Genomic DNA, 72,089 nt, shown 5'->3' on the forward strand with positions numbered 1-72,089 from the left:
ACAAAGTATTAAAAGAGTTCATCGTAAAGCTTAAACAATGGAAAAAACAACTGTAATTATATCTGCCATCTGTCTAGTGCTGATAAAGTATATCCTTGCTCTTCATATAATATTTTATATTGGCATGAATTTTATGTTTTTCTAAATATCTCAACAACTAAGTAGCACAGAAAGAACTGCTTAGCCTCATAAAAGAGCTACCTGATGGCCTAACAAAAATATGTATGCAACTTAAGTGGATGCTGAGATGTAAGTTGTTTCTAAAATATTACAAACTTAATAGTTATTGTGGTTACTGTGACATAAAATCCAGCTTTAAGACCTACAATCTAAAGAATACTACTACTTTAAAAATAGTTTGTGATAAAGAGTTTGCCATTTACACTTCTTGATCATACAATGACTGGCCATTAATATTCTAAAATTGTAAATTCGGGAATATACTAATGAAAAAAGGTCCAGTCCCGTGGACTTATTCCGTTGGTATATTCTGTAAGTTTTATTTTTTTTTAAACAAAAAAAAAATTGTAGTCCTAACTCCGGACATACGAGAGAGACAGCATGGAGAAAATACTAGGAACATCCACGTACCTGATTTTGTTTGCATTTCCTCTATTCTGTCTCTCTCCTACCCCTAAACTGTCCAGAACTTTTTTTTTTAATAATAAAAAAAAAAAAAAAACAAAACAAAAACGGAGCAACAGAGACCTTCTTTTTTCTGTTGCTTCCTTTCCAAAGCACTGATGTACTGGGTATGCATGGGAATGCAAGTCCAATACACATGCACATTACATCAAAAAAGGCACCAGGATAATACCAGCCATGGAAGGACAGTACAGCGTTGTTGTACAAAGACATTATTTAAGAAAAGTACGTTTTTTTTTTGTTTTTTTTTAAATAATATCATTGCATAATAGCAATAACCGACTCCGTGGTGTGGTATATTAAGATTTACACACAGTTGGCTTTATTTAATCATTCGGGCTTCATCCTCATGATTAAACTACACCAACTAAATCTTAATATACCACACCAACCTCGTTGGTTATTGCTTAAGTAACCACTATGGTTCCAGATATATGAACATTTGTTTGAAATGAACATTTGTTTGAAATGAGAGAACATAATTTGATTCTATCCAAAAGCTTAGACTCCGCCCACTGGAAGTTACAGTGCAAACTTCTAGAGTTCCACCGGAGGGAATGAGTTAATTCCCTTTGCTAAGTGCTAACTGTAAACATGTACCAGCTACTTTTACAATGCTTTTTAGGGATATGAATAATTCAGCATTATTTTCCATGGACAGCAGTTAAAAGGCTCCGAACAATCACAGTGACAAACCCTTTTAATATGGAACAGCATGGAATACTCAAAACGAGAAGCATTTGTGAGGTATGCCCCTACCCACTGTGAGATTAAAAAAACACAGGACTGAACATTTAGTGACAGATATTGATAATATTAGAGGTGCATGATAGAAATAAAATCTGTGGCAAATATAGAGAGTGCCTAGGTGGTACCTCTAAACAACACAGTATGATAATCCTTTACCTCATGGCCAAAATAAAATAGTTCAGTGAGCATCTAGATTAACATAGAAACAAACAAGGCAGAAATTTGCTTTTGACTGCATGGAGTTTGAAAAGAAATAGAATAGTAATGAAGAGTAATTGCCATTCGTTTTTTTAAATTATTTATTTACCATGAAACTTCATATACAGGATAAAAGCTATAAGACAGTGGAGCAGCCCATATATAAGATGTTCAAGCTGTAGACTTACCGCATTCAAAATGTTTCCTGTGGGGCTACTATTGAAGTTTATGCAAGTATGATGCATGTTGACATGTAAATATGCATGCATGTTGAAGTGTACATTATATTTATATGTATGTTGAAGTGTACATCTGTATGCATCCATGCTGATATATACATATGTATGCATGTTGAAGTGTTCATGTGTATGTATGCATGCAAACATGTACATGTGTATGCATGTTGAAGTGTACATTAAATTTATATGTATGTTGAAGTGTACATCTGTATGCATCCATGCTGATATATAGATATGTATGCATGTTGAAGTGTTCATGTGTATGTATGCATGCAAACATGTACATGTGTATGCATGTTGAAGTATATATATATATATATATATATATATATATATATATATATATATATATATATATATATGGGTCTACCTGACAACACTGACGCACTACAACACCGACAACGAAATCACCGACACCACATAACCGAAAGTTCACAAACACGAAACCTCACATGCCCGACACACCACAATCCTGACAATCAACAAACAAAACAAATCCCCTGTCCAAAAAGCACACACACAACACAAGCACACCAAAATCCTTACAAATCTACACTAAACCTTACATACACAACTATCTATAACCTTAACCCAAACCCTAACCTTAAGGTCCGTCACTATCGCACACTCACCTAACCCGCGCCCTAACCCTAACTCACTTAACCTGCCCCTAACCCTAAAGACTGTCACTATCGCACACTCACCTAACCCGCGCCCTAACCCTAACTCACTTAACCCACCCCTAACCCTAAAGACTGTCACTATTGTACACTCACCTAACCCGTGCCCTAACCCTAACTCACTTAACCCGCCCCTAACCCTAAAGACTGTCACAATCGCACACTCACCTAACCCGCGCCCTAATCCTAACTCACTTAACCCACCCCTATCCCTAGAGTCCGTCAATATTGCACACTTACCTTACTCGCACCCTAACCCTAACATCCGTCACTACCGCATACTTACACAGCCTTTTCACATATCAGTGTTCTCAGCATCGGGGTTTTCATCCGTCGGTCATCTCAGTTTTCGATCTTCTGGTGTTGGTGTTCTCATCGTCGGCGTTGTCAGGTAGACCCATATATATATATATATATAAAATGCATGTTGAAGTGTAGATGTGTATACATATATGTAAATGGTGGTGAGCAAACACTTCAGGTAATTCCCAGCTAACAGTGACATTAAATGTCATCTAGTGACTCTCTGTAGCAAATAACTGTGGTCTCTCATCCAGGGAGAGGTATTAAAGACATAAAATGCTTTCTGTTCTACAGGAAGCAGCCCTGTGGCATTGAATCACATCCAAAAATTATACCTTGACTTTATTGGATTTTTAATGCAAAACTTGATTGCATAATTAGTAACTAGCTGCTGAAGTAGTTAATGAAGCTGTGCACACTGGCATAGTCAGCCTCATGCACATGCATTCATTTTATAAGGCTGGTTGTCTCCCACTGGACCTGGGGTACCAGTATCAGCATCACATGCCGTATTGTGATCAGTAATGACTGCTGTACTATAAGTGGCTACACTGTGCAGGGAGACCTAAAACACAGTACCCAGAATCAATGATAAGACAAAGCTCAAGGTTTTATGCCATTATAACTACCATTAACTCTATTTTAGTTTTACTAAGACAGGAGGAAAGCAAGACAGTCATCGATGTTAATGAATATTTCAGAGGCATGCAATCATTAAATGTGTTTTCTCCATGCTCTCCTATAATATGGATGAATCAGAGCACTGAACCAAGCTCAGTGACTCAGTTTAAATGGCTGAGAAATGTTTAATGAATGATAGCAAAGTAAAAAAGGTGAATACACCACAGTGTATGGTTGTATTTGTAAAGCAGTTCCACCTCACGTTTTCTCTTTTTTCTGTAATCTTTTATTATCTTACATTTCAGAAGTACTTTTTTAATGGATACTTGTGTTATTAAATATGGGCCCCTTAACTCTGCATGTTTCTCCCTGGTGGTTTTTACACATGACTTGAGGAAATGGTGCTTATATATGCACTGTGGTGTTGCTTTGTTGTATTTGTTTACCCATGTCAACATGGTCATGAATTAGTTGTGCTGTTACTTGCCATTTTGTATATAAATCCATGAACAGCTGCACTACAATAGGTGTGTCACATTATGAGACTTATTTTGTATTTTGAATACTGCATATTTTGTGCTTGAATACCTGAGCAGTCTGTGCCCTGCCATGACCAGGATTCTTTCACAGAAGCATTAGTTGCAAACCGTACACCTTGCACGTCACTATATTAATCAATAAAATGAACTAAAAATAAAACAACTGCATAGCCTTTGCAGCTCAACCCCACCAAAGTTTGTCCTTAGGCACTGAGCTGTGTAGATTATAAAATATGACCTAAAGGAAAGCCACAGGATGATGCATTGCCCTGACATAAACCCTAGTTACAGATAGTACCCCAATACCCCAGACCAGATGAGATTTCAAACTTCTGTACCTCAGCATGGTGTGTAGTACTGCTGTTGTTTACAGCAATAGTGCTCACTAATCGCATTTTTAGTTATTTGTAAAATAACATTACTCAGAGCAATTATAACTATACATATTCATTTATTCTTTATTGTTTTCTTGCAACAGTGAAAATATGCTGATGCAATAAGGGTACTATGACTGGGGTCAAAGTTACAAGATTAAAATTACAAAAGAAGAAAATATTTGCATTTATACTGATAATATATATCCTAATAAGAACATATGCTTAAACATATTTTAAGAGCAGTAGGCCTACATCACTGATAACAACCATATCAGAATATAAAACACATACTGCAAAAAGTAAATGAGCTCCAAGTAGAATGGAATGTCACCTAAAACACTTGTAAATGTCTCTGATGTGACAACATTCCAGCAGGCTAGTTTTAAAAAGAGGTGGACATGGACAAGTAAGCTTAACTTGAGGAACAGTGTGCTTCTAAATTTTTGTGCCAAAGGAAGAGAGTTTTATACTTCCCTGCAGGAGATGGGTTATATGATGGTGAAGGTTAAGAGTACAATTGGAAGTAGACCAAAGGATAAGTATATATGTTGTGACCTAAAGAGAGACAGTAAGGGAAGGACAATAGGATGGATGCAAGAGCTTGAATATCAGTAGAAAACTGATACATCAGCCCTACATTTTTACTGGTAGACAGTATACATGTTGCTGCGGACGGGTGTCCTGCTGTTCATCAGCCAGTGTTTTGACAACATGGAACTCATCGACCTGCTTTTTTTTTTTGCTTTTTTTTTAATCACTGAGGTTCATAGAAAACTGATAGCTTTGGCCTCCTCATTCAGACTTCCCTTCTCCTCAGCCACCTGTCCCAGGCACTTGAAGCTATTAACCCATTCTACTATTTTCACTTCTATCTCAGTTCTCAGCTTCTTCTGATTCCCCCATTTGCTGTCATTACATCTGTATTATTTGTACTCAGCTTCATTTCATGTGCCTTCAGTTTTGTATTCCATTCCCCTTTCCTTTGCTGAAGTTATTGCTCAGAGTCTGCCTGTAATGTGGCATCATCAGCATATAACAACTGTGTTGATCTTTCCCCTCCAACCTGTTTGCTAATGTAGTCCATCACCAGTATGACAAACAGTGGGCTCAGAGCTGAACCATAACACCCCCCACTCCCACTGAGAACCCCTTGTGGCACCAAACACTGTTCATACTTGAGTCATTGGATCCTTATACATAACCTGCATTTATTCTACCAATGTTCCTGAAACTTCAAACTAGCACAGGACTGCCCAAATCAGCTTTCTTGGGACCCTGTAATATGCTTTTTCCAAGTCTAGGAATGTCCAGTTGGCTTCTTTCCTCATATTTAGCTTTTTCTCAACTATCTGTCTCACTGAAATTATTGGGTTGGTTGTGCTGCATCCTAATTTGAAACCAAACTGTACATCTCCCCATCTTACTTTCTACTGCTCTGCATATTCATTAATCAATCATCCTCTCCAGAGCTTACATGTAGTGTGACAGGAGTTTGCCACCTCTGCATTGCCCACAGTGGTGGATGTCTCCTTTGTTCTTGTACACTGACATTAGTATGTTTATCCTCCAGTATTCAGTGGTAACATATTTCTCTCCATACTGCTATGAGTACCCACAGGAGCCATTTATCCCCTATCTCAACCAAAATCTTAATCCTATCCGCTGTGACCTCATCTAAGCCTGCTGCTTTCACTGACTTCATTTTCCTTAGTTTTGTTCTTACACCTTCTATGGTGGGCTCCTCCTCTTCTTTCATCATAGGCTGTGTCTGGGGCAGTACATCTTCTGTGGGGTTTTCTTTATTCAGAAGCTGCTAGAAGTACTCCTTCAATCTAACTTTGATGTCCTGTAGACTGGTGAGCAGGTTGTTGCTAACATCCCTTATGAAAGGACTATCTTCTTTATCTTTCTGTTTTTGCCTTGCAACCTGATAGAGTTTCTTTCCGATCTATTAAGTCACTATTCAGAAGCTGATAAAGTGCCTCTGATGCCTTGTTTTTTGCTATTGCAATTCCTTTCTTACCTCTTTGTTAGCCAGCCAGTATGCCTTCTTAGTCTGTTCTGTCTTTTTTGTCTCCCAGTTCTTCCTGGACTCCTTTTTTTTCTTTTGAGCACTTTCTGGACTTCTGTGTTTCACCACCAGCATTCCTAATGTACCTTATTTCCATATCTGGTTCTGTTGAATATCTGTTCTATTGTCCTCACATATGCTGTTTTAAGGCACTCCCATTTGTCTTCAACTCCACATATTTGCTCTTCTTCCAGAGCTGCTAGAGCCTTGAGTAATTCTTTAAACTCCCATGCTTTCTCTTCAGCCAACTTCCACATATTCAGCCTGGTCTCCATTGACCTTAAAGCTTCCTCTGGCCACTACTTGTAGATGATTGTGGCAATTAGTAGTTTATGTTGTGAGCCAACTCCACTGCCCTTTCCTTACTAGGAGGAATTCTACCTGAGTTGTAAGTTGGCCACTATTGTACGTGATCTTGAAAGTGTCTCTCTTGTTGAACCACATGTTGACATTTTCCAGACAGAAGTCTAGAATGGTCTCTCCTTTTTCATTCCTTTTGCCCAAATCATATGGACACAAGCAGACCTTATATCCTGTTCTGCCTGTCCCATTATGTGCATTCAAGTCACCCATTATGAATACCAATTCCTGTTATCCTGGTTTTTCTAACTGGTCCTCTGACTGTTGTCTGAATGCATTATTTTCCTCATTATCCCAATCCTACTATGGGGCATAGGCTGATATTATGAATACTGCACAATCATTACACTGGAGTCTGACTGCCATAAGTCTATCACTAATTGTGATGCATTCCTCACTGTCTTGTTTAGGCTCTCCCTCATCACAATTCCTGAAACATTTTTAGTTTGTCCTCCCCCTGAGTAGTAGACTGTGGATCCCAAGCCAAGTGGCTTTGCTGCACTGCTCTTCCATCTTGTCTCATGGACACATAGGATGCCCAGCCTCCTCCTTACCATCATGTCATCCACTACCAAGCTGTGTCCTGTCAGTGGACTTACACTGAGTGCAGCAATTCTTAGTTCATGTTTGTCAGGTTGATTGATTTTATTTCCAGCTTTTGCTCAACAGAGCTATCCCAGGTAACCTAAACTGGGCAACTGGACATTGACCCAAGGCTACTGAGCTTTATGGTATGCACACACTGGCCAGTAGATGTACATACACTCCTTCCACCAATGTTTCCTGGTGTAGGCTGGGTCTTCAAATCACTTATCACCAGCAAATTACCTACACCCATTTTGGGTAACATTACTCAACATGACCAAATCACCTAGAGCCAATTTTTACACCATCAAATGGCTAGCCCTGATACAGCACACAGTCTGTGATCCGTGTTCTCCTATCTTTGGGATACTGTGTACCACAGCTGATACCCAGATCAGTTGGTGTGTACAACTCTTCCACCAATAGGCACCATCTATTGTCTGTGCTATTGCCCACAACTCCATTCTTGAGTAAGGTTGAGGTGGAATGACTCAGCGTGTTTTGAGAGGAGGAAGGAACCTCCCAGAGACACAGGGAGAACATGCAAACTCCATATAGGCACTGGCCTTTACCATTATGCCAACTGGCCTGATGAGGCAGGAGTTTTTTTAAGTCATAAAATTCACTGAGCTGGTTGGTAGAACTATATTTACTTGTGAGTAACTGCCAAAGTGGTAGTTTAGTCTGCTAGGTTCAAAGACAAGTTTTGTTACCAAAGATTAGATAAAAAGTCAAGAAGCGATATACCATTGAAAGTAAATATGCTTGTGTTTACAATACCTAGTAGGGTTTCAGAGTTCGAGACAAATGTGTAAGAGCTGAGGGGTAGAAAAGAGCATATTATACTATATTATATTATATTATATATAGAATTAAGATATTTTCTCTTATTTTTACAAGGGTGACTATCTGGATTAATGACATTGGCTTAAGCTATAAATGTGTTTTTGTAAGCAAGTAAGCTTCAAAAATAAGAGAACATGATAAAAGCAGTGAAAATGCAGAGTTTCTTACATCTACAATGATAGTAACTTGTTTGTTTTTTTCCATTAGCAAATGTTCAGATGGGAGTCAAGAAGTTTGCAACTGAAGGCAGTTGTATATTCTGTTCTAAGTAAAATTTACAAAGATGCATTGCTGAATACTTTTACATGGAGATAAGCTGCCTGCAGGTGCAAACAATCTTGAGAGATCTCAGCATTCTCAGTCGAGGGATATGCAAAATTTAAAGGTACAATGGCAAGCAGTTCAGTGAAATATAATGTTTGAAATTATGACAAGTGAATAAGAGATAGCAACTTGTCTAGCAGCCTTAATACTTTAATGTATTTAATAGTACAGTCTGTGATTTCGTTTTATTTAAGGATAGACAGTGCACATTTTCTTAGGGTTAAAACGTAATGTTTTCTGAGCGCCAAGTTGTTTCTAATATCTGGGAGGGGAATAGAGATAAGAAAAGACCAGATGTCAATCAGTGTAAGTGGGAGCACAGACTGTGACATACTATGTAGTATGGATAACCTTAATTTTAGGTTAAGTAATGTCAGAGGGAGCCGCTGTCAATTTGAGGCTATCTGAAATGTTAAACTTCATTTTTTGAAGATGTAAATAGTTTTTTTTGTATTTGTTCTAAATTAAAAGGGGATGGGACGTTTTGAAAATGTATTTAGTTTTTTGTTTAAGGGTTTTCATTAAACAAAAAGTCTTGAAAATGTGACATAGTTTCCAATGGAGATGGAAAAAAAAATAATTGTATAAAACATCAGCCTGCCAAACATTAGTGTGTGTATGTAACACAAATGTTGAAATGCACAGTCAAAAAACTGTCATGTAATAAATGGGTAAAACAGTTTTTATTATTATAATGGCTATGCTATCCATGTGATCTTGGAACATACATGGCCTTACAGGTATAGACAAAAATTAAAAGAGTATTGAATCATATCAAGAAATTCAGAGTGCAAATCACAATGCTGCAGGAGACATATATGGAAAGAAATCAGTATGTGAATGTGACAAAGAACGCATTTCAGGATGGATATTCACCAGAACATTAGGGACAAAGGAAAATGGGAGTAATAATACTGATTGCTAGAGGGACTCCAATACTGACAGAAGAGGGAAAAAGACAATAATGGTAGATTTGTGGTAGTAATGGGCTCAAGGGAGAAGGATTACACTGGCATGTATTTATATTCCACCAAAAAACTGCTATTATGCAGCTTAAGAAACTTTGGGGAGAAATAATCAGCTTTCGCTAGGGAATATTACTTGTGGGTGGGGAATGGAACTTGTTTTGCAATAGTGATGATGTATCAAGGGGTACCTAGAAGGGAACATACAGCAAAAGAAGGCAGATGTAGATTTCTGAAAAAAATTATGAAAATATTTGGTATGAAAGATGCAAATTCAGTAGTAGGAGCTTGGATAGAATTGACATATTAGTCCCCAAGGTACAATAACTGGACTAGACTAAATAGGAATTATATTTCACAGGAAGATGTGCATTTTATTGAAAGATTTGACACACATCCAATAACTATTTCAGATCACGTACTGATAAAAACTAAGATAAAAATGCAGGGTGATAAAATAAACTGGTACAACCTGTCAAAAAGAGAGGGAGTTAAGAAATGGCTAGTGGAAATTATTTGAGAGTTATTGGGGAAAGCAGAAAGATCTTCAGAAGTTATATCTAGTGAGTGGGATAAAATGAAAATCCAGTTTAAAAACAGGGTAGAAATAACAGAGAAAGGGATATGGTTAAGAAGAAATAGGAATTACTTAGAGGGGCTAAAAAGGTAGAAGTATTGCAGAATAAGAAGATTCTCAAAGAACAAGAAGATGTGCAAATGCAGAGTGCTAATGAAACTGAAGAAAACAAGGCACAGAAACATGACTGGAAGCATACAATGTTAAAAGTTTAATGAGGTAAGTGCTTTCACACCAAATACTAGTGCTTCTTCAGACCATATAAAAAACTACATCAGCAAACACTTTTAATATATTCACTCTAGTTCAAAGCAGCCAATAAAATATCAGAGAAGAGTAAAAACTTATCTACAGATTGTATCACTTAAAGAGACATTGTGCTTTCAGTGCAGGTTTAATAGAAACCCTGTCATTTAGACCTGGGTATTTATCAGTTTGTCATAAAATAATCAAATGCAATTCTCTGCTTTCAGTGTAATTTTTCACATCATCTCTATGTATATTTTAAGAAATAATTTCAACAACTTGAAATCTAAGGCCATGTTCATCTTCATTCCGCATGCAGTGTCTGGCTAGTGCATTTTTGGTGTCACCATTCCTAATACAGTACATATACTCCCTGACTCATTCCATCAGTGACCTGGTTAGTTTTTCCTACATAGAAACAGTGGCAAACTGTGCATGTCGCCAGATAAATCAAATTCCTAGTTTGACAGTTAGCTTTAAATTCATATTTATACTCAAACCGGTTAACTGGATGAATAAAACATGCTGATGTATTAATAAATGTACAGAAATTGCATGTAAGGCATTGTTTAGTACCCGCCCAACCACCACTTAGTCTCTTATCTTTTTCTTTAGCATTTTATAGCAAAGCTGCCTCTTAAGAGATTTCTTGTTCTTAAAAGCAAAATTTTATCTGTGACCAACAACTTTTGAAATATCATTGTCTAAGCTCAATATAGACCAATTCGACTTAATAATGTTCATTATGCCAGTCATATCACTAGTATAAAATACAGACATAGGCACACTATTCCTATTACTAATGGCCTGGAGAGACTTTGCTTCAAAGACTTGGTTTGAAAAATATGGCTTTGCCTTATTTACCCTTTGTGTAGCTCCCATACTAATGTTCCTTTCAACCTCACATACTTTATAGCCCCTTTCATGAAATTCTTTTTTAAGCATCTGGACATCTTGCCTGAAAATTGCATCACAATTATTCAGTCTTGACACTCGGATTCACTAGACAATCTCGAAATACTGAAATGTCAAATTTCAGTATTTCGAGACTGAATAGTCAAACACCCACATAACCGAACACCCGAAACCGCAAATAGCACAATCGTGACCATACACACACACACACACACACACACACACACACACACACACACATACACCTACCTAACTACACTAAAACAAACAAAACAACAGGCACAAACACAACATAACACACACACACACACACACACACACACCTACCCTGCCTATAAACAGGGGGGCAAGCCCCCATGCACCCCACCCCCCCCTACTTATATATACTAACTCTGAGGTAGCACTAAACACACAAACACACAAAAAACACCACTACACACACTCACACACACTAAAATCCCTAGCCAGTACCCTTACACAAACACCACTTACCTGAAACCTCAGCTAAATCCACAAACAGCACCGCACATCACGAACGTGACACCAGAATAGCAGATTCGACATTTCTGCATTCAACATAGTGCAGTTTCGCGTAACTGCACTTTCGTGTATTCAGTCTCGAAGTACTGAAATTCGACATTTCAGTACTTCAAGATTCTCTAGTGTATCCTGACACTCTCATTGTTTGACCCTTGATAATATTCCGAAATATATGGCCGGGATGCATACTGTCCCTGTGCAAGATGGCATTCCTCCTGCAAGATTTTCTATATAATTTAGTCTGAAGGCTTCTTGTTGAGTCAATGCTGACTAGCACATCCAGGAAATCTATTTCACTAGTAGAGAACTTGTATGTAAATTTTAGAAAAGAGGTAGTGGACTTCAAATAGCTAATGAACAGCATAAGCTGTTCTTCAGTCCCCCCACACAAAAAACAAGTCATCTTCTTTGTTTCTTCTTTGTTAGAGTGCTAATGAGATAATAACGGAGTATCTGAATAATATGCATGAGTTTAGAAAGACTGTTATTCAACAACTGTATTTCATAATAACTTCAGAGCACAAAAATGGTAGCACAATGACATTGACAATAAAAAGCAAAAAGGGTTGTTGCCAGCCTTAGGGAGCCTGTAACAAGAAAAATAACCAGAGATCTTGTAGCGGTATTAGCGATATTTCTGAAATTTTATGAAAATTTATATAAAGCAGAGAAATGTATAAATCAAGAAAGAACACAAATGGAAATATTTATGAGAGCCTTGATTATGCTAATGTTACAGGTAGATGAGGCTCAACAACTAACAGTTCAGAAAGAGAAATTGAGATAAAAAATGGTGAGGTGTTTATAATCAATCTTCAGGAAAGTCTCCAGGAACAGATGATATTCATGTGGAAGTTAGGAAATTACGAAGAAAGAAAATGACAGATATCTGGAAGATTTTGTTTACAAGCATTTTGAAAGGAGGAGAAGCACAAACATCTTGGAAAAAAGCGGTGGTGGCCGTATTACATAAAGATGATAAAGACCAATCAGACCCACTTACAAGCAGACCTGTTTCAATTTTAAACCATAATTATAATGTGTTTAAGTCTATGCTAGCTAAAAGAATGGCAAAAGTCTTTCCAAAAATGATAGATATGGATCAATGTGGTTTTGTGAAGGGAGGCAACAACAACATTAATAGAACAATGATGATCCAGAGGGAAGTAGAATGTAAGAAAATACATCTGTTCTTGGTGGATCTGGACACAGGGAAAGCATTTGACAGAGTAAGCTTGGATTTTATGAGTAGAGCAAGGGAAGAAGCATTTGTAGTCCCTGAACAATAATAAGGTTAATTAGAAGGATATATGAAGGATTGGAGAAAATAATTAAAGTGGAAGGATTCCTCTTTGATAAGTTTCATTTGAACAGAGGAACCAGGCAAAGATGTCCTCTTCCCCATTTGCTATTTGATTTACATTTAGAACCATTGGCAAAGAAAATAAGGGAATCAGAAATGCAAGTATATAATCTGTATGGTAATCAAAAAAGTAGGCTTTATTTGTAGATGATATTATTTAGTGCATGATAAATCCAGAAAATGATATCTCAGTGTTGTGGAACATTTTGATACTGCTTCAGTTCTTTTCTAGATATAAAATTAATGAAGATAAAACAAAGGCTATAGCCATAAAATATGTGCCCATGCACAAATCAGTTCAGCAATACTATTATTTATGGGGACACAATAAGGTAAAGTGTTTAGGAGTATGGATTAAAAAGGCTTCTGTAACAGCAGCAAAGGATATGTGGGAAGAGACTAAACATAAAAATAATACAAAAACTGAGAAACTGGAAGATTTTGTTTATGGATATGGATATTAAGATACAAGTATTGAAAATGTTTTAGTCCCTTTAGTGTTAAGAGTAGAGCAGGCATATTTTTATCAGCCAGAGGAAAATATGTTGAAAATAATAAAGAGTTGAAGGATTTTATCTGGGAGGGGAAGAGGGCAAGAGGTAAGTGGATATGTTGTTCCTTCCTATAGAGCAAGGTGGTGATTTGAAGAGATATTTTAGTCCCACACAGTTAAAGTTTATATACATAAAACAAAAATAAGATTTTAATTCAAAATGGAAAGGAATGATGCTGAAACAGCAAAAGAAATGAGAGTGTGTGATTCTGGATTCATATACTTAAGGAGAATAATAAACTTAGAGAATATTATGTTCATAAAATAGCAGAAAGCATTCTAAGAACTAAGCCAACACAAGAATGGAGAATGGAGATTTTGCCAATAGGGATGACTGCAAGCAGGGATACAGAAAATACACAAGATAGGGCTGGCATTTCCTGGAGAAAACTGGTGAAGGAACCAAGGTATTGGGAGCAAATAACCAGAGAGGGAAAGGTAATAGAGAGGGATAAGGCCAAGAAGATGTTTGGACTGCAAGCTATAGACTGCCATCTCTGCCAGGGATTGATATCAGCGTATAGGCAAAGAAAAACAGATAGGAGAATCTTAAGTGAAAGACCTAATCTGGTGGAGATTTTAGTTGAATCTAGAAGAGAAGCTGCTGTCAAAAAAGGAATACTTATTAAGGCATATAAAATACTACAAGATAGCTAAAGGAATCAATAAGAGGAGGTTAGAAAAGATTGGGAAGAGAGACAGGAAAAGCAATTTAAAAAAGAACAATAGGAGACCATGTGTATGTCTCCCAAGAATGCAACAAAGCCCAAAAAGTTTAGGATTTTTTTTGGAAGTCTTTGCATAGGGTATTTTTATACCCTAAGCAGACTTCAAAAATTTTTCCTCAGGTAAATAGCAAATGTTGGAGGTGTGATGGGGGAGAAACAGATAACTGAGAACATATGTTTTGGGAGTGTAATGAGTTGTCAGATTTTAAAAATTCCATACAGAATACTCTGTCAGGAATATTGGGTGAGCAAATGGCTGTAACTAAGGACATTTTTCTTTTGAGCTGGTATACAGGATCTGAATTATCTAGACATAGTATAAGTCCTTATTAAGTTTAATTCTGGTGGCTGCCAAAAAAATAATTACTAGAAAATGGAAATCAAAGTTGAAACCAACTGTATTTTAAGTACTGAATATTATAACAGATAAGAAAGAACTGGAAGAGGGGTTATTAGAAAAGTGAAGAAGCAAATTACAGAGAAATAAATGAAAATTGTGGGAACAATATAGGCAGAAAAATGTTGAAGGGGGAAGTGAGGTTCAAGGGTAGGCAGGAATTCAGCAATTAATGTAATGTAGGACTGATGATAGCAACAAAGGAAGAAAATATATGTGATGCATAATTATATAAATGGATGAAAATGTTAATATGGTTTCTTTTCTGTCTTTTTTAATTTCTCCAAGTCTATTGGGTTTCTAATACCATGACGGGAATGGACCCCATTCCTAAGTCAAAGTATGATTACAATTAATGAAATAAGTATTGTTTCAATCTTTGAATTTAACCAGAAATGTTCTTTACAGCAACCACAATGTGCCCAGTAATGACTTCTGCAATTCATATGGAGTTACGTGTATTGGTAACATATGCAAATATAATTGCAGATTCCTTTTTATAAGACCCGTTGCTCCTATTACTACTGGAATTGTATGGGTATCTTTCTTCCACATTGCTCTTGTTTCTGCCTGCAAATTCTGTTATTTTATTACTTTGAGTCTCTCTGTATGGAAGACACTGTAGTCACTGGGTGTAGTGATTTTAATGATCAATGCTTCCTCTGTCTTCTTTTCATGGACTACTATATCTTGTTTTCTAGCATCTATCTTTTGAACTGTTGGTAATGGGTAATCCCATATGATGCAGACGTCAGCATTTTCTATGCTGTTTTGTGGCTCTTGTTTCCAGTGTTTATCAGCTACTTCAATATTATAATGTTTGTACAATCCCCTGTGCAACAGTCTTGCCACATTATTATGCCTTTCAGTATACAGTCCTTCTGCCCTTAGTATGTCACAATCAGCAACAAGGTGTGCAACTGTTTCCAATTCTGTTTTACAAAACCTACATTTGTCTCTTTCTCCCACATGTTCAATGGACTTTGTAAACCAACTTGTACATAGTCCACTATCTTGGGCTGCCAATATTAACCTTTGATCTTTTGGTTTTAATTTGCCTCTCCTTAACCATTCCTGCTTTTGATACTGATCAACATGAGGTTGTTTCAGGTGTTTTCTATACTTGTAACTATATTTATGCATTTTCCACATTTCTTGCCTTTTCATCTGATCCTTCACCTTATATTCTTTTGTTTGTTTTTTGGCACATTCAGTTGCTGCCTGATTTTTATCTACTTCTGGTTTGATTTCCATTCGCACTTGACACCAATATGCTACTGCTAAGACTAAGCAGGGAAGTCATCTTAGATTTATTTTCCTCATGTTTCAAAACTTTCACTATGTTTGGGTCTTGTGAGGTCAGAAGATATGTATGCAGTCCCACGATTGCAGAGCTATACATATAATCAATTTCAAAGAGGCCCACACCTCCTTCGGAACAGGGAATATATAATCTTGGTATGCACTGATATTTATAAATCATTTGATGAGCATGAAGCATCCTTCTAGTTTTCCTGTCTAATCTATTCAACACCTTTTGAGGCCAGTCAATCATTCCAAAGCTGTAAGTAAGGACAGGAAGAGCAAATTGGTTTATATTGACCCTTAAGGTATAGCTAATATACTTGCAGATTTAGTGCTAACTTTACATCAAAATCAGTCATCAATATTTCAAAACTTCTTGGGCTGCACTCACACACTATGATCACCTTGTAACATGTCCTGGGTGTTTTTTCTAAAACTAAAAGTACCACTTTCATGAGCCCAGATAATTTGCTTGGATGTCTACCTAATTAATGCCCTCCCTGCACTCATCCTGCTCTTATTTAGCATAAGCCTAACCACAGGGTATGTCCCTGAGGCATGGAGATCAGTTATTGTAGTGCTCTGCACAAAGGGCACCCTATCTCAGACAAACAAGAATTACAGACTCATCAGCCTAACTAGCCTAATTGGCAAGGCCATGGAATTTAGCATTTTTAACTTAATAAACTACAATATTAAAAATCTCATACAACTGAAACCAAAACAGTTTGGTCTTGCCAAGCGTAGAGTACATAACCTGGTTAACATCTTTGAGATGGATTCTGAGGCAGGGGACAGCAACCACTCAATCCATACATGTTATCCAGATTTGGTCAAGGCCTTCAGCACTGTACCCCATGTTAATATTGTAAACAAAATACAATAACTAAAGGGAGACCTTTATGTGGTGAGATGGATTGCAAGCTGGCTGAAGCATAAAACACATACAGTAAAAGGTGGCAGGAACTACTTCAGTAAGTAAGACTGAAACCAGCAACACAAGGTCCAGTACTGATACCTCACTTTCTTGATATATAATCTTTTGACCTCCATAGCACAAACCCTGATCTATGACTAACTAAATTCACAGATGACTGTCAAGCTAGGTGTCACTGTCCTTACCCCAACAACACAGAAATGCTTCAACAATAAGTAGTCCTTACCTAAAACTGTAAAAGATGTGTTCAGTCTATGTAAATATGTTAAATCTTAAGCTTCAAGGCTATGTTACGAGTCAATGTTAAGTTTGGTACTATGTAAATTTGAATACTTCTGTATACATCTTATATTTTTCTTAAAATTTAACTATGGAGCTTTTCTCCCCGGGCATCTGCTGAAAATGGACATGCATCCAGTCAGACTTTTCCAGTCAACAAATGTAAACTAAATAAATAAAGCAATCAATCAATGTTATACAGAGAAAGGGCTCAAACTAAATGCAAAAAATATATTACCCTCAACTTTAGAAAATATCCTCTCATCTACAACTTACAGCACAGCCAGAAATCCCTCTACACCAATATGAAAGTCTGGGATCTTGGCACCTGGGTTAGTGGTTTCCTCATCTTTGACCCCCATATTGTTAAAAAGCCTTCTATCTAGCACAACTGATTTCCAAAGGTATCTTATCTACTTCAGAGGATGTCATTCTCCCCCTGTATCTGTATTAATTAGACCAGTTATTGAGTACAATACCCCTTTCAGCATGTACCCAGCTAGCCATAGTATGTAGCTAGAAAGATTCCAAAGGTTCTTGATGAAAATAGTATTACACTAAAAACTCTTACCTACCCAGACAGACTAGAAGCCCTTCCTGTGTCTCTGTCTCTTATAGTCTCCTGCATGAAAATCTGTTCCTGGCATTCCATGTCATAAAAGACCCAACCATATGGCTCCCTTATACCTTCAAAGGATGAACAGCTACACAAGCAGCCAAACAAAGGATATGCACCTCCACCAACGTATAAATAAAACACATTAGAAGGATAGATTCATTACCTAATTACTGCACCATCTCTGAAATAAACTGCCCCTCCATGATAAGTAGAGTGACACCCTTGTCTATTTCACAGCTAATCTCATCAGTTAGTTGGGTACCTGCAAGTACATCCCTGTTGTGACATGTTTTCCACTCCTGGAAGTGAGGCTCATCCTAAGGGTGGTATTTGGCAAAGCACATCTGCCTGGGAGTTTCAATGATTATATAATCCTGTGCTCCTGTGATCCTATTCTTATCAGTAATGCAATATCAGAGAGTGTACATGGAGTGCACCTAGAAGTAGAGAGGAGGAATGTAAAGGTTAGATGCTACCTCCTACCAGTATGTTGTTTGGCCAAATACAGTACAGAGGAGCTAAAATCAATACAACAAACATGTGCTTGGCAGTTCCAAAAGATACAGCAGCCATATGTTCAATAAATCCTTTTTAAACATTTGCTTACTCTTTGAGCATTGATGAAGCATTCCTGTTTATGTGTGACACATGGTAGTAATGGAACCAAACATTCTGAGTGGAGTGAAAATTCATTATGATTTTTATTCATAGATATGGGTGTCCACGTACATGCACACACGCGCACACACACACACACACACACACACACACACACACACACACATAAAATATATAAATATATACACAAACACAAGCACACATACTCACACATATAAAGATATAGAAATAGACACACATGCATGCACAAGCGTGCATGTCTGCACACATCAGATAATTGGATGAAAAAATTCCTCAGCATTACCTGCTTTCCCAACAAACATAAGTGCTTACTGTTATCCATAGCAAGAACATACAAGTGTATTCACTGTAAAAAAACACACAGCAGCACTTACACATAATTTGGTGTGAGGATACAGTTTCTCTACTTGGAGACTCTCCTGAACATTATGGTTGCAAGCCATTTATAATCCTGTATTAGACAAGCTGGCATAATGGTTAAGGTATTTTCCTCCCATGTTCAAGATACAATGTTCAGTCCTGACCTCTGGAAAATGTCTGCATGGAGTTTACATGTTCTCCCCTGTGTCTCTGTGGGGTTCCTCACAAAAACATGCTGGGTGTTTCCATCTCAAATTCACCCAAGGATGGAGCTGTGGGCAACAACTCAGACTCTAGATGTGGCCTATTGGGAGAATACATGCATAGGCCAACCACTTTGGGCATCTACTTTGGTGTGCAGTATCCTCTACATAGGGGAACACAGATCACAGACTGCATGTCATGTCAGGGCTAACCACTCAATTGTGTAAAAAGTGGCTCTAGGTGATTTAGTCACATTAACTAAGATCGGCAAAAATGGGCACGAGTATTTGCCATGACAAGTAGATGAGGACCCAAACTGCACCACGGACATATGCTAATGATGTGAGGGGCCAGTGTGTGCCTGCCATAAAGCCCCAACAGCCCTGAGTCAATAAGCTACTGCCAGAACATCCAGTGTCCAGTCAGACAGCTTGGGTTACTTAGAAATTCTCTGCTGTGTGAAAGCTACACATGAAAAGCAATCATCACAGAAAACATGAACCAAGGACTACTGCAGTTAATATAAGTTCACTGACAGGATGCAACTTAGAAAAGGATGGCATGAGGGTAAAGAGGAGGGAGGCTAGAAATCGTCTGTATCCAGAAAACAAAATGGAAGGGCAGTGCAGAAAAGCCACTTGGTTTGTGAATCCACAGTCTTCTACTATGGGGGAGGACAGACTACAAATGGTGTGGAGATTGTGGTGAGAGAGAGGCTTTAGAAGACAGTCAGGGATGTCATCGGAATTAGTGACAGATTCATAGTGGACTCTAGTGTAAGGATAGGCCAGTATTCATAATCTCATCCTATGCCACACAACAGGGTTGTGACAGTGAGGAAAATAATGCATTCAGGCAACAGTTACAGCACCTACTAGATAAGACAGGATATGAATGCACATATCAGGACAGAAAAAACAGGATATGAGAACTGCCATGGTTCACATGGGTGGGGCAGCAGGAATAAAGAATGAGAAGCCATTCTAGACTTCTGTGTGGCAAATGGTTTTATGTTGGCCAAACTGTGGTATTGCAAGAGAGACAGTCATAATATCACACACAAGAATGGCCAACATGCAACTCAGGTAGACTTCTTCCTAGTAAATAAAAGGGCACTGGGGTAGAATCACCAGCTGTGAAGTCATCCCCAGTGAAACAGTCGGCCCACAGCATAAATCGCTGGTTGCTACAATCAGTTGCAAGCAATGGTCAGAGAAGGCTCTAAGGTCAACAGAGACTAGTCTAAAGACCTGGAAATTGGCTAGAGAGAAAATACAATAGTTCAAGGAAATACTCAGGGTTACAGAACCTCAGGAAGAAGAGGAAATTGGTAGAGCTGAAGAAGAAGAAGAAGAAGAAGAAGAAGAAGAATGGCAGCGCCTCAAAACAGCATGTGTGAGGACTATAGAACAGGTACGTGTCCGTCCATGCAAGGTATGGAAATAAGGCACATAAGGAAAGCTGGTAGTAAAATGCAGAAGTTCAGGAAGCCATCAAAAGAAAGAAGGACTGCAGGAAAAATGATATAGAAAAGACAGACCAGGCTAAAAAGGAATACTGGCTGGCTAACAAAGAGGCTAACAGTGCAGTGCAAAGAATAAGGCATATTTAGCATTCTACCAGTATCTAGCAAATGACTCTGCAGATGCACAAACAAACTCTATCAGGTTGCAAGACAAAGACAGAAAGATACTTCCAGCAACTTTTGAATGAACAAAGTCCCACAAAAAACTGTACTGCCCCAGACACAGCCTAAAACGAAAGAAGAAGAGGAGCCCACCGTAGAAGAGGTAAGAACACCACTAAGAAAAATGGAGTCAGGGAAAGCAGCAGGCTCAGATGAGATCACGACAGATGTGATCTAGATGTTTGGTGAGTTAAGGAAGAAATGGCTTCTGAGGGTACTCATTGCAGTATGCAGAGAAAGACGTATCCCAGACGACTGTAACATTAAGTATTCTAGTTTCAGTGTATAAGCACCAAATGGACATTCACAACTGTGGGCAGTATAAAGGCATCAATCTCCTGTTACATGGCATGAAAGTTCTGGAAAGGGTGACTGATAAATGAATACGTGGAGTAGAAGAAAGTAAGATGAGAAGATAAGCAGTTCAGATTCAGATCAGGATACAACACAACTGACCTGGCATTTGTAGTGAGACAGATAGTTGAGTAGAAGCTAGAAATGAGAAAATAGTCCAACTGGGCATTCATTCCTAAACTTGGAGAAAGCATATGACAAAGTTCAAAGAAAGCTGATTTGGACAGTACTGCAATGGTTCAAAGTCCTGGAAACATCAGTAAAATTAGTACAAGCTGTGTACATTGGCCCAATAATACAAGCATGAACAGTGTTCAGACTCAAAGAGGGGTTCAAAGTGTGCATGGCGGTTCAGTTCTGAACCCACTGCTGGACATACTGGTGATGGACTACAATAGCAAACAGGTTGGCAAAGACAGATCAACAAAATTATTGTATGCTGATGATGTGGTATTAAAGGCAGACTGTGAACAAGAACTGTAGCAAATGACAGGGGGATGGAATGCAAAGCTGAAGGTACATGGGGTGAAACTGAGTACAGATAAGACAGTTGCAATGGCAGCAAATGGGAGAAATCAGAAGCTGAAATTGAGATAGAAGGGAAAATAGTGGAACAGATTAACAACCTTAAGTATCTGAAAGGGTTGGTTGAGGATAAGAGAAGTCTGAATGAGGAGGTGAAAGCTAGAATGAGAGGAGCCGCAGTCATCTGACACAGTATCAGGGGGTAGTATATGATAGAAGAATGACAAAAGAAGCTGTAAAGTAAGGTGTACAAAACAGTGGTGTGACCAGTCCTGCTGTATGGTACAGAAACCTGAGCAGTGAAGACACAGCAGTTGAGGTAACTAGACGTAATGGAGGTGAAGTGCCTGACACAGGTGATAGGATGTACATTGAGGAGCAGATGGAGAAATGAGGACATCAGAGCTGAAGCCCAAGTAGCTCCAATTGCAGAGAAGGTCAAAGAGAAAAGATTAAGTGGTCCAGGTACATGTGCAGGAAATTAGGAGACAATCTGGTGAAGAATATTTGGAACAGGAAGAAGGCAAGAGGAAATAGGGGAGTCCACCAAAGAGATGGATGCATTATGTGAGAAAGGAATAGTGACAATCAGGCATGATTGTAGGAGAGTGGTGCTGAATCAAGAGAGATGGCAACAGTTGACAAGAACCCCTGAGTCATGTACAAGTTAGGAAAAAGGACATTGATGATGATGATGATGATGATGATGATGAGACATGTTATGTAGCACACCTGACTCCTCAGACATGCACCATAAATGTATACATTCAACATGGAAAGGAGCAGAGCACCAACACAGTCCAGCTTTTTGAATTCAGGCATCAGATTATACGCATACTATGAAAGCTTGTGCACGTCTTTTGTCAGAATCACATACGTCTGTTGGCATAGTGCAGGCTTTGGGTAGTACCTTGCCCCTGGCATAAATCATCTTGGAATTTGACACTTTACCTGTTTTCTTTATTTTTTCCACCATTCAAAAAGGAAGATAAACCAACATTTTATTAACATTTCTGTCTAGGTAACATCTTACTTTTTTCTCTTATTACATTTAATTTACCAAAGTAAGTAATGGCTGTTTGTAGCAAATCTCAGAATTTGGTTAATCTTATCACAGAGGACAAACATTTGAACAATGTGTTACAGGTTAAAAGGAAAAGCAACTGCTTTTGCAGAACAAAATAGCCACTCTTTTGAAATATGAAATGCAGATGACTATGTTCTACTCTGACTATATCAACGTTTTTGGAAGATTGTTCAGTTAACAATTTGTTTTTATTAGATCATGTTGGCTGCAGCTCACAAAGAAGTTATTATTTACTGTTGCCTTGAATAGAATATGCAGTGACAATGTTATCAGGTGTATCGCTGATAAATGGGTTAACATTTTATGTCACATTTAGTAATATTTATAAGAAAAACAAGCAATGACTATTAATGCATCAGTAATTATTTTCTGACAAAAATATTCTTTTGAATGTCATGCGTCATGCACTCTGTTTTCTCCATAGCTGCTATACCACATTTTGTAATGGATACTGCGACTGCACGCATCTTAACTAATAATAAAGATGAAGAAACTGTCTGATGCAGTAAACAGATTACATATATGAAAGTATTATACAAAGCCTTCAAACAGATTTTATAGCAGTGGTTTAAAATGGATTGTGTAGTCCTGATGTACAATTCCCATTTCCTTCTTAGACATTTTTTGTAAATTAGACTACATGGATATGTAGATTACGCTAAGAGATAAGCACAGATAAGACTATCCAGTCTGCTTATATGGGTTACCCATCAGCCATCCAGTGATCTTTCTGGGCATTAGATTTAGCATTTTATTTCTCAGCCTGCTAGTTTTATGGTACATTCAAACTCCCTTGAGATATCCATCTGTAAAGTATGTAGTTCTTCAGTTCTCTGCAATGCATTCTCTCAATGACCCATCCAACAGAAATATATTCTGGTCCACTGGTTCAGTATTTACTCCAAGAAAACTAGATGTGCTGTCTTCCAGAAAAATAGTTCCAGTTCAATATTTGTTCCATGTGTGTGCCAGGCCTATCTTAGCAAAATGAGTGTTTTCAGACTTCACAAAGTCTTTGGAGTGTACGTGGTTATAAGAAGCAAAAAACTCATCTCAGATAACAGTGCTATAAATGGAAAGGCTGAAACATATCTCATTTAAGAGTAATCCGTTGAATTAGCCATAAGGTATACATTAAACAGTAAATGCAACCATCAGTGCCCAAAGGATAAAAAAAAAAACCTGCACAGTTCACTTCTAAAGTGCTACTTACAAAATCGATATTTCTGGATACAGAAGCAGTGCATGATGCAAACACTGTGCAGACTGTAATCTCTGCTGATGTGGAAGCCCCAATGAACTGTGAAACTAGCAGGATAGTTTAGGAAAAGCATTAATTATGGATGAATAGGAGAAGAGTGCATGGCTACATATGCAAATTAAATCTGTTTATAAAACAACTGCATTTAATATCTTTATCTACAAGATAGCACAGTGGCTCAGTGATTATAAATTCTACCTCACAGCTCCTAAATATATTCCTTACCTCTTATTATTGTCTGTGCATGATTTGTTTGTCCTTCTGGTGCTTACATGGGTATTTTCGTTTCTTCCCAACTCCCACATATGTGCTAGTTAAAATGAATACTCTTTGACTGTCCATAACCTCACTTTATTTATCGGTATACGTTTGGTCAAATTCATGGCTGATTAGGTCCTTCCATAAGGAATCAACTCATTTATTCCGCTAACAAATAAATACAATAAAAATAATACTTCTGATGAGTGAAAATGAAACATATATATTTTATGCGTTTACAAATTAAACACTGAACTGAAAAAAAAAAGAATGGAAAACACACGCGCACCCCTTGCACCACCTTAAAAATGAGTACTAAATGTAACCGTGACCCTGTCCTGCTCCTAACCTTAACCCTGACACTTTCCTTTGAAAACCCCTTCCTGTAACACCACCAATAAACAAGACAGCTCGGGCAAACACTTGCATCCGCATGCACGTGTAAGTGCACACACACACACACACACACACACACACACACACACACACACACACACACACACACACACACACCCACACGCTATTCTTCCTTCTGCTCTTCCACAAAGATGGCCAGGCTAACCCAGGCCTATTTTACAACTCCTTCATATCCAGTAACAAAGTGTAACACATGTGTGATATCCTTTCTCTGGACCAGACATCAAGGAATCTCAATCCTCACCACGGATACCAGAGATGGACATTCACTTGGAGCAAAAATGGATACACACAATATTTTCTCATGCAGCTGTTTGCAGAAAGCACAATTTTCTTTAAGAACACATAGGAAACACACTCCCACACTGGAGATGGGTTTCCCTCTCTCTCACCAGCCTGCAAATAAGACCCCACACTGACCACAGCTGTAGAGTTGAGTTCTCAGCCGAGTGTTCCAAGCCAAGTCCTCCACCACCTTCTCTGTGAAATCAGTGCTGTGTGTCCCTGCTCCAAGTAGCTGACATACACACACACACACACACACACACACACACACACACACACACACACACACACACACACACACACACACACACACACACACAGACACACACACACACACACACACACACACACACACTTTGAGATTTGATTTTCACACACACACACACACACCTGGGAAAGGCTGGCACAGATTTATCAGCTATGCCCCCTCTGCCCAGATTATAAGATCAGCACTATAAGGTCAATACTGCCACCAGAACACTCCAAAACCAGCTTCTGTAAGGCTCTTACAAGGGTACTCAATTATACTGACCCCCAGATTCACGAATACTCCGTGTAAGACTTAATAAGTCTTACTCGGAAACTGCAGTTGAACGGTATGATGTCAGCGTGCCATGCATATTCATGAGGGCATGCTGACTCCACTCCAAGTCTAACACAGACCATGCAAAAAGGCAGGGGGCTAGTCTGACTGCTGAGCAGTCCAAAGGTCCATGCCCCTGTAAGTGTCTGAATTGTGAAATGTCAACACACATCAGCAAGTCCGCTCAAATGTCTACGTACCCAACACTACACTCCCTCACATTGTAAACCCCCAGTACAGTTATAAAAAGTAAAACTTTTAATTTTTTTTTCTAATTCCCGATTTAGCTGCCCGTATTTGCGTGTGTTTGCATGGGTGTGCCCATTGCTTAGCTGCAGTTAGCAATGTCGACACTGAAGAGCATAATAAGGAATGTTTATGCAAATTAAGCCAAATAGCAATAGCGTAGTGGTAGAGCGTTCGCACAAAGAGGAGGCATGCACGGTTCGAGTCCCACCACTCCCCTTTCCATTTTATGTTTTAAATTAGTATATGAAATAATTCCTAACATATATGAATACAATTTTACTAAAAAGCATTGAAATGGCCTATGTATCAGTGAACAAAATGTATATTTATAAATAAAAAGGATCCTGACATATAATTGCCCGTAGTTAAGCAGCGCTTTACCCAGCGCAATATAGTGCCCATAGCTAAATAGCGCTTTACCAGCGCAATATAGATGACCATAGTTAAGCAGGGCTTTACCCAGTGCAGTATAGTTGCCCATAGCTAAGTTGCACTTTACCCAGTGCAATATAGTTGCCCATAGCTAAGTTGCACTTTACCCAGTGAAATCGGTTTGCGTGGAGGTGCACACCGAGCCAACCAGCGCACCGTCGGGCAATGTGGAGCAACATAGAACAAAGTTGCCTAAACACAGCCACACCCCCTAGCCTGTCTGGACAGTAGTAAAATAAAAAGCAATGACAAGGTTCGACCCCAGGACACTGTGCACCATAATCAAAGTACTGAACCACTAAGCCATGACAGATTAGGATAAACAGCCACTGTTAACGTACATATACTTATAAATGGTAGCTTAACCATTGCTAAGCAGGTCTGCAGTCAGCCGAGAATTTTCAAAAATGGCCAACCATAAAAAAGTGCAAGAAATGCGGCATATTTAAGCTCCATAGGTGGGAATACTCACCATAACTGATTGTAACTCCCATCTGCAGTCAGAATGGCTGGTGCTGGAGAGGGTACATGCTTTCGAGCGCAATGCTGGGACATCGAGAAGTCAAAATACATGGTTTGGCTCCTTGTCCACCATCATGAGTCAAGACTCCTGCAGGGCCAGTTCCAAGGGACGGAGTACAAAGCAGAGGCTTGGAACTGGTTAGCACATAATCTCACCAGTGCCACAGGCACCCTCAGACTGGTGAGCAGGTCCGTCACCACCATGCAGACCTGAAGAGATGGAAGCAGGACCTACTGAACCGATGGATACAGAAGGCCTGTGGTATGCAAGATGCCCCACTACTGAGTAGGTAGCCATGGAATGAAGTATGTAAGACATGATAATCTAGTCTATATAATGGATAGGTATATCTCAATATCCCTTCATTTACTTCACAGCTGCAGGTGTTCATGCTGCGAATCAGCATGCCTATGCAGATAGGCTGCTAAGGCTGCTCCACCAGGCAGGTTAATAATTATTCTGCATGTATTGTTATATAAAATATGTGAGAGAGCCTGAAAAAAGTGTTGTAGCCCAATAATACAGCCAAAAAATGCCTTGAATAACCCCTCTGCATGTACTGTTAGATAAAATAAGTCAGAGAGCCAGAAAAAGAGTGTAGTAACCCATTAATAAAGTTAAAATAAGTCCGGAATAATATCTCTGCATGTACTGTCCTATAAAATAAGTGAGCAAGCCTGAAAAAGAGTGTGGTAACCTATTAATAAAGGTATAATATGTCTTGAATATGTCTTCTGTATGCACTGTAGTATCAAATAAAGGAGAGAGCCTGTAGAAAAGTGTGTAATGTAATTAATAAAGGTATAATACTTGGAGTGTGTCTGTGTCACTTACTTTGAAATGTTGTTGTACCCTTGCATTATACAAATAGTACTGTTGTATTAACTGCTGTCAACCCACAGTAGGGCAGTCCCATATAAAGTGGATGATGGAAGTGCCAGTAGCTGTGAAGCATATATACAGTCCTCAACAGTTAGTTAATGGCTGGCATGCATAAGTAAATCTGGCACATGAGTAGCTTGTTAATGTCTTCCCCGGAAATGTGAGTGTGCTACACAAATGTAGGCTTCTGTAGAAATTTAACTGAAAATGCCACGTGAACATATCCAGATATGTAGATATATAAATATAAATAGCTATGTAGCAGTAACATCTGCATCATGGACAGTTAGTATGTCAGATATAGGTCAGGTATATAATGGACTAGCCAAATCCATTACACAACCTAATGTATGTTGCCTAGTGTAATATTACATGTAGGGGATATACTCCTGTAGTCAATAGGAATGTAGTGTAGGCTAAAAGTACTTATAAGATGTTAATTGAGGTTTCTTTCTACACCCTACTGTATGTGCATATACATTTGTTGGGACATATGTCCTATTGTTCTATAAATATCTGCATTTACTTTGATGCATGTGCCCTGTTCAAACACCACAATCTTGGTGGCCTGTTGCCACCAATCATCCCTGCATTCTGTTGGAATGTCCACTGTCATTCAATATATGCATGTGTTATGCTTGCTGTTCAACTGTTGGAACCTTGGTGTGTTGGGTTAATGGGAATATTACTGCATGCTGTTACAACTAATTTGGAATGCTGTTGTTTATGTTGTAATTAAACACACCTAATCACAGAATGTATGGGAAGTCCGGTCCCAGCGGACCCACCTGTCCCTCCTCAGCTGGCGATTGCACCTGGCACCAGCTGGTCCGGTGTCCAGCACGGGCCCCCCCTCCTACATTGGTCCTGTGCCACCATTGGGTGGGAGATCTGCAGGGGATGGGGCTTGTCCCCCCGTGCAAGCGTGGGCAGAGAAGGGCCACCTGTCACCCTCCGAATGGTCCGGGCTGTGGTGCGTAGGGAGATCCAGCGTTCAGTCGCTGATCCCCTACGCCAGCTCGAGGCAAAAGTGGAGTGACTCACTGATGAGCCTGCCCCTCCTACGCAGCCCCCAGCACAGGGGGGCTGTGAAGGTGCAGTGGTGACTGCCCATGGGTGGGGATCTCAGTTCCACTGTTACCATCTGTGGGCTCATGGGCTTGCGATTTCCAAACATCCGTCCCTGTCAATTGTGTTCACCCACCCCATTTGTGATACTCTGCCCCTGTATGCATCTTGTTTGTCTTGTCTGTTTACCTCCCCAACCTACCTCCCCAAATATACCTACTTCCTCTACCTCACTTTCCACTCTCACTTGAAAAAAAAGGGCAATCTGTTCCCACAAAAAAGTTACGCCCCATAAATAGCTGCCCATTTCGAACACATGTCCGCTGGACATGTAAACTGATAATTATAATTGGCAGTACAACATACTTTGTTGTCCTCACCCCTCTCTCAGGGGAGGAAGGTTTCAAATTTCACTCCAAATTTATTGCATATGCACAGCTATTGCTGGTAAAGAAATGGGCAGCTATGGACCTTCCCTACACCCGTCCTGCACATCCCAAGCTTGTTTCCCTACTGTCTTTCCCTCTTTGTGCCCCTGTTTTCACCACTTTCCTATCTCCCTGTTTTCTTTTCTTTCAAAGAAATTAGTGTGGGGTTTAGCGGGAGTAAGCACTTTTAAGCAGTAGTTAGTGGGTTTGAGCGAGTGTGCACATGTGTGCGCTTAGCTAAGTATTGCTAAGCATTGCGCAAAGCTGCGCAAACCCGCTTACAACTGCTTAAAAGTGCCTTAGTCAATCTGCATGGCAGGGCCCTTGTTCTGCTGAGCAGCAATATAAAACACCTCTGTCAGCCTCGAACCCCGGACCTTGGACACTTTACACTGCATGAAGTACCACTAGGCCACAATAGATACACAACAAGTTGGTGCTGTAATAAATTTATCATGCATTACAATGAGTGAATGTAAAGGGAAAATAGGAATGTCATAATACAAATCTTGTTCTGTGGATCTTTGCTAGCATTTGTTGTGGAATTGCATGACATGACTGTGTAAAGAGAACCAGCTATTCTAGCAGGAAATAATGTTACAGCAGCACTTTGCAAACCCCACACATTATCAGAGCAGGATAAACACTGGCATATTTGAATAAGGCAGAGGCCATACTTCCCAACTGTGACTGCTTTTCAGGGATGTCCCTGATTCGTAAACAAATGTTAGCTGTGTCCCTCAGAATCCCTCTGAAAAGTACTGGCGTTAGGCCAAAAAGTGGGGAATTACACTTAATGAATAATGTCAATAAGTAAGAGTACACACTCTATGCACATCAGAAAAGGTGTATTAATACATATGCTCTGAGTCTCTCACAGTCTCAACTTAATGTCTGTAATATATTACAGGTGTACCCCACTTATATGTACCTTTCCCTGAGGCTGTTCAAATATATACCTGAGTGTGTCAGAGGCCTGGCAGAGGCAGAAACACACAGGCATTTCAGCTTTTCTGCTGTCACACACTCTGCAAATAGCTTTGGAATGAGTTCCACAAGCATACCCTTATGCAGGAGTACAACACAGAAATATCAAAGGATGTAGCCATGTACTGGTAGCAACCAACTGTGACAATGCCATTGTTCCAGTGCTGAAAAGACCGGTGTGGTGCACAGACAAAGAATAATAGGCTAACCTCTATCTACCATCTGGATATGTCCACAAGTGGGAGCTACGCAGACAGACTACTTACTGTGTTAGACTAACAGGTACACAGCAACCCTGTATGTTCAGCAAGATAAACATCACACAATAATATATAATGCTCTCTGTACTTCTGCACCCCTACCCAAAAAAACAATTTACTTGTGTATTTAGGCTCTACCAAGGATGTAGGTAGGCACACTCAGTACTGAAATGTGTCCAGTTGCCTTGAGCAGCCCGTGTTAATGTCAACACAAATAAACAACAAACTGTTCAGAAGTGAGGTAATTAATATTGACAGTATAGTAGTTCACAAACAGTTCATGTACCAGAGGAATACATTGCAATAACTACTGTTGTATGGCAGTTAATTGTCTAATTTGAAAATAATGTACATACTCCCATGTATCTTGTGTAAGCATTTGGAGGGGTGAGTAAAATTCTACACCGACAAGTGTGTACTACAAGCAGCAACATTCAGGTTAGAGTACCACATGCAAATCACTGGCTACAACCCTAGCTTCAGAGATAAGAAGTATACCAACCTTCTGACTGACACAACGGTGTCCACAGCAAACAAGCATGGGCCCCACTTTGGAAAGCTGAAAGGGCTACGCCTACCTAACATAGCATTTTATAGCAGTGGGCTGCTATGAGACTGAGTACTGCAATTACCACACAGCAGGCTGCATGCAATTAGTAAATGGTAGGCACCAACTGGTGCAGAGGCCATCACATGCACATGTGCAGATACCTAGAAAAGCAGGCTGTACTTGCTGTCTACACATGCAATAATCTCATTGCAGCAAGAGAGAGAGAGGGAGAGAAAGACAGAGAGAGAGGCAGAGACACAGACACAGGCAAAGACAGACAAAGAGACAGAAGCGGAGATACACAGAAAAAGAAGAAAGAGCAACAGAGTAAAAAAAAATTAAAAAATAAAAATTATTTCCTTTAAAAACAAACGGAACACAGCAATACAAACGAAAGGTATGTAACACATATGTATTTGCTGGCATGTAGTAGATGTTTATGAAGAGTACTCTACATACTGTGAATCATCCATATGTGGCAGCAGTATGTATGTGTATGTATCCGTACATGTGCATAGGGCAAGGGACATACTGCAACTGTTTGTGAAGGGTGTACATATATACGTTGTTGAAGGTTGTTATGTGCATATTTCTATGTAGGTTGTAGTGTGTGGCAAATAAAACAGCATGCAATGCTGGTATATGACATGTGGTGGTTAAACACTGTGGGTATGCTCTGTCAGTTTTGCAGTGTTGCAGTCAGTGAGGCCTGCTAAAGCTACATGAGCTGAGGACATCTTCAATGCAGTCTGCACAATACTGTGCAATATTATTACATAACTGTATATCTCACAACTGTTGCATAATTGATATTCCCACCATGAATAGTGGACTGTATATGTGCCTATATGTACAGCAATGGATGTTTATATGTATGTGTGTATGTATGTGTGTATGTATGTGTGTGTGTATATACATATATATATATATATATATATATATATATATATATATATATATATATATATGTATAGGTATATGTAGATACATGCAGATATATGTAGATATATATATATATATATATATATATATATATATATATAGATATAGATATATATAGATATATAGATAGATATATGGATATATATAGATATGTAGATATATATATGTGTGTATATATATATATATATATATATATAGATAGAGGGAGAGAGACATGGGGCATACTTACTGCGACAGGTGCCTGGCGACCAAGGTATGGACTGAAGCTCAGTGTTGACACTGCAGTGCCATCCTTTCTTGCCAGAACACTGTACCCATTAACTACCACATAGGTGGTAATCTACCTAACACTGAAGGTGTGATAAGGGAACATGGGACACAGGTGGACAGTAGCCTCCCTTTTGATAATCACAGTGCCGCACTGGTCATATACTCTGTCTACGTGGTACACGTCATCACAAAAGATGTGTCATCTAGGGAAATATAGGTCAGTGTTCCCCTCTACTTATCACACTTAAAACCCATTAGAGAGTACAATGCCAACTACAGCAACTGGAAAGGCCACAGACATACCTCACAAAGAGTAATACCAGCCTCAAACAGATGCCCTATGCAGACCGACTCACAAAAACTACAGCTACACTGTGTTGCATAGTGCCTACCCAGAGGTGACCTCTGCCTAACATACTGAGCTATGTCACACCCATAGCTGTTGGACATCCTCCACATAAACATATTACAATCCCTCCCAGATACACGCTCTAGGGCCCTATACCTTGTCAGCTCACTAAACAACACATGCTGGAGGGATAGAGTCCTAACTCAGAGACATGCCATACTCTGGAACAAACCACCTATCAATAGCAAACAAAGCTCCTCATTAGCAGTTGTCATAAATACTCCTGATGATTGTTTGGGAGATAGGTAATACACCCCGGGAATCACTTATGTGGCTCTGGTTGATAGGGGCAAGTGAAATTAAATTACACGTGTGTCAAAGGCTAGGGTAGCATATGGCTAGGCTGCTGTAGGCCCTAGGTCCAATAGCATATTACCTACCCATGACATGATGCACACACACATGCACTTAGTGCAATAATTGCTATGTGAGGTTGACTGAGTGTGATGTTGAATGTGTTGGTGAATGTGTGCAAGGTCTGTAAAGGTGTGATAGCTTAGTGTGAAATTGTTACTGTCATGGTAGTTTGTGTCCTAGCTGTGATCCCAGCAACAGATGTGTATGCTATTGCTAGGCAGAAAAAGTTGTATGGCATATGGTGTGACGTAGTCCCTTGTTGCCGACTGTGGTGTCCCATTGTAGGCTAAAGCAATACATGTATGCTTAGTGAGTGGTACTGCTGGTGAATCCAACTCCCATATGAACTGTAGTACTACCTGAAGCTGTAGGCCTAAACAGTACAGTACACGTATAGTCTAGTACAGCAGTATGCCACCTATATCAACAACTGTGCACATATGTTAGGCAGTGGTTTGGCATCAAAGACTACTGTGGTATACTGGTAATACTGTAACTGTACTTTACATTCATTGCAATGGATGACATCTTTCTTCATGCATTAGCTTTATATATACCTCCTGTGGCTAGGTGGTGCATTGTGTCACATACAGTGTGCCATGTACTGTTGTATAGTCTTACATACTGGTTTCACTTTGTTGATGTGCAGAACATGGTTTAATATATAGAACGTGCCAGGCACTGTCATGCAGGTGTGGCCTGAGCACTGATATGTGGTATTAAAAGTGTGTATTTACTGACAGCCAATAGGTTGTTATATATGGCATTTCACTGATATCTGTACTTTAGAATGTTAAGTGTGCCACATGACTTGCTCACAATTATTGTTTTATTGTCTTCCAGGGACATGTCTCACCATCGCAACCCTGCGTGTTCCCCTGAAGAGGAGGAAATAATCATATCCACACTACTACAACATCACCCTGCTGTTCTCCAGAACCAGCCAGGACCAGCATGGGCGCAATGCACTGTGGCAAGATGTTGTCCATTGGGTGAATGATGTAGGCATGCATAACTGGACTTATGAGCAGGTACGCCATCACTGCAGTGATTTAATTAGACATGTCCGGCAGCATGCCTCCGACAACAGCTTGCCACAGGTGGTGGTGGTGCAGCATCACATCCACCCCTCACCCGAGTGGAAGAGCTGCTCCTCAGCGTGGTGGCTCCTGGCCAACCACTACAACAGACATGTGTCATCATGGAGGCCGGAGTCACCCAGCAAGTTGACTCAGAGCATGCAGGTAACATGGCATATCTGTAGACTACTGTTAGCTCGATTGTTAGAACATGCATATGTCAGATGTGTACTGTGTATTTAGAAGATGTGGAGCCTGGTGTTGTGCAATACTGATAATTTGGAACATAATATGTATGCCTGTGACTGTCACCCATTGTACTACTGTAAAATTGCAAACTCACAGCAGCAATGCCATAGTTGTTGACACTGACAAACTGTCTCATATCCTTGTAGGTCCCTCTGGTGTGACAGCAAGACAGCAGACCCATGCTGGTGAGTGTTCTACATTTAATACAGCAAATAACATGTGCATGTCATAGGTGAGTTGTAGGCCATATACACATATAAAACACCTACACATAATGCATGCTCTGCATGTTTTCTGTGGGACTATGCACATCCCAGTAACATGAGTAGCTGCCTCAAACACATGCAATACACAGAGCATCCCAAACAATTGTGGTACACTGTAGTGGACATTGTATAGGCAGAGTCAATACACATGCACACAACATACACCACTTTGTCATACGCAGTAAGTGTTAATATGATACACATGGCGTATTTAGACACCTGCTGTAAGGTCAGACTCCAGTATCCCAAATGTCATCCACACAGCACACATACTATACCTGAGGGGTAGAGGCCTATCATGGGGTAATGCGACACTCTTCAACACACAACACATTCATGTTAGGCAATGCTCTCTATTGAACACCTTACCTACCCATGTAGCCACAGTGCTGCAGTTCAGTTACAGCAAGATAGTTGCCAGTGTGGCACACATTAGTGGCCTTGAGTGACCACATGATGTTACCTGATGATGGCTCATTGTACTACACTACATCCAGTTACAGAAACTACAGTACTACACATAGCATTCATTGCTATACACCTGACAGTTGTGTGCATCCAGCCATGGTATGTATACCTATGAGTGATGGTGCACAGGACATTGAAAAGCATTTAATACTTGCACAGCAATGTTGTGTCCATGTACACATTGTGTTCCAGGGTGAGGCCAATCATTGAACAACACACATGCATCAAAGACATGTATACCGTTATTAACAAGGACTCTCTACACTCGCACTGCATGCTGTTGAGCAACACATATCCTGCATGCTGACACGTGTGATAGGACTCTTTGGCTTGTGATACTGTACTCCACCATCAACCACTAATGAGTATGTTTTGGATTGCTGTTGTTTTGTGTGTGTGTGTGTGTGTGTGTGTGTGTGTGTGTGTGTGTGTGTGTGTGTGTGTGTGTGTGTGTGTGTGAGTGCGTGTGTGTAAACTTTAGTGAGTAGTGTATCTGTGTTCATCTGTGCATGTGGGCATGTGCTCATGTGTGCATGTGTTCATGTGTGCATGTGTTCATGTGTTCATGTGTGCATGTGTGCATGTGTTCATGTGTTCATGTGTTCATGTGTGCATGTGTGCTAACATCATGTACAGATTGTAAAGTGTGTTTCCTGTCTTCCTCTCACAGGTGCTGAGATTGTGTTGGTTGAGTGCAGCAGGGAACCTGAAGTCACTGCCATAAATAGTGGAAATGATAATACATGTGTTGTGGCACAGGCAGGTTTGACAGGGTCTGTCATTGGCCCTTCAATCGACAGTACACAGCTTTCCACCCCATCTATGCGCACATTCATACTGACAATACATCCCTCATCACCAATGGCCTTAGCTGAGGGACAGCATACAGTAGGCATTGACCAGGATAGTGTGGTATCTGTGGCACATGCATCCCCTCACAGCAGCCATACCCAGATTCCTGGAATGGTACCACATAGGCAGATGTCCAGGGGTTCTCGTGGGAGCACTGCTGGTCGTTATGCCCCTGGCAGACGCCTCCACAGGTCTTACAACCTCAGGTATGTTCCAGGCTGTAATGCAGGCACAGGCACGTATGGAACAGTACACCAGATAGGGACTAAGGGCACAGAGGGCCCATAACACCACTATCAATGACAGTATCCATGACCTTGCTGGTGCCATCCGTAATTACACCAAGATCATTGATAGACATTGGGGGAGACATTAGATGTCCTCCGCAATGTCATGTCCATGTGCCAGGACAGTGCAGGACAGCTGAGACGTCGACATGGACGTATGCCAGCAACATCATCAGCTGGCAGTCGTCGTGGATAACACAAGTCACAGCCGCTCCCGTAGTGGCAGTACCAGCCCCAGCAACGTTGGGGCTGGGCTGTCAATAGACCATCCTAGAAGACCACGTGCACATGGCTCTGGCCAGTCCCAGCAGGGACATGGGTCCAGTCGACACCCCTTTGCCTCTGATGATAGTACCCAATCTGGCTTAGTACCCGATACTGTCCGTGGCACCCCTGCCAGGCACAGGTACTGTGTCCGTGGCCAGAGACATTGATCTGTACAGCCTGGCAGGTACAGTCTGTGGCTGTCCCACAACCTCCCGTATTTGGCAGCCACATGGTGGAACTGTGTGCATGCAGACACACACACATAAATCAAACACCTAGGGCTAACACATACACACACACACACATTACATCAACATTGACCCATGCTGTACTGTTGTTCCACACACACACACACACACACACACACACACACACACACACACACACACACACACGCACACACGCACAAACACACACACACGCACACACACACACAAACATGTTGATTGAATGGGTCAATGTCGGGCTCTGGCAAACCAACAACACACCCTGTGCATATGATGAAACTGTGCCACCTCCTGTCATCTGTAACATTGATGCAGGAACAGGCTACATGGTGCTGATGCACAGGGTGACTTAATAGCAGTGTAGCAATGTTAGCATGTTGTCAACAGTAAAGTGTAATGATATCCTTGTAGGTATATCTGAGTAGGCATGATGCATTAAAGCTATGATTATCAATGTAGTATTGTTTACACCAGTGTTAATTCTAAAAATGTATTGTCCACCCATGTGCCACTTGGCTGATGTGTGTAGTTCTGGCAGCATGTGTTGGTGAGTGGACAGTACGTGTGTGATGTGTGCAGTACAGATTTGCAGGTGTACATTTGTGAACATGGTGGAGGTGCACTGTCTGCATGTACATGCATAGTGGACACATGGGAAGGGTGACATGCCCTGTATTACACAGTGTTAACACTTCATAGTTTCTATTGGTGGCCAATATGCATTTTACTACACATATGTTTTCATTTGGGTACACATGTGTGTATGACATGGTTTGACACTATGCTGTGGGTGATACTGTTACTATCTGTCATTGGTTTTCATTCTGGTAGTATACACAACCTCAACAGCCTGACTATAGCGAATCGTTAGATGATGTCTTGACAAGTGACACACAGATGTAGGAAACACAGTAGCATTTGGATCCTTCCGGTACTATACTATACCAGTAACCAGTGGTATTGACCGCCAACCATTCCTGGGACCATTCCTGTTTGGCATGTAGCCCTCTTAGGTACAAGCAAACATGCTAGGGATATGTGGCCTACAATGCATTCTCCAGATGAGACACCTATCCTCCACAAGGGTATCATACAGACAGATACCTGTTGTCCAACCCATGCTGTAAAGCTATAAGCCAACTATAGCATAGTCATCAACATTTACTAAACATAGTATCCCGACAGTAACACATAGGTAGTAGCCCACAACATGTAGAAGGGGTACCGATGTGCACATACATCCACGTGTTATGTCATCTGTCCTTTGGTATTCACATTTCCAAAGGTATTCTGAAGTCCCTCGGTGTATCACATAAGCAATAAGGGGTCTGTATGCATATCCACAAAGTTGTTGTACACCTATGATGAATGTCCATTATTGACAGACTTTGTTGTGTTTGAACATGTCTGACATATACCCCAGCCATGAACCCTCACTCACACTATTCTATAGGAACTGTCATGGGTGTGTGTGACACAGATGACCTAGGCCACAGATCACTACAGTGACTGGCCTTGTCACAAACATACATATGTGACCTAAGGTCTGAGAAGCAGCAGCACAATCTGTCAAAGGTAACAGATGTAGTCATATAGAAAGCAGGCTTCACACCTATGAACTAATTGAGGTCACATGTACATATATGTATTGGCCACACAGATACCTGACGTGCAATGCACATAGTGTTGTTTTACTGATATGTCATACAGTAGTAAAAGCAAAACCCACAGCACATTGACCAACAGTGTCACACACACACACTCAGCAATTGCAGGATTCAAACCCCTACCTACCTATGTTATGATACTAGAGAGATATGCTTTAACACGACGCGCTATATGCTTTACTAGGAGTTTTCATTTCCACTGCTGTATTTGTGGGATGCTGACATCATCAGACTTGCCAAAGAGGGATATACCACTTTTAAGGTGTTTTCCTAGTCTCCAAAAAGGGCACTCCTCTCAAAGGATATCACACACATGTTGGAAAAGGGCTATTCAAAGTCTATGTGGGATGTGTGTAGCTCATTTCAGTGATGTATGTCCTGGGTGGCTGCCTTGCAAACAGTCTAGCAGGTTTGGGAACCATGATCTGCCCATGACCAAACCAAAGTTGGTAGGGTTGTGAGTTTGTAGTCTTCCAATAGCTCTGTTTATAATTTCAGTCATGATGGACTCCATGGCCTTGCAGATCAGACTTCATAGGCTTATAAGACTATAGTTCCTATGGTCTGTTGTGCACCAACACTTGTGGAGTGTGCCATATGTTGCTGTAACCCATTCAACAGTTTCATATCCTGTAGAGAGGGTGAGGCTCAACAGACTGTTCAGGTGCAGGGTCTGTTTGTTCTGCAGTTCACTTATGACACATATAGGGAAACAATGTAATCCAACTGATGCCACGTTTTCAGCTTTGGAAGGAGCTGTTTACCCATTCTACATGTGATATCTCCTGGTATGATGATAGGGCCTTTTGTCAGTGGGAGGTGGGTATGTATGTTTGGGCCTGTCTGACAGGATGTTGGCATTGTCAGTCATTTACAGTTGGCCCTGACTCAGGACATATATGAGTGTACATTGCTATTTATGACATAGCTGAAGGAAGTGTCATGGTTCTGTCTGGACTCCTTCATGGATAATATTTCCAAAACACCAGCAAACCTAAGCACTAAACCCCTCTTATACTCTTTTAAACACTTAACACCCTACTGATCCTTTTTGATCAGTCAAAAAGTATTTCATCATAATATCCTGACATGTCCAAAGGTCACTTTCGTGTGTACTCTCCAGTCCAGCTGGTGAATATGGGAATTTTGAGGCAATGTTACAACTGCCTTATGTACACAGACAACCCTCTCCTCCTCCCAACAAACTCAAATATATGTGAGAGATGCAACTATATAGCCAAACTGGAGTCTGAGCTCTCTCGACCCATGACTGGCACAGTCTATCAGGAGGAGAAGGCAACCACACACACCACAAATCCAGTCTCGCATAGACCTATAGCAACAGCAAACCAAACACATAAACACACACAAACATACTCGGAGGGTCTAAATAAAAATCTGCCTAAGCAGCAGAGACCTCCAAAGCAGACACCCAAACAACTGCTACCCCACAACAATACCCACGTATCACATAGTTCACAAAGTCAGTGTGCCACACAGTCACTGCCCTTGAGGCTAAACAACACACCTAATTCACTTGTAATAGATGACTCTATTGTCAGACACACTGACGTCCCACTCACCAGGCTGAACAAGGAGAAGGTCACTGTACGCTGTCTGTCGGGAGCCAGGATCCGCCACATAACACATGCACTCAGGTCACTCCAAAGCAAGTACAAATATGACTCAGTCATTGTCTGTGCTGGTGTGAATGACCTGAGAAGTACCTCCCTGGACTACATGAAAAGAGACATAGAGGAGCTCTCTGATCATGTTTCCCAGGCCGGTATGACCCTGATCTTGAGTAGCATCTTACCCTCACCAAGAATGATACCACAGTATAAAGACAAAATGATCGATTTTAACAATTGGCTCAAGTATTGGTGTCATTCAAAGAGGATCCAGTGTCTGTCAGCCTGGGATGACATGCTCGACAAGCCTCGTTGCTTCGCTAAGGATGGCTTGCACCTGTCACCCCTGGGCTTTCGAATACTGGCTAAGGCTCTTGCCACCCCCATAGTGCCTTTTTTAGGCAAGGCTCAAAAGACAAACCCACCTCCATAGACAATACAAGGAAAAAGACACTAAGGGTAATGCTGCTCAATGCCAGAAGTCTAAACCTCAAGATGCACGTACTTGAGGCTCTCCTCAGTATGGAGAATATCGATAGATGTGCAGTAACAGAAACCTGGTTTAAGGCTCTCAAAAGCACCCCAGCACTAGCAGGTTATACTTCATACCATGCTTTTCGGCCACAAAACCCGGACCGAACCACAAAAGGAGGGGGAGTATCCATATACATCAAAGATACCCACACCTCCAGGTTAGTAGCACTGCACGTAGCATCGGAGACCATCCCTGTGCAACTAACAGTGGGCAAAACTGCCTTTCAGTTTGTAGCCTGCTACAGACCACACTCTCAAACTCAGGAACCCCACTCGGCTTTCCTGAGAACACTGGAGAATATGAAGGTCTCTCCAAACACCATTATATTGGGTGACTTCAACTACCCAAACATTGACTGGAATACTACTCAAGCCCCAACAGCCTTGCCCAATGTTTCCTAGAACTTGTGGACTCTAATGCTATGGAAAAGCTGGTCACCATCCCCACAAGAGGGGAAAACATATTGGACCTGGTCATCACCAACATGGGGACTCTATGTTCCACACCAGAGGTATACCCCTCATTGGTAAGGTCAGACCATAAATTAATCTCACTGGACATCCATATTCCATCCCCACCCCCAGCCAAGGTCACCTCGGTGAAGAACTTCTCAAAAGCAAACTTCACACTTCTCAAAACCGAGGTGGTATCCTTCAAAGCCCCCGAGCCAGTGGAAAATAAGGCTCAAACCACAGAATCCTTTACAAACGCATTCTATGGACACCTACAGGAATGCATGGATCGTGCTATCCCAAATAAAACCAAGACTGACTCCTCCAAAGGCAGGAGACCTGTCTGGTGGACCCCGGCCATAAATAAGCTATACAACAAAAGGAAGAAGCTACTACATGATAGAGCAAAATCCCAAAAAGGGAAGGCATCTCTGATCAGTTCTAGCAAGAAGCTATGATCCCTCATAAAATCACCTATGGCCAGCATTGAAAGAAAAATTGCACAAGACACTACAGACAATCACAAGTCATTCTTTAGTTATGTCAGGAACCTGGGTGGCAACTCCCAGATATGCTCTGAGTTAGTGCAAAATGACAAAAAATACACTGAACCCACAGACTTTGCCAATATCCTGGCAGACAGGTTCAGTGCAAATTCCCCCCCCCCCATCCCCCCCAAAAGAGCAAATGTCTATCCCAACAGAATGTAGCCTCCCTGACATCACAGATGAAGAGGTGAGAGCTGCCCTCTCCAAAGCAAAAAACACAGCATCAATGGGACCGGACAGTGTCCCGGGCTGCGTCTTACACGAGCTTCAAGAAGAACTTAACCCTCACATAAAGTCACTGTTCAATCTTAGCCTTACTACAGGATATGTACCCAAGGAATGGTGTACAGCAACAGTGGTCCCGCTTCACAAAGGTGGTGCCACAACGGACCCTGGAAACTATCGCCCTATAAGCCTGACTAGCCTGGTCTGCAAAGCTATGGAGCGTATCATCATGGAACTCATAAACAAAGACATCAGGAATCTCCAGACACTGGATCCTACCGAATTTGGCTTTTTTAAGGGCAGATCTTGCCTCTTGAACCTGGTTGACTTCTTTGAAACAGTTACCAGGGCCATAGATGAAGGGAAGGTAGTCCACACAGCCTACCTGGACCTTGCAAAAGCCTTCGACACAATACCCCACTCGGGCATTATAAATAAGCTCACCAGCTTAAATACCAATCCATATGTCACAAGATGGGTTGCAAACTGACTCAGGGATAGCACCCACATGGTCAGAATTGCAGGTGCCATGCCAGACTCTAAACCAGTTACAAGTGGCATCCCACAAGGCTCAGTCCTGGGACCGCTCTTGTTCGGTATATATTTCTCTAAGGTACAGGCTAACACGGGAGGACTATGACTGACCAAGTTCGCAGATGACTGCAAACTGGGTGCCATAATCGACTCTCTGGCTGACACAAGCATCCTCCAAAAGTGTCTCACAGAGACGGATAACTGGTGTCAGAGCCATGGCCTAAAGCTAAATGCCAGAAATTGCATAGTCATCCCCTTTGGGAAAAACAAAGTGCCCACACATTACCACATAGGTGGTAATCCATTAAGTACAAAAGAAGTAATTAGGGATTTGGGGACCCAAGTAGGTAGTAATCTCTCCTTTGACAATCACGTTGCCAAAGTGGTTAGAAAGACCTTCTATATAGCCCACCTTATCACGAAAAGTTTCACATCTAGATCAAGAGAGGTCATTGTGCCCCTCTACTCATCACTCATCAGGCCCATAATTGAATACAATGCCCCATTTGGGATGTACCTTACCCGACACCTGCAGCAACTGGAAAGACCCCAAAGGTACCTCACCAAGAGGATCAGGGGACTCAAACAGATGCCCTACCCTGTCTGTTGTCATATAACTGTGTGCACAAGGCAGGACTGGTGAATATTGAGAGGTTCCTGGGTTAACACATGCAACTGCCAGATATGTGTGGCCCACTGCTGTACTCAGACATGGCCTAAGTGTGTGAGCATGCCCAGTTTGGCCTTTCAGTATTTTGTTGCCTGACATTTGCCTCATTTATTCAAGTGTGTGAGCATGCCTAGTGTGACCTTCCAGTATGTTGCTGTCTGAAGTCCACTACATTTGTTGACGTGTGTGAACATGCCCAATATTAACATTTATACTATATGTGTGTTGAAAATCAAGTTGTATTTTTACTGCAGGGCTCACCTTTGTGTCATAACTCGACAGGGATTATGCTGTGCCTGCAGGGTTTCCATGAGACACTTTGCATAGACTTATCAACATTTCTTCATACAGGCTGACCAGTGAAATACTGTCATAGTTTAGTAGTTCAGTACTGTGACTATAGTGCACAGTATCCTGGGTTCGAGGACTGTCACTGCTTTATATTTTCATACTGGGCAGACCAGACTGCTTAAGGAACAGTAAAGCAAATATGAGCATGTTTACCTGCTTTTGCTCAACTATGCCCAACTTTGACCGAACTTGCCCAACATTGCTCAATGTTAACCAACATTGCTGAACGTTGCCCAATATTGCTCAACATTGCCCAAAGTTGTGCTAGTTAGTGTGTGCAATTTTGTTTACATATACTAAATAGTGGTAAAAGCTGTTTAGCACTGCTTTATATTGCTTAAAACATGGCAATCATGCCTCAGGTGGTGCTGCAGGGCTGCCTATGTCAGATGCACATAGTACACTCCCTATACATGTTTGAAAACAGGTAGTGTCAAGTTAGGCCTCACTTTTACTATATGTGCGAGTCAGAGAGAGGTATCATTTCCAGGGTTCCTACTGAGCCAGTGTATGTGCTATGCATTGCCTCTTTGCCAAGGCCAAAGTATACTGGGCACGCCTCCTTCTGCCTACCGAGGCAGGCTCAGGTTGTTCCTCCTCCGAGTCACGCTCTGCCTGCGATGGCCTTGGCAATGGTGGGGGGCTGTTTGGCCTGGGCCTATGCTGATCCTGCTGCAGCTATTTTTGCAGGATCATATTATAGCACATACCATGACAATTTGGGTACATGTAGTTGGTGAGTACTGCAAGGCTCCACCAGATGTGTCCAGGCACCGGAACCATGACTTGAGCAGCCCAAACACACGCTTGATTACATTTCGTGTTTGTGCGTGTGCCTCATTATGGCGTTCCTGTTCAGGTGTGTGTGCATTTCTGATGGGTGTCATCAACAATGGCTCCAGTGCATATCCAGCATCCCTCACTAGGTAACCATGAGGGATGTCCCCATTGGCAAATGTCTGGTACAGCTGTGTCAGATGCCAGATATGGGCATCATGGTAGCTTCCAGGGCAGCCAGCACACACATTCAGTATTATTCCCTGGGCATCACACACGACCTGGCAATTGATGGAGGGGAAGCCCTTGTGGTTAAAGTAGGCCCTACCCCGCTCACTGGCTGGTGTTTTGATGTGTATGTGTGTGCAGTCTATTGCATCCACTACCTCAGGGTATTCCACTATTTGCTGGAAAAGATGCATATTGCTGGCCAATACCCCATGGGAATTGGGGAAATATACATAATCACTGACATGTGCTGACATGGCATTCAGGAACTGGTGCAGTACCCTGGATGCTGATGCCTGTGAAATCCCCATCATATCACCAGTTGGTCTCTGGAAGGTACCTGTTACTAGTATTCTTAGGCCAACACATACCTTGGTTTCCACTGGGATGGGTTCCCCTCTGTTGGTTCTGTGTGTGAGGCATCGCCTGCACAGCTCAATAATTTGTTGCATGAGGTCTCTGTCCACTCTATAGCGCTCCCCTATCTCCAGCTCATGTAGCCCCTGGTAGGTTACCCTGGGCCTGTACACTCTTCTCCGTCTCCTCACTGTGGGTTGCTCAGCAGCATTTGCATTGTCACCACCCTCAGCATGCTGCATGTGTCGCCTTATAACAGCAATGGCAGCCTCTAACATTTCTTTTGTCTCGGTAAAGCTTTTTAAGTTTTCACTTCACTTAGTTTACTGCAGTGTTGCAGTGTCTCTGAAGAAAACATGGTGGAAAGTTGTTTGCAGACTTTTAAGTAATGGGCTGGGCTGGGCTAGTGTACTGCCTGTGTAATTGCCTGATTCTGATTGTTTTCACCTGCTAGCTCTGCTAGTTCTCCTTGGTTAACTTCTTACTATTTCTTGTGCTTCTTTTTCCCTTTCTGTTTCCACAGGGGGCAGTGCCGCGCAAACAAACGCTAACACATGCACAACAGCTCACACGCGTACACACATGCTTACACGGCCTTACACTTGCTGACTCCTGCTTAAATGTTCACACACAGGCGCAAACGCGCTTACACAAATTTCAACAAACTTACACATACTTACTCCGGCTTAAACGCATCCACATGGGTGCACACAGTCTTACTCAGATATACAGGTGCACACCTGCGTGCAAACACGTTGCAGGCACTTCAACAAAAAAACTTTAGCGTTATCCATGGCATACACCTTCAATTTCATACCTTTAGCTAGGATACCTGTTGACACACCTCTTCCAGTGATGAGTAACTGACAGCAAACACATGCCACTCTGCTCCAATGGGCTTACATTCTTTCATACATACCCCCCCTCATGATGTCACCTATCTTCTACTCTGATACTCTCCTTATCCTACTCTTACACTCCACAGACTTTGCTCATTTGCCATGTAAAACTGGGATTCACTATCCTTACCCTCATTTGCATAGGATTGCCTACTAATGCTTGGTTACATCTCTTAGACTGAGCTTTCCCCCTTAGCAACCTCTACTCAGTAGCCATGTTGTCTTCAGCCTGCTATTCACTTGCATGGAAAATTAATATTTTCAATAAAACCCCTATTTGTGGCTTTTAATTTTTGGTTTTCTGGTTTTTAAAGTGCAGCACATTTGCATGGCACTGCGCTACACTTAAACTTCGGAGATCGAGGTAAAAAAAATATTTTTTTTTTTATTTTGCAACGGGGAACATTGCCAATGGCCTTATATTTGGCCATTGGCATGCTTCCTCAACTGGATGCATCCTTTTTGTGGAGCTGTCACGTCTCCGTTTTGCTATTTGCAGAATGGTACTCAGTTGTCAACAGAGTACATTTCTGCAAATAACACTACTCTTACTTGGACAGGTTAGGGTTTCCTGGATCGCAAATTTACCTCATTTGCATAGCTTTCGGCAGCAAATGAGGTAATTTGCATAACCTAGCCCTGTCCGTGTAAGAGTCGTTTTAGGAGCTCTCTTGCACGCCCCTGCCGGCTGTTCCTGGATCACTCGACAGACATGTTGGCTGCATGGAGTCTTACTCTACTCTTAGACTCTGTGCAAGCCTTCATGAATCTGGCCCTGAGTAAAAGTAATACTAATACAAATGGAAGTGTTTGACCAATGCAGCAAGACTTTCAGGAGCAGCCACAGTGTCACCAAATAAATATAAGTATTCTCAAAGGTTAAAATATTTTCTAAAAGACCAGCCACAATGAAAAGTTTAAATGCATTTAATAATAAATAATAAATGAACATGAAAATATTAAATATCTATTCAAAATAAACACCAGATTTTCCGTGACAGGAAATATTAGAAATAACACAGATGGAAAGGTTCACATGGACACAGAAAAACAATACTTAACTAATCTCACTATATTTTCCTGACTGATCTACAGAATTACTGTTTCCTAGTTCATTTACCAGAGCAAGGCAAGATGAAGTGGTGAATGGTCTTCCTTCTTGTCAGGATTCACAGACAGACTGCCCTGAGACTTCTGTCTCATCTAGTATTAAAACATAATTTCAGAGCTGGATTAAAGAATGACATCACATACATTTGATCGTCTGACTCTGGTTCCCACACTACCCCCTTTAGTAAAAAATGAACCAGAATCTAGAACATATGTGTCATGATACACACACACACACACACACACACACACACACACACACACACACACACACACATACACAGCTTTGCTAAGATGTGTTATAGCATTTGGAAGCTATAAAACCATTTCAAAAATGTCCACCATTCCAGGGTATCAATTAGTTCACCCCTAAGGACAATACAGTAGGATTCCTATTCCTGGTTTTCACAGACATTTTGTCTCTGGCTGCAATCAGAACTCTTAAGATACAGTCTTTATGGCCTAAACCAGGTAATTTGATTTCAGACTATTTTTCAAAATTAGCTGGACTGAGATTAACCTCTTCTCTTCCAGTATCCTCTGTTACAATATATTCATTTCAACAGCTACAATACAGTCTGACATACAGGTGTATTTCTTTTTTGTCCAGCGGGACTGACTCTTGGTACATTTTAGCACAAGCAGCTTTATAAATAGATTTTTCAACATAAGCAACTGTATAAATAAGTTTGATATACAAATGACATATAATTCTTTACAAAACTCCAACTAGCTATGCTGGCATATGTGATACATCCACTGCCCTACTTCTCCTGGCATAGCTGGTGATATCTCACATCATTGTAACATCTACTATCAAAGGCCTGGAATATAAGGAGCAAGTTCCATCAGTTTTTGAAGCTTGCATACATACAAATAAACTGGATAAAACGTGGGTTTTAGACTGGCATCCACATTCCTAGCCAGCTGCCCCTTAATTTGAAGTCATTGGTAAAGAATCAGAGGAGTGTGAATGTTACAGTTTATGAACAGTAATTCCATTGTTCAATAGTTAAAGTTTTAGCCATTTAAGTGGACAATAGCCTAGAGTGGATTACTGTGTAAGATGTTACTGGAAACAGCATAAAACTCAACATTGCCACTATGCATAATCCTCTCTCTACCTCTTAAAAGCAAGATTCACCCATATGAAAACATAGCAAGCATTTAATGAAACACAACATAATAATTATTAGGAATATCAAGCTGGATTGGAGCATCTATTTCCAGTATGCCTGGGTTTGCACCCACTGTGTGCACAGCCTCGGCAACTGTGTCTGGATAAGGTGCTCACCAGCCATCCTTTCTGTTTGAAACAGAGATGTTTGCATTTCAGTGTTACAACTTCAGGATCTCATTTACCTTTTTACAGTTTTCAGACTTGCACAGTCCCAAACTTGCAATGTGGCACTCATATCATGAAACAATTCTGGAAAAAGAGGATGCATTATATGTTAGGTGGTAAATAACTACCAATATGCTACACAGTAAATATGCAATTCCTTATATGAGTCACCAGGCATAATATGACAATTTTGTTTAAAAAAAAATCAAACTGTTTTTTTTCACTCACTCTATTGTGTTCTAACAAAATAAAATAATTGTGAATGTACATCACATGGATGGGTACATAAGCTGCAGTGGAGGTCTGGTAGCGTTTTGTTTTGAGAATTCTTTTACTTTAATATTTTACTTTAATATTATAATCAACAGTTTCCTGTTTCAGGCAACTTTCTGTGATGTTTTATATTTATTTTAAAAACTTTTGAATATTGGGATGTTTTTATTTGATACATGAAGAATGGGTATGCTCCCATATCTTTCTACAGTTAAGAGCCTGTGTTGGGTTGTGGAAGTAAAGTGTAGTTGTTACTAATAGCTGTGTGCTTCTATGGGATGGGGTATGAGTTATCTTTCTAAATAGAAATGACAGCTCTCGACTGAATGATTTATACTGCAAATTTGATACGGCTTGGGCTACAGTCTAATCTTTACAGGATGCTTGCACAGTTTATTTTATTTTAGATTTGTCATATTTTAGTTTATGCGGTTGTAGGAAGGAGTCTTTTCAAAAATTAATCTTCTCATTATGGAATATTGTTCCTTTAGTTAATGCTTTTGTTTAGTGTCCTTTTGAGGGTTTATAATTACAGTAATATTAATACTCTTTTTTTAAAGCATTATACAGCTTGCTTTAATTTGTTCTATTATTTTTGTGATAAACTGCCTTTATAGGGGATTTTTGATATGTGTGTATGTATATATATATATATATATATATATATATATATATATATATATATATATATATATATATATATATATATATATATATATATATATGTGTGTGTGTGTGTGTGTGTGTCTGTGCATGTGTGCATAGGTGTGAATATGTATGTAAACATATATCTGTTGATATATATAGATAACTGTATTACCCCCTGCTCCACCTTGCTCATGTGTGCTAACTCTAATTTTACCCCTGTCCATAAGCCTAATCTTACACATTACTTTACTGAAAACCTTTTCTCTAACAGTAGCACTAATCAAGACAAAAGGGCGTAAAACACCCATAGCACCAATCAGGCACATCATTACATCTATCCCCTTTACCTAACCCCAACTCTAAACCATGAACGCTTGCACATACACACTACTTGCTATAATGCAGCCTTGCACATTTTCAAAACATTCACCTTTTCACTCAAACATTCCTGTACCTGCATACTCCTAAATACCTACACTATATAATGCCTGAATTCAACCAAATGTTATTCTCATAAGTGTGCACTCACAATCATTTGTCTATTTATGTCTTTAAGGTCACTCATTTGTGATTCTTACAAAAGTATTTTCTACCAAATGAATGACAGACATATATGTGTGTGTGTGTGTGTGTGTGTGCATGTATATATATATATATATATATATATATATATATATATATATATATATATATATATATATATAGTTGAATGCAAGCGACTCTATTATGTAGGTAAATGCTATGCCAATAATATCAGAATAGTATGGTTCCTTTCCCACCCTTTGTTATTCAAAGTCCCGTTTTACTACAAAGTACATGTTGCACAATACATTATATAAAGCCAGGCTGCACTTTTTTTGGTTACTTTGTAACTGGTAAAGATGATTGGTTTTGTTTGAGGTGCTTGTCTTTGACGTACTGCAACCTGGTGTGAAAAGTGACATTTGACAACCTTTGAGGAGGAGGAAAAGGGTGATTCTTGATAATGCAAGTTCAGACACTTTGAAAAATAAACTCCAGTTCAGTCAGAATAACAGTGAATTCTTAAAATTGTTGCTATACATTTCAATCAGTTTTACAGAACGGCTTTAGATCCCTTCATCGTATATCCTTGCTGATCACACATTCTTACTCCAAGATCATTATGCCATAGAATAGGAGGAATACGCTTCCTCAAACTCAAGAGTTCTTACATATTCCTCTATTCACACTTTTAGTTTCATAGTTCATTGCAATTATGGTCCTTATGCATCCAGCAGACACTGTGTGTGTGTGTGTGTGTGTGTGTGTGTGTGTGTGTGTGTGTGTGTGTGTGTGTGTGTGTGTGTGTGTGTGTGTGTGTGTGAGTGTCACATACTCTATCAAACTGGCTGCTCTTTGATGGAGTCATTGATTGTGAAGCACCATCAATTTTCCATTCATCAAAATTTTAAGATTTCAGATGAACAGAACATTGGATGTGTATGGGTAAAGTAAGTGCAGGTTTAGGAAGCTAATGCTGAAACTTTCCCGTATTCTGAAAGTTTCAGAATTAAGGGGTAGGAGCGTTTGTGCGGGTGTAAGCAGGTTATGAAAAGAGTTAGGGTTAAGTTAGAGAACAAATTTAGTGTACTGAAGACTAGAAAGGGAAGAAACATTCACAGTGAGGGAGGACAGCAAAGTAATTGTCAATTATGGCAACAACACCTAGCATTCTTTTGTGGCAAGATGACAGTCCACACTACCAGCACTTGGCCTATCTGGAGTTATACAAGGGAAACTGTAAACTGAATAACATAGTTATTTAGTTCCTTAGTTAGCTGATTATTTGTTTGTTTTTTTTTTCTGTTTTTGTTTTTTGTCTGGATTGCACGATAGAGTATTGATACAGTCTGAACATTTTTAGACTCACTCCAGAGACTGCAAAGATTTGAACATTTGATAAGCATAGAGGTACTACATTAAAGTTTATCCTCAATGCAGAAAAAAAGATATACAACAATTGAACACTTGACAACAGAGGTTATACAATCAATACAATAAATGATTAAGAAGTTTATCAAAAAGTTTTGCAAAACAGTACTCTTACTTAGTACAATCATAGAGTTGAAGAATCAATCTTAGCATTGCATTCATAGTTTGGTCATGTGATTCTTATATACAAAATGAACACAACAGAACATGGCAGAATAGTAAAACACTGAAAACACTACTTTGGGGAACCTATATATAGTATTTACAAAATAATATTTTAGAAGAAAAGAAAAAATGGAGTTGGGGATGTGGGATGAATTTGTGACAAAAATAAGGGGGTTGGGGACTGTGGGACAGATTTAAGAAAAGGGAGGTTAGGAGGTGCGAGGTAGGTTTGAAGGGAAGGATACTGGAGCTTAGCTGTGTGTGGTATATTTATGCAATGGATTTTAATATGTGTCAGATGTGCTCTGAAGCAAAGAAAAGTAACAAACCTTTGGAGATAGCTATAACCGCCTTACCATAAAGAATACCAAATTATACAGTTTATGATGCAAAATGTGTATTGCTTATTGCATTTTATTTTGTTGATAAGGACTGCCTCATGAATTATTTTCACAGAGCTGAAAACTCCTGCCATGACATCACAAATGACTGAACATTCAATGCCAAACTAAACTGAAAATGTTGAAAACCTAATTAATGGGAGGGTTCACCACTGTACCCACATACCCCCTCCTAATTATATGGTCTGGACATTTAGCTGTTGATGTAATGCAGTTGTATGTTTCAGCCATTCAGCCTTATAAATGTAACCTGACCAGCAGATCTCTCAATTCATTCTTTTCACAAAAAGTAGACTAAGGAGTTTTCCATTTTGGTTCCATTTTTAACTTACTCATTTTAATTTATTTCCTTTCTTTTTGATGCTTACCTGCCTAAACATTAAGCCACACCTTGCTAAATCAGTCATTATCTTCCCTTTGTCTTGGTTGACCTTAGCACCTCATAACGGCCCATGAAAAAGTGTCTTTCTTATCTTATCTTTTCAAAGCAGGAAGTGGGGCTGAAGTCAGATACTGGAAGGCCACTGTCCTAGGTAGGCTAGCTCAGAGTTTTCCTAAGTCCCTACTCCCTTGCCTGCTGGTGGACAGTAATCCCTACTGCTGGCCTGTAATTCAGGGCAGAGATGTGTGATTTCAGAAATCCATTCCTTTCTACAGGGTGTAAGCACTGCAAAGGAGACCTGAATGTTGCTAATCTGTCTGCTTTCCATATTCAGGCTAATGCCCCACCATCCATCAGGTAGCAATCAGGCAATCGGACTTGTCCACCACTCTTACTCTGAGATGGGAAAGACAACATCAGCCAATCATTACTATCCCTCTTCAGGCAGTTGCTCCATAACTGGATCTAGCGGTGGAGTCCAGGTTAGTGGGACTATGTCAAGGCTTCATTCTTCTGCGCAGTGGAGCTGAATCCATGCTTTATTTTCTGCTCAAAATCATATAGGTTTAACATCTCAATCAGCCTGCTTTATTTTATTTTATTTGGTAACCAGAGTAGTGTACTACAGAAGTATGAGTAAGAACAGAGTTCTTTTAGATGCAAGGGAAATGATTGCCAAAGAATTGGGGCTATAATGGTACATAGCCTGGGTGAAATAAATCACTATGCATACAAAGATATTACAAACCAAAAAAAAAACACAGTAATGCTACATCCGACAAGAAAAAAAAGAAAAAGAAAAAAATACACAAACACATAATATATATATATATATATATATATATATATATATATATATATATGTGTGTGTGTGTGTGTATGTGTGTGTGTGTATGTGTGTCTGTGTGTGTGTGTCTGTGTGAGTGTGTCTGTCTGTCTGTGTGTATGTACACTTGATTTATATATAGTGTGTATATATATATATATATATATATATATTATATATATATATTTTGATATATATATATATATATATATATATATATATATATAATATATATATATATATATATATATAGATAGATAGATATAGATAGATAGATAGATAGATATAGACATATATACATGTATGCACGCACAAATTAATGTTCCTCTATTCATCCTCAGTGTACAATTTTTGCCTCTTTTGTCTTCGGACCTGACCTATGTTACAGATCAAGAACTAAATGGTCAGCAGGAAGTAAAGCATCTAATGCAGAATTAGGCTATTGTAGAATGAAATAATGGGGGGATAGAGAAGAAGGCAAATGAGTTTATGGAGGTGGATAGGTGGTTGGGTGGTATGGTTGGATTGGAAGCAGGGGCACGGGTTTCTTTTATGAAGAATCGATATCTATATATATATATATATATATATATATATATATATATATACATATATATATATATGTGTGTGTGTATTTTATTGTTGGCATTAGTATGCATAAGAAGAAATTTGTTTTAGACGCATGGGAAATTATTGCCAAAGGGTTGGGTCTCTGGTGGAAAAGGAATGTTTAGTACAAAGTAGTTTGGTGGGTGGTAAAGAGTGTGGGGGCTAGTTGTGAGCACCTTTGAAGTTTGCAGGAAGTTGTTTTTTGCTGCACATTTTGTGGCCTGATATGAAAATGGTGGATATGTTTCCTAATTAACCAGTTTAAAGAGCTCCACCGCAAGAAGAAAGTCTGGCTTCTCTTTAAGGGAGAGCCACTTTACTTTGGACAGAGTGAGTAAGTGATGTTCTTTGGAAGTGGAATTGGTTATGATAAGATATGATAGGATAATTGTAGATGTACACTGGGGGTCTTTACTGTGTCATGTCCAGACAGAGGCACAGATAAGTAAATCATAAATGGCCATAATATTCACATAGCAAGGGGTGGCAAAAGCCACACACACTGTGGCTAGGCTTACAAATGCCCTAGGGTGGATAGCCTAGTATGAACCTATGAACCTATTATGATACAAATTGTACAGGACACTAAGGATAATCCCAAGGCTGCTGCAACTGATGGTAGGAAGCGTGTTGTGAATTCCCAGATATGCTCTGGATCACACAAATATTACAAACAACATACCAAACACACACACGTATCGCCAACATACATCCTGACAGGTGCAGTGCAACCCTCCCACGCCATAATGCAAAATATCTTTCCCAGCAGACTGCTGCCTCCCTGACATTATGTCAGCCTTACCACAGGATATGTACCCAAAGAGCAGTGTACAACAACAGTGGTCGTTCTCAAGAAAGGTGTCGCCTGAATGGTTACTAAAAACAACCACCACAGAATCCTGAGAAGCTTGGTCTGCACAGCTATGGAAAGGATCAGCATGTACCGCAGACATAAAGATATTGGGGATCTATTGACACCCGACCATACCCAGTGTGGGTTTATTAAGTGCAGACCCTGCCCCTAAACATGTGTGACTCAGTTGAAACAGTAATTGAGTAATTGAGGTCGGGTGAGCTACATCCCGAATGGGGCATTGTACTCGATCATTGGTCTGATAAGTGAAGAGTACAGGGGAACAATGACCTCACTAGATCTGGATGTGAATCCCTTCATGATCAGGTGGGCAATGTAGAAGGTCTTTCTAACCACTTTAGCAACGTGTGTGTCAAAAGAAAGGTCACTGTCAACCTGGGTCCCCAGGTCCCTGATAACCTCTTCTGTACTTAGAAGATTGCCACCTATATGGTAGCTTGGGGTTACCTTGTTTTTCCCAAAGGGTATGACTATACATTTTTTGGCGTTTAACTTCAGGCCATGGCTCTGGCACCAGCTATCAGTTTCCATGAGTCCCCTCTGAAGGATATCCGTGTCTGATGCACTTTCCACTATGGCGCCCAGTTTGCAGTCATCTGCAAACTTTGTCAGCCAAAGTCCTCCCATGTTGGCCTGTACTTCTGAGAAGTAGATGCCGAACAATAGGGGGCCACGGACCGAGCCCTGTGGGACACCACTTGTGACCGGCTTGGAGTCTGACATAGCACCAGCAACTCTAACCCTGTGGGTTCTGTCCTTAAGCCAGTTTGCAACCCATCTTGTGACATATGGGTTTACATTTAAGTTGGTAAGTTTTTCTACAATACCCGAGTGGGGTATTGTGTCGAAAGCCTTTGCAAGGTCAAGGTAGGCTGTATGGACTGCCTTTCCTTCATCAATGGCCTTGGTGACTGTTTCGAAGAAGTCGACCAAGTTCAAAAGGCATGATCTGCCCTTGACAAAGCCAAACTGGGACGGGTCCAATGTCTGCAAGTCCCCTATATCTTTGTTTATGAGCTCCATTATGATCTTCTCCATAGCTTTGCAGACTAGACTTGTTAAGCTTATGGGGTGGAAATTACCAGGGTCCGTAGAGGTACTGCCTTTGTGCAGATGTGCACAACTGGACCCTAACCAGGATGTTGTGCTCACTATGGAAATGTAAAGCAGTGATAGGACTAAAGCCCAGGATAATATCCACCACAGTGAAATTACTGAACCACTACACTATACAGTACTACAGTGTTAGGTCAGTATGAACGGATGTTGACAATTGTATGCAAAGTATCCCATGCAAACCCTGCAGGCACAGTATAATACCTGTTGTGTTCACACAAAAAGCATTTGGACAGTAACTACACAACATGACACAGAACACACAACCATAAACAGGAGATATTTGTTGAAGTTAACACTCATCCACAAATGTGATGGGCTGCAGAGTTCAACATATGGAAAGCTCACACTGGGCATTCTCACACACTTTGATAAATGAGACATCTTTCACACAACATGCCATGGGAAGGCTGAACTGGGCATGCTCACACACTTAGTCCAAATATCAGCTTAGCATTTTGCCACATATATCTGTTATATGTATGTGTTATTCCAGTAACCAACAACATTATAGCAATCTGACCAGTGCTCACACTTAAATGACTACAGAGACATACATGATATAGTGGATTTCCCCCATATGCAAACATCTTCCACAGATACAGAAGTTGTTCATACAAACAGGAAATGTTATGGCAATAAAGACCTGCAAACACTGCTATCAGCACCAAATAATGTGCATCTGACAGTTAAACATATGGGTGTAGACACTAGGCTGTTTGCCCTAGGGAATGACAGCTTATCCAGAGTGTGTGTGTGTGTGTGGGTGATTGTGGTTGGTCTGTGTGCAAGTCTGTGTGAGGGAAATGTTCCTTTTAGCAACTGGGAAAACACACCACAGGATGCTCATTCCCCTTTCTAAACACTGATGATGTCAGCACCCTATAAGTATATCAGGAGAAAGAAAATCTCCTAGTAATCCGAATAGCACACTCCGCTAATGCGCCCATCTCTAGTGTCATAACATAGGTAGGGATTTGAATCTCGCAAGTGTGTGTGAAGGGTGTTAGTGTGTGTGTAAGTGTGTATGAAAGGAACATCCCTTTTGGCAACTGTGAAAACACACCACAGGATGCCCATTCCCCTTTCTAAACACTGATGATGTCAGCACCCTATAAGTATATCAGGAGAAAGAAAATCGCGCAGTAATCCGAATAGTGCGCTCTGCTAATGCGTCCGTCTCTAGTGTCATAACATAGTTAGGTAGGGGTTTGAATCTAGCAAGTGTGTCTGTGAAGGGGGGTTAGTGCGTGTATGAAAGGAACATCCCTTTTGGCAACTGTGAAAACACACCACAGGATGCCCATTCCCCTTTCTAAACACTGATGATGTCAGCACCCTATAAGTATATCAGGAGAAAGGCAATCTCCCAGTAATGCTAATAGCACGCTCTTCTAATGCATCCGTCTCTAGTGTCATAACATAGGTAGGTAGGTAGGGGTTTGAATCTAGTAAGTGGCAAGTGTGTGTGAAGGGGGGTTAGTAAGTGTGTATGAAAGGAACATCCCTTTTGGCAAATGTGAAAACACACCACAGGATGCCCATTCCCCTTTCTAAACACCGATGATGTCAACACCCTATAAGTATATCAGGAGAAAGGAAATCTCCCAGTATTGCAAATAGCGTGCTCTGCTAATGCATCCGTTTTTAGTGTCATAACATAGTTAGATATGGGTTTGAATCCAGCAAGTGTGTGTGTGTATGAAAGGAACATCCCTTTCGGCAACTGTGAAAACACACCACAGGATGCCCATTCCCCTTTCTAAACACCGATGATGTCAGCACTCTATAAGTATATCAGGAGAAAAGAAATCTCTCAGTAATGCAAATAGCACACACTACTAATGCATCCATCTCTAGTGTCCTAACATAGTTAGGTAGGGGTTTGAATCCAGCAAGTGTGTGTGAAGGGGTGTTAGTGTGTGTGTAAGCTTGTATGAAAGGAACATCCCTTTTGGCAGCTGGGAAAAGACACTACAGGATGCACATACCCCTTTCTAAACAATAGCACAATTATTTATGGCTTTTGATTCCAGACATGTCACGTGTGTTTTGCTCACACAGAATGCCCATGTATGCAGGTTGTTTCTCACAATAATGCATGACATCGATTAAACCAGTTATGGCAATGCACACATGATGTATGTGTGTGCCAAATACACATATGTACCTGTGACCTTCAATAGTTACCTTGTGTGATGCCTGCCACATGTGAATACATGGTATTTGCACTGGGTAACATTATGACTGTGGTCTTCTGTGCAGGTGCTACATGTGGGATGTGTATATACAGTGTGAGATGTAGATGCTATCAACCTAGTAGTGAGGGATACACACCTGGTCTGGGGCATATAGTCTACATGTTGTTGATGAACAGGTGCTGCATGTTTTCACCTGTTGTGGGAGTGGTAAGAAGTTGTTCCATAGCAATACAGTGACTGCATGCTAAGAACCTTTCAGCTAGGGTGTTGTAGCTACAGTAATTCATTAGCATTCAGTAATATGTCAGCATTCCTGGTGAGGGTATGATGCCAACCAAGGTCAGGGTTCTACCAGCCTGTGCCACTTGCTCAGTGAGCCCTTCCATGTTCCCTATCATGTATTCCAGTGAGGGACATCACACGTCAGCTGTAGTGGCATGGACAATGACTGAGTCATATGTGTCCATGTATCTGACTGACCTGTATGCTTGTGTTATGTGGTGGACCATAGTGCCCCATGAGCATATCACTGTGACCTTCACCTTGTCCAGCCTGGTGAGCATGACCTCACTGTACCGGACAATAAAAGTACCTAACACAACTGCAGCAGGAGTGTTGTATAGCTGTACAGACTGTGCTTGTTTGGCACACAGGATTTGTGTGCTATGTGTTATGCGTGCTGTGTTCAGGCCTAACATATGCCTGCGTGCCAGCTGCAGAGGTGTCTGCCACTCAGGCAGGATGCCATTCTTAGGCTCCACGAATGGCCCGGTGTGTTCCCGTGCTTGTATTGCTGTCAGTGTAGGTCTACATCAGACTGGTATTGCAGTCACTGTAGTAATTTATGCCACCTGACAGGTTATGCCAGTACTGGGTTCAGAGTGCTTAGTCCACAGTTTGACTATGTGTTTCCATCTCATACATGTGTTGTACATCCATGGGTAGGGGATAGGGTTGACTGTGTACATGTGGCAGCTGTGACATTACTACATGACTCACATATTCCACAACTGTACCATAGAGGTGACTGACAACTGACCTTTGCACATGCTACCATAGTATTGAGATTGCATTGGTGATTAACAGCACATAGGGCCGATGGTGAACAAGATACATAGGTTCATAGGTTCATACTAGGCTATCTGCCCTAGGGTATTTATAAACCTAGCCAGAATGTGTGTGGCTTTCACCATGCATTGTAAATCTATCTTGCTATGCCCTTTTCCAAGGTTAGTATACTGTGCCTCTGTCTAACAGTGACACATAAGTGATACCCAGGGTAAACCTACAATGTCCCATCCAGTCATTAATATTCCTCTTGAAGACAGTCACTGAGTGACTCTGCCTAACCTGTATTGGGATAATATTCCAGAGTGAAGGGAGCCTCTGAGTTATGAATGTGTCCCTCCAGCATGTCCTATGTATATCACTCCTGAGGTTCAAGTCTTTCCAGTGTGTAGCTTGATGGGATTTGGATATTCTGAGGTGCAGCATGACCATTAAGTCAGGGTTTGACATGGTTTTATATGTCAGGCACAGATTGCCTATGAAGAGGCAGTATGCCACTGAGTAGAGCTGCCGTTTCTTTAACCAGTCAGTATGTGGCATCTGTTTGAGCCCTTTGATCCTCTTGTTGAGGTACTTTTGTGGTCTTTCCAGTTGCTGCAGGTGTCTGGTAAGGTGCATGCCAACAGGGGCATTGTAGTCAATTATGGGCATGATGAGGGATGAGTAAAGAGGTACAATGTCCTCCCCTGATCTACATGTGAATCCCTTCATGATGAGGTGGCCTATATAAAATGTTTTTCTAACCACTTTGGCCATGTGGTTGTCAAATGAGAGAATGCTATCAACTTGTGTACCCCAAGGTCCATAATTCCTTCTTCTGTACTTAATGGATTAACACATATGTGGTACTTTGTGGTCACTTTGTTTTTGCCAAAGGGGATGACTATACACTTTTTGGCATTCAGCTTGAGGCCATGGCTGTGGCACAAGTCGTCTGTTTCTAAGAGGCCCTTTTGGAGGATGTGTGTGTTGGCTGGAGAGTTGATTATGGCGCCAGTTTGCAGTCATCTGCGACTTGCTCAGCCACAGTCCTTCCATGTTGGCCTGTACCTTTGATAAATATATACTGAACAAGACAGATCCCAGGGCTGAGCCTTGTGGGACACCACTTGTAACTGGTTTTGAGGCTGACATGGCTCCAGCAATTCTAACCATGTGTGTTCTGCCCTTGACAGCTCCAAATAGACCAGCAAGGCAGCACAGAGTTCAATATATTTATTTAATATTGAAGAGTATAACAAACTAGTTTCGGCTAACAGCCTTCTTCAGTGTAAAACAATGTCATCAAGTTCATTTGCATCAACCTTTAAATACATATCAAGAGCCAATCAAATAGATGAGCTCATGAATACTAATAAGTTTTGAAAAATTGCTTGCAAGACAGGTTTAAGGGCACTTGAAATAAATCATATAGTTGTACAATAATAGTGAGTGTGTGCACTCAGCTATGGTCCATCCATCACAGGAAAATTAACCATCAGTTAAAATAAAGCCAAACACATTCTAAATGTTCAAACATGTCAATAATACAATATTAGTACATGTTATTTAATTTAATAATCCCATGTGGGTGTACCACTGTGACAAGCCATACAACGATTTTTAATTAGAGGAGCAAAGAGTCAAAAAATCCATACTATCTATTGGACTGGCCATATCATAATAGAATATGTATTGAACACATTAGATAGAATATACATGTGTATAAAACTATGTATATTTATATATACATAAAGAAGTTAGTAGTAGACAAAATCAGTCATGAACATATCATACCCAGTAAATCAAAAGTGGTGTTACATCATCCTTGACCTAAGTGCTTTCACCCGGTTTAACAGAAACGTAACAAGTAATCCATATCCATCCTAGACACAATAATAGACCACCCAATGAATACGAAATGCCATAAATATATACCTGATGTATTCCAACAATATGTTTATAATTAAATCTCAATAATATTCCCATATTGTTTAGAGCACCAATACTAATATCAACAGCCTAAACATAAAGGCATACACCTTTCTTTCAAAGGTAATAATGGCTGTTATGTCTCTGATACCTGAATAAAAGTGGCACCACTTGCAAGCCAAAAGAAAAAAGATGTAACAAGAAAACTATACTATTTGGTTAAGTTTCAACTTACATGATGCTAACAAGCATAATTGCTCAGTCACCTTTACTATAAGTTATGTACCTTTCCGGGGTGCCCTCACAATAAGGGAAAAAAATTAAATAAAGGAAAAAGATTTTTTTGGCTGAACATGGACATCGCCCATATCAGACATAATGTCAGATAGGAGTCAATATGGCTTAGTATGTGAACCTTGTTCAATATAAACTAAGATATCTAAACAATCATACTTGGAGGGCACATGAATGAAAAACAAGTAAAATTCCCCACTTAGTGTCCTATTATTGAATGGACAAATGCTGATTCAATATATTCATTACAAATGATCATTTAATCCCGGGTGAAATAAGGCCCCCAATGTGATAATCCAATGTTTCTCTTTCCGATCCAACAGCCCATGCCACCCTTGTTTATTAGTTCTGTCCCCAGAAATACGGTCAATGACCAAAAAGGTGAATCTCGCTTGAGGATGTTTAAGTGTGTGTTGGTATAGTGCACTCGACTCCTTGTGGTTTTTGATATCACTGCGGTGTTCGTTCATTCTTGATCTTAAGGCTCTAGAAGTTTGTCCAACATAGAATCCCCCACAGTAACAAGATGCCAAATACACCACCCAGTCGCTACAGTTTCCAAAGATCTTAATATCAAAACTTTACTAGTATTGCGACTGGTAAATGCCTTGGATTTTAACATATATTGACAAGACCCACAGTGGCCACAGGAATGACCCAATAAGTTCATCACCATAAAGTGTCAGTTGTTTGTGAATAGTTCCCCCACTGGCCATATGTTTAAAATATGAAAAATAGGAACCTAGGGTCTTACCACGTTTGTATGAGAAAAGGCAACGGGGTCCCAAAACACTACGCAGTTTGTCATTGGCCAACAAAATGTTCCAATGTTTATTAATGATGTTTCTAATCATATTGATATTTCTGCTGTATGTAGTGACAAACCTGACACATTTATGGGAAGCTTGATTTTGTTTTTATTTTATCCTGATATTGCAATAGATCGCCTCACAAGACGATTGGCTCTATTCTGAGCAGAAACAACATCAAATTCATCATATCCCCTATTAATAAACCTCTGACTGAGATCCCTACTAGCCAATTGGTATTCCTCCATGTTGGAACTGAGACGTTTGATACGTATAAATTGGGATATTGGAATACTCCTGATTGTGTGACGGGGATGTAAACTTGACGCATGTAATAAGGTGTTATACTGGATACTTATGAAAACCCTCGTAGACAGAGTATTGTCTGTTCCTATATACTGTGACATCCAAAAAGTTTATAGAATTTTTATCGGATGTCACAGAAAATTCAATTCCCCAGACATTATCATTTAGATATTCAACAAATTCTTGCAAGTATCCAGCATCAGCCCGCCACACCAACCAGCAGTCGTCCAGATAACGTCTCCACATATCCATTTCCACCTGAAAAATGTTATGTGATAAGTCATAGATCAAGAATTCCTCAACATAGGCCATGAAAAGGTCAGCATATATGGGGCAAAAGATGCCCCATAGCTGTTCCTTGAAGCTGCCAATAACATTGGCCCTGGAAGTACAAGACATTCTTATTCAACACATGCTCGGACATACAAATCAAAAGGGTGTTAAATCCCGATGAATAAAGATTTACCCTTTCCAACCAATATTGTAAAGATTGGAGACCACAATGGGGTATACTTGTATATAGTGATTTTACATCCAAGGTACATAAGTACCACTCAGGTTCCAATTGGATTTCCCTAATTAACTGTAGAAACTGTGTGGTATCCTGCAATCTAGATCTAATGTGTCCCAACAAGGGTTTAAGATATCTAGTAAGAAAGGCTGAAAGGGGTTCAGTCAGAGAGCCTATTCCAGATACTATGGGTCTACCCGGTGGATTTTCCAAGGACTTATGAATTTTGGGTAAAAGATATAGTATCTGTTTAGATGGTTCAGACACTTTGAGTGAGTCCAAGCACTTCTTGTTAATAATGCCTTCCTCAAAGGCCAACTGCAAAAAGGCATCTATCTCATCCTTAAATACTGGTGTGGGATCTATAGACATGTGCATATAGCACTTGACATCTGACAATTGAGTTAGCCCTTCATGAATATAGTCCGCAGTGTTCCAAACCACAACTGCACCTCCCTTATCAGCGGGGACAATAACTATTTCCTTATTTTCACACAAGGTATTCAAAGCTATCCTATCATCATCCGATAGATTACTAGCCAGCATAATGTGTCCCATATTTTGGAAATGAATATCCCTCAAAATGGAGTCCATAAAAATAGATACGTGTTTACTCATAGGGGGTTGAAAGGAAGACTTACCAAAACGGAAGTCCTCAGATGATTCTGACCTGTCATTCTCAAAAAACAGCCTCAAATTTAGCATTCTACAAAAATCATGCAAATCCTGTACTATGTGATATTCTTGACTAAAGAAAGAAGGAATAAAGTTCAAACCTTTATTCAACAGTGCAACCTGCTCATCCGTTAATATAGTCTTAGATAAATTCAACACATTCTGGGTGATTCCAGATGAATTTCCTATTTCAGGAAATTGTCCAAAAGGCCTTGTAGGGAGACCGGAGTGACCACTCTTTCTGTGCTTTCTGCCACCCCGATGTCCCCTACCCCTTCTAAAGGGGAAGTTTTGTTAGTTCTCTTCCTGTTAGGTGAAGCCCTCTCACCTGGACCCTCAAAATCCGTAAGGGGAGATTCATCACCAGATGTACTATATGAACTGTCACCCTTATTTTTAAGAATTGACCGTGGTCTTTTTTTGGTGCGACTGGGCCCTGTTTTAACCTGATTATTATCCGCAAATCTGACCGATCTGCTTAAATCAAATGGTTTCCCCCGTTGATAGTCAGAAAAATCACGGTGAAATTTCTTAAATTTTCGTTCTTTTAAAGTTTTTTCGTGCTCCATCAGTTCTGAGGATAATTTTTTAATATTATCCTGATATTTAGTGGAAGATTCAAACTTTAGAGCCTCTGAACATATATTTTTTACTTCTAATATATTTGAATCTACTGTCCTTTCATAATATTGTAACAGTATGTTCACAAATGTCATGGATCCTGTCTGAAGTGCCTCCTGCCAATCATGGTTGAGTTTATCATCTGGCTTCCCAACTAGAGGTTGAGTTCGTATACGTAGACCTCTGGGAGCCATATTCTGGGCCGAATATGCTTTAAATAACTTAAGATGCCAGATGTTTGATCTCAGCGTCTTAAATGCTTTTGTGATTGTGTGAAAAAACATATCACAATCAACCACAGATGTCTTGGCCAAACTGCCCGGATCATTGCTTGGCAATCGATCAATACCAAATACTGCTATATCTTGCCGATCAGCACATAATCCAGAAAGAATGGTGTTAAGATCCATGTTGTACACACTGTTGAAATATATTACTGGTATGGACTGATGGAACACCAAAAATATATTTAGAGGTCAAATATAATGATTATGAAACCCAGTAACATCAAAATGAATGGAAATTTATCCACCAATCTTTGATGATAGAACACAGGGGTGGCAGAAAGCACAAAAAAAAAAAAAAAATTTGAAAAAAGAGATCAGTATCAGATAGTCCCTAACATAGGTGAAGATCCAATTATAGGATAAAAGGTAAATTAAGGCTGTATGATATAACACTAATGACTTATATATGAGACAAGGTAAACCAACCAACATTGAATGGTTTGTATATTCAATGTTAAAATCAGGGTCCAATAGATCCTGAAAATGAGCCCCAATAGGCCAACCTACCACCTGTAGGTCATAACCATAGTCAAATGTTGTGAACCCACACTACGAGAATTGCTGAACTAGCAATAAGTTAAAAAAATTTTTTTGTATTTCTTGTGGTCCTGTACTTTCAAGACCCTGAACTGTTTTGTCAAAAGTATAACCTAAATGGTCAAAAATGTAACAAACAGTAAAGCAACAAGCCAATATAGGATTTATGAAAAACTCTTGAAATAATCAGCCAATATTATTTTTCTCAAATACTATGCTACTAATATCACAGCCAAATTATTTCAATAATTAGTGGATACTCAATTAGGGTATATAGTAGTACCTGTACCAAATATATGGCCAGCAAATACAATCACCACAAAACTGAGAATGTCAAAATTCAATTTTTAATAATGCTCAGGGGACCGAGCAGTGGTTCATTTCAAAAAAGGGAATGAGAACTGACCATTGGTAATGGTTAACAATTGTAGCAATTGAATATATTACAATAATATAGCTGGTATTTCCATCTATGTCTTATATTCCCAACACAAAAATTATAGTTTCCAATATGTGAAATGGGAACTGTTATACTATCTCAAAACTATTCTATCCAGCTAATAACCAAATATTCAAAGACTACAATAACATCTTTATCCATTTGGGTACTCATAAAATATATGTAATTTTCATACACCAACTGTTCACTAGTAACAACAGAGATTCCTTACAAAGGAAACAAAATCTGACACTGCGGACTATATTCATGAAGGGCTAACTCAATTGTCAGATGTCAAGTGCTATATGCACATGTCTATAGATCCCACACCAGTATTTAAGGATGAGATAGATGCCTTTTTGCAGTTGGCCTTTGAGGAAGGCATTATTAACAAGAAGTGCTTGGACTCACTCAAAGTGTCTGAACCATCTAAACAGATACTATATCTTTTACCCAAAATTCATAAGTCCTTGAAAATCCACGGTAGACCCATAGTATCTGGAATAGGCTCTCTGACTGAACCCTTTCAGCCTTTCTTACTAGATATCTTAAACCCTTGTTGGGACACATTAGATCTAGATTGCAGGATACCACACAGTTTCTACAGTTAATTAGGGAAATCCAATTGGAACCTGAGTGGTACTTATGTACCTTGGATGTAAAATCACTATATACAAGTATACCCCATTGGCGGTCTCCAATCTTTACAATATTGGTTGGAAAGGGTAAATCTTTATTCATCGGGATTTAACACCCTTTTGATTTGTATGTCCGAGCATGTGTTGAATAAGAATGTCTTGTACTTCCAGGGCCAATGTTATTGGCAGCTTCAAGGAACAGCTATGGGGCATCTTTTGCCCCATATATGCTGACCTTTTCATGGCCTATGTTGAGGAATTCTTGATCTATGACTTATCACATAACATTTTTCAGGTGGAAATGGATATGTGAGACGTTATCTGACGACTGCTGGTTGGTGTGGCGGGCTGATGCTGGATACTTGCAAGAATTTGTTGAATATCTAAATGATAATGTCTGGGGAATTGAATTTTCTGTGACATCCGATAAAAATTCTATAAACTTTTGGATGTCACAGTATATAGGAACCCAGACAATACTCTGTCTACGAGGGTTTTCCCAAGTATCCGCAGTATAACACCTTATTACATGCCAAGTTTACATCCCGTCACACAATCAGGAGTATTCCAATATCCCAATTTATACGTATCAAACGCGTCTCAGTTCCAACATGGAGGAATACCAATTGGCTAGTAGGGATCTCAGTCAGAGGTTTATTAATAGGGGATATGATGAATTTGATGTTGTTTCTGCTCAGAATAGAGCCAATCGTCTTGTGAGGGACGATCTATTGCAATATCAGGATAAAAATAAAAACAAAAATCAAGCTTCCCATAAATGTGTCAGGTTTGTCACTACATACAGCAGAAATATCAATATGATTAGAAACATCATTAATAAACATTGGAACATTTTGTTGGCCAATGACAAACTGCGTAGTGTTTTGGGACCCCGTTGCCTTTTCTCATACAAACGTGGTAAGACCCTAGGTTCCTATTTTTCATATTTTAAACATATGGCCAGTGGGGGAACTATTCACAAACAACTGACACTTTATGGTGATGAACTTATTGGGTCATTCCCCTGTGGCCACTGTGGGTCTTGTCAATATATGTTAAAATCCAAGGCATTTACCAGTCGCAATACTAGTAAAGTTTTTGATATTAAGATCTTTGGAAACTGTAGCAGCGACTGGGTGGTGTATTTGGCATCTTGTTACTGTGGGGGATTCTATGTTGGACAAACTTCTAGAGCCTTAAGATCAAGAATGAACGAACACCGCAGTGATATCAAAAACCACAAGGAGTCGAGTGCACTATACCAACACACACTTAAACATCCTCAAGCGAGATTCACCTTTTTGGTCATTGACCGTATTTCTGGGGACAGAACTAATAAACAAGGGTGGCATGGGCTGTTGGATCGAAAGAGAAACATTGGATTATCACATTGGGGCCTTATTTCACCGGGATTAAATGATCATTTGTAATGAATATATTGAATCAGCATTTGTCCATTCAATAATAGGACACTAAGTGGGGAATTTTACTTGTTTTTCATTCATGTGCCCTCCAAGTATGATTGTTTAGATATCTTAGTTTATATTGAACAAGGTTCACATACTAAGCCATATTGACTCCTATCTGACATTATGTCTGATATGGGCGATGTCCATGTTCAGCCAAAAAAATCTTTTTCCTTTATTTAATTTTTTTCCCTTATTGTGAGGGCACCCCGGAAAGGTACATAACTTATAGTAAAGGTGACTGAGCAATTATGCTTGTTAGCATCATGTAAGTTGAAACTTAACCAAATAGTATAGTTTTCTTGTTACATCTTTTTTTGGCTTGCAAGTGGTGCCACTTTTATTCAGGTATCAGAGACATAACAGCCATTATTACCTTTGAAAGAAAGGTGTATGCCTTTATGTTTAGGCTGTTGATATTAGTATTGGTGCTCTAAACAATATGGGAATATTATTGAGATTTAATTATAAACATATTGTTGGAATACATCAGGTATATATTTATGGCATTTCGTATTCATTGGGTGGTCTATTATTGTGTCTAGGATGGATATGGATTACTTGTTACGCTTCTGTTAAACCGGGTGAAAGCACTTAGGTCAAGGATGATGTAACACCACTTTTGATTTACTGGGTATGATATGTTCATGACTGATTTTGTCTACTACTAACTTCTTTATGTATATATAAATATACATAGTTTTATACACATGTATATTCTATCTAATGTGTTCAATACATATTCTATTATGATATGGCCAGTCCAATAGATAGTATGGATTTTTTGACTCTTTGCTCCTCTAATTAAAAATCGTTGTATGGCTTGTCACAGTGGTACACCCACATGGGATTATTAAATTAAATAACATGTACTAATATTGTATTATTGACATGTTTGAACATTTAGAATGTGTTTGGCTTTATTTTAACTGATGGTTAATTTTCCTGTGATGGATGGACCATAGCTGAGTGCACACACTCACTATTATTGTACAACTATATGATTTATTTCAAGTGCCCTTAAACCTGTCTTGCAAGCAATTTTTCAAAACTTATTAGTATTCATGAGCTCATCTATTTGATTGGCTCTTGATATGTATTTAAAGGTTGATGCAAATGAACTTGATGACATTGTTTTACACTGAAGAAGGCTGTTAGCCGAAACTAGTTTGTTATACTCTTCAATATTAAATAAATATATTGAACTCTGTGCTGCCTTGCTGGTCTATTTGGAGCTGTTAACTTGGTTTGGACCGTGCATCCCCTCGTGCACAGGACTTGGTATAGACTGTTCTGCCCTTGAGCCACTGTGCAATATCTGTAGTGACATAGGGGTTAACATGTACACTGGTGAGCTTCCCTAGAATGCACAAGTGGGGTATTGTATCAAAGGCTTATGCAAGGTCCAGGTAGGCTGTGTAGACCACCTTCCCCTTGACAGTGGCCTTGGTGACTGTTTCAAAGAAATCAAACAGGTTTGAGAGGCAGGATCTGCCATTAACAAAGCCAAACTGTGTATGATGCAGTGTCTGTAGGTCCCCAATATCTATATTTATGAGGTTCATGATGATCCTTACCATAGCTTTGCAGACCAAGCTATTCAGACTTATGGGGCGATAGTGTCCAGGATCCGTTAAGGCACCACCTAAATGTAGAGGGACCACTGTTGCTGTACGCCACTCTTTGGCCACATATCATGTAGTAAGGCTGGGATTGAACAGTAGTGTTATGTCTGGGTGTAGCTCTTCTTGGAGTTCATGTAGGACACAGCCTGGGACACTGTCTGGTCCCATTGATGCAGTGTTTATTGCTTTGGAGAGGGCAGCTCTTACCTGAGCATCTGAGATGTCAGGGGGCAGCACTCTGCTGGGAGAAATATTTGCCCTTTTGGTGTGGAGGGGGGGGAGAAGTTAGCAGTGAACCTGTCCACTAGGATGTTGGCAATGTCTGTGTGTTTGGTATTTCTTTTGACATCTTGGACTACCTCTGAGGATATCTGGGAATTACCACCCAGGTTCCTAACATAACTAAAGAAAGCCTTGTGATTATCCTCAGTGTCTTGTGGAATCTTCTCTCAAAGATGGCCTTAGACAATCCTATGAGTGCCTGTAGTTTTCTTCTAATACTCATCAGTGATGCCTTCACATTTTGGGAGTTTGTTGTATCATTTAGTAGCTTCATCCTTCTATTGTATAGTTTGTTTATGGCTGGTGTCCACCACACAGGACATCTGCCTTTGGAGGATTGGGTCTTGCTTTTATTTGGGATTGCATGATCCATGCATTCCTGAAGGTGTCCATAGAATGCCTTTATACAGGTATCTGCAGTCTGGTCCATATTTTCAGCAGGCCTGGGGGCTTTGAAGGTTTCCACATCATTTATGAGGAGTGTGAACATGCTTTACATGAGTTGTTGACTGTATTCTTCTGTGCAGGGGGTGGCCTTGGTATGTGAATATCCAGTGAGATTAGTTTATGGTCTGATCTTACCAGTGAGGAATACACTTCTGGTCTGGAGCATAGAGTCCCCATGTTGGTGATGATCAGGTTCAGTATGTTTTCCCCTCTTGTGTGAGTGGTAACAAGTTGTTCCATAGCATTTTGGTATATAAATTCTAGTAATCTTTGGGCTAGGGTGTTGGAGCTACAGTCATGCTCCCAGTCTATGTTTGGGTAGTTTAACTCACCCAATATAATGGTGTATGGACAGACCTACATATTTCCAACTGTTGTCAGGAAGGCCAAGTGCGGTTCTTGTGTTTGTGAGGGTGGTCTGTAGCAGGCTATAACCTGGAAGGCAGTTTTACCCATTGTTACTTGCATATGGATAGTCTCTGATGTTTGGTGCTTTGCCACCAACCTGGAGGTGTGGGTATCTTGGATGAATATCAATACCCCCCCTCCTTTTGTGGCTTTGTGCAAGTTTTGGGCCTGAAAAGCATGGTATGAGGTATAACTTGGTAGTGCTGGGGTGCTGTTGGTAGCCCTGAATCTGGTATCTGTTACTGCACAAATAGCGATGTTCTCCATGCTGAGGAATGTTTTGAGTGTGTGCATCATCAGGTTTAGAGTTCTGCAGTGGCATATATGACTGCTCACGTGGACGGATGCCAGGTAAGTCATATGCAAAGTGTCACAGGCAACGTACATGTGAACAGGAGAAACAGTGACATTCTGTCAAGTGAGACATGAACATACATATAGTAAGCTATGCAGATGTCACTAGGAGTCCACAGAAGCTGTGTAACTCTCCATGGCAGGTCGGATCAGTATTCCAGGGTAACTGCAAGGAAACATGCATGCAAACATAGCTACTGTAAGGTGGGCTGCATGTAGTCCATTGTACAACAAACAAGCTGTGCCACTTTCAGTAGGTAACACTGCAAATGCTCACCAGCTGACATATGAATACCTATGTCACCAAAGGTGATACTTACCAGACCACGGACAGAAATGACATGGCCAGACATGCTGCATCCCACATGAACACATATCACAAGCAACACAGACCTCACAAAGTCAGTGTTCTTAACAGGCACAGCCCATAAGGCCAAACACAATGTGTGATACACCTATAATAGGTGATGCCATAGTCAGACACACTGACATCCCACTCTCCAGACTGAGCAAGGTGAGGATCACATTTAGCTACCTGTCGGGTGATAGAATGTGCCACATAACACAAGCACTCAGGTCACTCCACAGCAAGTATAAGTATGAGGCAGTCATTGTCCATGCTGGTGTGAACAACCTGAGATGTACCTCCCTGGACCACATGGAAAGAGACACAGAGGAGCTCTTACATCACCCTCTCAAACTCAGGAATCCCACACAGCCTTCATGACGACACAGGAGAGTATAGATTTCTCTGCAAACACCATCATACTGGGTGACTTCAACTACCCAAACATAGACTGTGAACATTACTCAAGCCACAATACCCAAGCTCTAGGGTTCCCATAGTTCAGAAACTCTTTAGCTATGGAACAAGTAGTCAGCATTCCCACAAGAGGGGAAAATATACTAGACCTGATCATCACAAACATGAGTACAAAATGCTCACCACTTGAAGTATATCCCTCATTGTTGCAATCGAACCATATACTAATCACACTGGAGTACTGGATCCCCCACATATGCAAACCTCAAACACATCTATGTGTGTGCGGGAAATGCCCCTATTAGCAACTGTGAAAGTACACTACAGGATGCAGATTCCCCTTTTGAAACACTGATGATGTCAGCACTCTATAACTATATTACCTGAATTAAAGCTCCCCAGAAATTCGTATAGCGCGCTCTGCTAATGCATCTGTCTCTAGTGTCATAACATAGTTAGGTAGGGGATTGAATCCTGCAAAAGGAATGTGTGTGAGTGGGGTTTGTGTGTGTACATAATGCTGTGAGGGAAAAGTGCCTTTTGCCAACTGGGAGAACACACTACAGGGTGCACATCCCTCTTCCTAAACACAGATGATGTCAGCACCCTCTAAGTACAGCATTAGAAAAGATTTATCCCCCTAATGCAAATAGCACACTCTGCTAATGTGTCTGTCTCTAGTGTCATAACACAGTTAGGTAGGGGTTTGAATCTTGCAAATGGAAAGTGTGGGGTTAGTGTGTGTGCACAATGCTGGGGGTGGGATGTGGCATTTTGCCAAATGGGGCTACGCACTGCAGGGTGCACATTTCCCTTAACAAACAGTGATGTTGACAGCACCCTATACAAACAACATGACAACAGACAACTGCCAATACTCACTATAGTGCTACATGCTACTGTAACACGCACATGTACCAGAACATACCTAGATAGTGTTTTGAAACCTGAATGTGGCAAGTGTGTGGATGTGGGATGTTTCTGTGTGTGCATTTCCGTATGGAAAACATGTTGGATGTGGCAATCAGGGAACCACAGTACCTGATGCACATTACACTTTTAAACTAATGAGGTTGCCTGCACCCTGTGAGTACAGGTAGAGAGGAGGAAATCGGTAGTAATCCAAATAGTGCACTTTTCAAATGTGTACCTGTCATGTCTCGACAGCTACTCATGTAGGGTAATAAATAATGGAAA

The sequence above is a fragment of the Protopterus annectens genome, chromosome 1.part2 (genome assembly GCF_019279795.1).
Source record: "Protopterus annectens isolate FY-2018-M chromosome 1.part2, PAN1.0, whole genome shotgun sequence".
Lineage (NCBI taxonomy): Eukaryota > Metazoa > Chordata > Ceratodontiformes > Protopteridae > Protopterus > Protopterus annectens.